At 39.0% G+C, this 72,089-nt stretch overlaps 1 protein-coding gene across 1 annotated transcript; it reads right to left on the bottom strand.

The window, feature by feature from the left end:
- Positions 1–8,156: 8,156 nt before the first annotated feature.
- PLPPR4 (phospholipid phosphatase related 4) lies at positions 8,157–44,887 on the bottom strand. Its single transcript, XM_087960617.1, has 7 exons — positions 44,123–44,887; positions 22,919–23,104; positions 18,916–19,045; positions 17,787–17,982; positions 13,565–13,622; positions 10,946–11,119; positions 8,157–9,874 (listed from the first exon to the last, which is right to left on the bottom strand). Exons 1-7 carry the CDS (start codon positions 44,669–44,671, stop codon positions 8,537–8,539), a joined length of 2,631 nt encoding a protein of 876 aa, XP_087816743.1. The 5' UTR covers positions 44,672–44,887; the 3' UTR covers positions 8,157–8,536.
- Between the last annotated feature and the right edge of the window lie 27,202 nt (positions 44,888–72,089).

Consider the following 72,089-nt stretch of genomic DNA (forward strand, 5'->3'; position numbering starts at 1 on the left):
TTTTCTTTCTTTCTTTCTTTCTTTCTTTCTTTCTTTCTTTCTTTCTTTCTTTCTTTCTTTCTTTCTTTCTTTCTTTCTTTCTTTCTTCTTTCTTTTCTTTTCTTTTCTTTTCTTTTCTTTTCTTCTCTCTCTCTCTGTCTCTCTCTCTCTCTCACACACACACCCCTGTCAACCTTCATTCCCTCTCACTCCAGGCACTTTACTCACAAGAGGAAGTGAATCCAGCTTTGGAGAAGTTCTGCAGGTAAACAGACTTGCATTTGAAGCTCCTGCAAACTTCCCCATGGCTGGATTTCCCCCCTCCCACTCCCCCAGCATTCTTCCCCTCTCGCTCCAGGCACTTTACTCACAAGGGGAAGCGATACTTCTAGTGTCCATGAAGAATCCAGCCTTGGAACAGTTTTGCAGGTTAACGGACCGCTGCTCTGCCCACAGTCATGTGTTTTCAAGCGGCTGCTTGAAAATGCATGGCTAGGGCGGGGGAGCAGTCCTCCTTTAAACTGGGGCATCGAACATCGGGTGGGCGGGGCAAGCGAGTGAGCAGAAACTGAGCGACCAGGTTGGGGGCGTGGCCAGCTACATGTTCCTACCAGTTTGGCGACCCGTGCCAAATTCTTGCTAACGGTTCGCCCGAATAGGTGCGAACCGGCTGAATAGCACCTCTGATGTGTAAGAAAGTACCGTGTTGCCGGCGTATAAGGCGACTTTTTGCCCGAAAAACATGCCTCCAAGTGGGGGGTCGTCTTATACGCCGGTATATCCACTGCCCGGCTTTCGGAGGCTTGTTGGGCCTTGCGAAGGCGCCTCTGGCTTCCTGGATCCCTGCGTCGCTTCCGCTTCATCCCGCTCGCCTCGCTCCGCCCGAGGCTGCAGCCTTACTGCTCTTCCCACGGCCCCTGGCACTCTGCCCTGCCGCTGCAGCCCCGGGGATTTCTGGAGGGCGTTTCCGGTGGTGGTGGGGGGTCGTCTTATACGCCGGGTCATCTTATACGCCGGCAAATACGGTAAGTCTTGTCAACTACATTCTCATTCAGTTTGTGTACAGAAAATTAAATATAGAGCTTTAAACTTAATCACTACACCAACTGAGTTTCTTCTCAAAATTATTTGGCTCCTAATTTAGAGTGTTGGTGAATGATATCATTAAATCACAGTCAGAAAAATATGAATTGGTATCTATATGCAATGTAGATGTAAATATGAGAATCTAGAGGAAATAAATGGGAAACCACAGCAAAGTTACATATAAAATAACCCCTTCTTATGTGTTGCCTTTGCTAAATAAACAGAAAAAATGAATCGGTATCTATATGCAGTGTAAATATGAGATTCAAAAGCTCTATATTTAGAAAAATATATTGCCATTTAAATAGAAGTCTACATTATTATAGTGCCTTCCTTATCTTCCTTCCCTTCCCTTCTCTTCCCTTCCATTTCCATTTTTCTTCTCTTTAAATTTATATCGCATGTTTGCTTTTATTATTGTACAAAATCTCTTAATAATCCACTAAAAGACTTTCTGGGAAGTGGATACACTACTTACTGCCTTTTACTGGAAATCCGATGCTGGTTAGAATAAATCAGTTTCTATCTACTTGATTTTCTTCCAAAACTTGCTGAATTGCAATTCTTACCATCTATGGCCACCCTACCCAGAAAATGCAGTGATATAGTTTTGTTATAGTATGTCAATGAAGCATATAGTTGAACTTGCTGTGCATTGAACTAATTGTACATGAAAAAAACTTGTCTCATAGCTGCCATACAAAGAAGACATTTTGGGTTGCTTTTGTATGCTGTGAGAAAGGGCTTGAGTGAGAAGGTTCAACAAGGTTTTATTAATTCAGAAGGCAGAAAATGTAGGGTTGGTAAATTATTGATAGCAGAACCATGCATATTTTAGTAGCGATCAACCCCCTAAGTGTTCACTTGGGTATCACATACTTTTGATGTGTAATTCCTTTTTACTCTTGTGTTCAGCAAGGTCTTCTGCACACCAGCAGCCCAACTGCTAGATGTCCATAAGAGAACATTTCTCTTGACTTCAGCATTCCTTTTCCCTGTTAATGCTCGGGGGATGATTAAAAACTCCATTTCCATAAAGCCGCAATATAAACAGCTATCTATAAGCAGAGAGCTAGATTAGTTGCCATGGGAACAGAAAATACAATGTCAGAATGGAATTGAATGAAATCTTTGATCGTCTAGAAACGAGCCCCTTCCTGTCAAAATACAGGTTTCTTCTCCATTAATTATTTTTTTTATTGCCTATCTTCAGTTTTCATTCATATTTAGAAAATTCAAAAGCAGATAAAACAAACTTAACTCCCCCTCTCCCCCTAGTACTGTGGCACTAAAACCACAAATTTGCAATGTTGTGGTCATCTTTCTAGATTGAGAAATAAAATTGGAGCAATGAACAATAGATTTTGAAGCCATTCTCCGAGATACCGAACCTGGGCTCGCAGTCAATAAAGCTATCAAAAATCAGCTGATAGGATGCTGATTGGTTTCCTTGGCAACAGATCTTCTGCCTCTTTCACTCTAGCAACAGATCATCCGATCACCTTGGAAGTAAATTTGGGCATTTTTACGGTTGATTACATAAAGCTGTCCCTCCAGGCTAAACCTGGTCCGTTTTATCCTTTCTGTATCTTTTGAATTTTACTTCAGACAATGTTGTATATAGGCTTTGTCTTTTCAACAGTATTACAAAGTTGTGTGCTTCAGCATATGGTGATTTGAATGTAGGTCAGTATTTCAATACTGCAGTAAGATAATTGCATTATGGGGATAGATTTTTAAGGAGATTACATTGCAAATGGATTTTCCTTTTCACGTCTAAAATAGATGACCATTTAATAAACCACTTCCCTTCTCCTGGTTTTGTTTCTCTGACTTATTTTGAATATACTGGGTGCTTTCTCTCTCTTTGCACTCATGCTGGGCTAGATTTTCCTGGCCCTGCTTGTGAACCTTACTTTGTGGTTGAAACTACTCAGCTTACAAATTATGCATAGAAAATTCTATAGAGATTAGCCGATTTAACAAAGATAACGTAGTCAGGCTTCTCTCTCCTGGGAGTTTACTTGAAGTTTATTTATTTATAATTTCCCCCACCTTTATTACTTTATAAGTGACTCAATGCAGCGTACATACATACTATTCCTTCCTCTTCATATGGAACGGGTTTACAACATATATTGGCATCCTAATTAAGGAAATAAACTACACAATCACAATTTGACGTAGCATACATTTTAGCTGAACTTCTAATTTTTTCCACAGCTAAGTTTTAAGGAGTATTTATGTAGAAAGCTCAAGTTGGTTTTCTGTCTGCAATAATTTCTTATGACAATGTACCTTCTTTGTATAAGTGGGCAGATCCATCCATTTGTCTATTAAGGGAAGACAATCCAGAGCATTTAACTTTTAAAAGGCTAGATGTAAAGCCATTGTTTAGGATGGCCAGGATTGGCCACAAGTGAGGGGGTCAAAAAAGTCAGCGTGATAGCTATGATTGAAACTCCACCTCCATTTACATTTGACACAAAGTAAAAAATGGTGGGGTTTTAATCACAGTCATTGCCACCATCTTGATTTCTCCCTGCTACACATACGTATAATTGGCCATAGTGGCCACTCCAGAAATTTGCTGTCTCTTGCTTTTTAATTGCGATGTTGCTGGGAGCAGTGACTATGTACTGATTTTGATCTATTAACAGCACAAATTTTGTACCTGTTTTTTTTTTTAAAGGAAAGCTTTGATTTTTTTGTCTCTTGTAAGAAAGGAAAGGAAAGGAAAGGAAAAAAGGAAAGGAAAAAGGAAAGGAAAGAGATTATAGGAGAGGAGAAGAAGGGGGAGTGGAGGGGACAGGAGAGTAGTCCCTGCAGATTTTACTCTATTAGTTGCTACTCACTGGTCTTGGAATGGAGATGTAGATCACCCCCTCTTGTAAAAAAAGGCCATATTTATTTAGTTATATGGGGAAAGAAAGGAACAAACTCTAAACACTTCCAGGACACACAAATAAGACCTCTCTACTTCAATGCGGAATTAATATTCATTTTTAATGATATTAGCACAATAAACTCACACAGTAGCATTGAATTTTGTACTTATTTAACAAAATACATTTATAGCAATTTACAAAGTTTTTTTTTAAAACAGTGCATAACATTTTATTAGAACACAATACTTTATATAGAATTCTCATTTAAAAACATATTCTGTATTTTACCCAATTTTTTTTCTTAGTAAAGCACAGCCTAACAAAGAAATTGGTGCCCCTTTCAGCAAGTAAGAAAAAAACTCGAAGATGCCACCTGTCAATTTGATTTGTTTTGAAATTAAGGTATCAGTGGAATGTAAACAAAGATTTGTTTTACAAAAGGCTTCACAGATGATATACATACAGAAGTTAGAATCTCAATGTATATTGTTATAATACTTTTTTGTTCTTTAATGTAATTACTGAGAAGCCGTTATTAAAAAGTGTAGCCTTTGGCACTTCTGTGTAAAAAAGTATTTTCAGTATTTTAAGTAAAGAATGTAATTTCAATGATTTTGCAAGTGCTTTTAAAATTGTTGGCTGGTAAGTAGGAAAAGTTTAGATAGGAAAAGTATCGCTGCCGTTGAAAGAGTGCAGCGAAGTTTAGAATCCAAGTAACAACTCACAATTATTTATATGTGGTTGGCTAACTAAAGCAAAGCAAGAAGGATAATTAAAGAGAAGCAACCACTCCCTCCAAAAACATAAACATGCAACAGAAAAAAAAAAAGAGAGATGTTATCTAGAATGGCTATTTGGAGTGCTTGTATTATTGCAGTTGTTCAGTTCGTAATCCTATATTTATTCATTGAAGCACAAGTCCTGATGAGCGCAGTACAACTGAGAGTGGTACGCATGAGGAGGACTTTATTAACACTTGTATATCATGTTTCTAGCCTAGCAATGACTGTGTACTATGTACTGTTAAGTCTTTTGAAGACTTCCCAGTTTAATAAAGCAAAATGTAATCCCCTCTGCCTCCGAGTCAACAGTTCATCAGAATTGATTGGAGTGAAAACATTTAATCTTAGCAATGAATCTGAATAGCTTTTCCTCTGGAGGAAAAGTTCAATACTATATTTACCCTTAAATTCTGTAAATAGACAGTCAATCCTCCGATCCAGCTAGGGTAAAAAATGTAGCTTCAGAGCCCCAGCAAAAGCAGCTCTGGAGCTTCTTCAAACAAGCCACAAAATTACACTTTTTTAATGCGAGAGAAGAAATTCTATGATGCGTGGGAAATAATCGTATATGGTATGTTAAGTTTGAATTGCACCAACACTGAAATCAAACTTAGCGCATTTGGTCCTTCTTACTTTTTGAGTGCAGCTCGTGGTATGATATTCTAGTTAAAGACTAGATGTGAGCCTCCTCTGGAAAAAAAGCAGGGATGTTTTATTAGCGGGACCCTTATCAAATGTTCAACATAAAGCAAGGAGCTGTTGGTAGAAGAGTGTTGGACATAAAAAATATATCGGCTGGATGCCTGCACCCAGCAATCAGGATTGCATGGTTTATTCCTGAGCTGGATTGGGACTAGGGATGTGTGATGACCAGTTTGGGACTGGAAGGAATGGAATGTAGGCCAGTTTCGAGATATGTATCTCAAGTCATGATTCTCATCTCTTCTAAATGGTGTCTCTGATAATGCCTTCCTTTCTATCTGGTCCAACGAGAGAGGTTAATAACTCCTTAGTGCTACTGTGGGGTACGCAAGAAATAACCGCTTGCTATGTAACTTGCAATAGATTTCAGAATGATTGTCTAAAAAGAACACTCTTTGTGTAGAAGATCCTGTCTTTTGAAGGACTGCAGGCTAAGCAGTCATGCTAGAAGAAAGAATCTTAGGTAACTGAGCTGGTAACTTGCCTTGAGACAGAGAGACACTGCTAAGTGGTGGGGACAACTGACACTCTGAGCTTACAGTGATGTGGGGGGGGGGATGCAAGAGGATTTGTTCCTGGTAGAAAAGGGGGGGATATGAATTCAATGAACAGAGTATAACAAATAATCTGCCCCCTCTGCCATTTTTTCAAAAGTCGTGGAAAATACAACATTTACATTTTGCTTTCAAAGTGCTTTTAAACACTGTTTTAATAGATCAAGATAGCTTTACTGCACGATGATGACCAAAATGTTCTTGCATTATGTAGTGTTTTTGTTATTAACAAGAAAAATCAACAGGTTTCCGAGAGAGAGATTGGATTCCAATTCTTTCCAGTAGGATAGAAATGAGGATAGATTGTCACTCAAAGCTCTTTGGAGGGAGAATGGGAAACATATTCAAGAAACTATAGTTGATGATCAACATTCTAGAATACAAGGATTTGGCCTGCATCTTCCAAATGCTAGATGCCAGATACCTCTCAATTTTCTTTCCGGGCTGAGTGTTCTGATGTGAACTGCTGGATTAATATACAGATCAGCCATTGCATTATTAGTTGGGTTTCAGCAGCATCATGCGGCTTCCAGATCAGAGGTGATATTCAGCAGGTTCTGATCAGTTCTGGAGAACCGGTAGCGGAAATTTTGAGTAGTTCGGAAAACCGGCAAATACCACCTCCGACTGGAGATTTTACAGTCTCCTTCCCCTGCCTCGCCCACCAATCCACACCCACAGAACTGGTAGTAAAAACATTTGAATCCCATCACTGTCCAAGATGTGTTCATGGTAAGGGGAAAAGAATTATATTCCTAACTGAAAATTATATTAACTGAATATGAGTAGTGGTAGTACAATGCAGCATTTTTATATGTTTGATGATTACTGGGCATGGCACTTTTTTTTTTTAATAAAAAAAAGTTAACACTGATTGATGAACACGCTGCAAGCAATTGAAGGGTCATTTTATATTCCAAATGACTAAGACAGGGGTGTCAAACTGGCGGCCCACAGGCCAGCTGCATCAGATGCAGGCCACACCTACCCCGCTCCACAAAGGCGCGATACGTCATGTGACGCAATCGAATTTGATGCCCATGGACTAAGAGAACCACTTCTCTGTGTGAGCATTTTAGCTGTGGCCATCCCTAAATGACAAGACCAGCCCATCTATTGGATAGGAGTGTTATCCAATATTCCACATTGTCACAGGCCACCAGGTAGCCAGCTACAAGTCAGCCATTGCTTTCATTGACCTCAGAAATATTAAATCCTTTTTAGTATATTAGGAACTCAAAGGGAGGCAGAGGTTCAACACTGATGCAGAAGAAAAGAGGATAAGTGATCTAAGAACTTAAGATAGCAAACTGCCATTCGGGAGAGGATTCAGCAACTTAATTTCAGTTCTCATTTCCACTGACTATTTTACCAGCCATGGGAGATTAAGATAAGCCTATTACGATTGCTTGGATCTTCCAATCATGCTCCTTCATTAAATTCAGGTCATTAAATTCAGAAGCATCACCCAGTTTTTGGGAAAAGAATAACAGGGCTCCTTTGTTGATGATGTTCCTATGTTTAAGGCCATGCCTGCTAATTGATTAGGCAATCTGACTTGTAAGATTTATTTGCACTGTTACAACACAGTGGCAGTGATCGGGGTGAAGTGCTAGCTAATCAACAATGAACACACACACACAAAAAGAAAAATGTAAGCCATGAAGCAAACTGAGAACCCTGTTCAAAATGAAGAATTTGAATTAGTGCTGTAAGAGATCCCTATCTTCAAAAAAAAAAAAAAAAAAAAAGCACAATATTTAAATTAATCCCAAACTATCTTGTTAAAAAGCAACACCTATCTCTATAGCACCTGTAACTGAATTAAGTTTGGAGAAAAGCAAAAAGCTAAACTAACTCAGAAGAAATTATTCAACTTTCATGGAATATCACCTTTTGTTTCTGTTTTGTTTTTTTTGGCTCTAGAAAATCTTTCAAAGCTGTATTGATTCTTGATACTTTTCTATTCTAAATGAATGCAGTTAGCATGGTGTTTTCAGCTAGAATACTCGCACATCAAAATGTATTGTGTTTAAAGAGCTGCACAGGAGTAGAAGTTTTCTAAAAATGTAAAGTTAGAATCAGCACCGTTTGGTATTAAATTTTGATGCAAAACCCGCAAAGATGGAAGTACAACTCTGGTACAGCTTTTGCTTATGTAAAAAAAAAAAGTGCTTTCCTTTGACCATGAAATAGAGATAAGTTGAGAAGTTGGCACATTCAGGAACCAAGCAGTCTAGATTTAAGACCACTCTTTTTGCTGACACAGATCCCACTGGAAAAAACATTTTGATTCTGAAAACAAAAGCTTGCTCCCCTTCACTAGGTTCTTGCATTGTGCTTTTTCCCCCCGCGACATGAAATTCACAAATTCATGCACAATCACTACACATCAGCAACATCCATAAACAGTCAGGCTGATGGTCAATAGTTGGCACATCAAGAATATTTCGGCATCAGCTCTAAAAATAAAGAGAGTGCAACGCTTGCACCCAAACAGTATTGATTGTACTGGTATTTGTTGTTTTGGCTGAAGCACCAGCCCTCATTCTTTGTAAGCTCTTGTTGGAGATGTTCCTTTGTAGAAGATATTTCTGGTATTTTCGGGGCTGCTGCCTCTTTCGGGGATTAAAATGATATTACCTTTTCTCCGAAGTGTTGAGTCACGGCTAGAGGAAATGGACAGGGTCTCTGAGCCGATCTCACTGCCTTCTACAGGGGTCACTCTTATTGTGGTGATCCCATGATGATGATGGTCACTGCCCTCGATGTTGCTTCTTTTCCGATCCCCGGAACTGTAACTGTCTTTCAAAGATTCGCAGCTCTCAGAGTCTCTGTTGAGATCGTTGAGCTCGTATGTTTGGCGAAGGCTCCCTTTCTCGGGGGCTTTCCATTTCCAGGAGCCGCTGCCTTCTCCTTCGGACGGCATTTGGATGATGGGGCGGCTATTCTCAGGATGGGCCTCTACCCTTACAATGCTGCTCGGTTCGTGATCTGTCAAGGTTTTGTAGCGGATCGCTCCTGTACAGGTGACTGTACTGCTATCAGTGCCCTTTGGGCTGCCCTGAAGGACTCCTTGTTGCTTTGACATGGCTATGACCTGCATGATCCTTGGCTGGCTGTTACTTCTGCATCCAACACTCTTCTCGGCAGCTTTTAACCACTTTGCTCGAGCAGAATTCGTTTTGGGAGACATGTTCACATTTTCCTGGGTCTCTTCAGGGATGTGCACAAGCTGGGAAGATCCTGGACGTGACTGAATGGAAACTCTGGGTCCCCCAGAGAGGCCAACACTGTTGCAGCCTGGCATGCTACCAGGCTGAATTTTCAGGTACTGATTGCTTGGGCCATGGTGATCTCCATTAACACCCACTCTAGATGGCTCAGAGCTTGACCTCATTTCAATGGCCCTAGGTGGTGACTGTCCAGAATCGGTTTCAATAACCTGCAGGGACAGCTTCCGACTTTCATTCTTATTCTTCCATTGAGAGAGGAGTTGTTTAGAGCGGGCAGAATCCATGGAGGCATGGATGGACGCGTTCCGTCGAACTGATTCCTCTACGGCAGGTGTGTTGACTCTTGGCAAGGTGTTGCTGAATGTGACCATGTTTTCCTTTCCCATCGGACTTCGTGGCATTATAATCTCTACGTCAGCATTCGCTCTCTTCAGGTTTGTCAAGGAGCCGGTGTCTCTGTGGTTCCTGTTCAACATGTTCTCCACATGATGAGTCGTGATGGCATCGTTTCCACTACCGTTTTTCCCTGGTAAAATTCGATTGGGATCTTGGCTTAGGTCAGGCAAAGGTCTCAATGGCTCTCTGTGTACGTTATGATTGAACATGCTGTCTTCACTTGGCAGAAAGTTCCCCACAGCATACAGACCCTGGTATTTGAAGGGGGGGAAAAATAGAACCCTTTTATGGAAAAGTAAATATGTATAAACACTTCAGCAGAAGATAGTTACATTTATCAAGTGTTGTGGGTATGGAATGAACTCTTAAAACTGCTAATATATCAGCCAAAGATATATAATTTTTTCATAATGGGATCACACATATTCCTAGCAATTATCTGGATCTGTCCCTGTCTTAAGAACCCCGTCTCTGTCTTAAAATCCCTAAGAAATAGTTTCACCAGTAGATGGAACAGGCAAAAGAACGTGAAGACATCCGTGCATATCTCCACCCCTTTATCACATTTCTTCACTTAAGAAAAAGCTGTTAATATCTCAGACCAATTTCAGAAATGTTTAAACGGATAGGCCTTTTTGAGTCTGCCAGCTTTAACGAAAGGTTAATACAGAGGAAGGAAACCAGAATCAACAAAGTCCAGCAGTTCAGTAAGAGCATAGAGAATAAGTTGCCATCAATAAAGAGTACTCATTGAGCATTTTAATTGATCCAAGGATATCTGCATGGGCCCACATGGGAATCCTTTGAAATCAAAAAGTTTGACACTTTGTAGTGGGTCAGCTTTCCACGCACCAATTGTATAATCAAAATAATTTATGGGGGGGGGGGGGAAACAGGAGAAACATAGTGCTTGGCAGTTACTCTTGCTTTAAAATTCTTACTGATACAAAAAAAAAGAAGAAGAGACTAATGGGTACCAAGTTATAGTAAGCACCATATTCCGTCCATGATTCCCAGAGCTCTACGTAAGGCAAGCTGTCATGCAGCAGCGTGTGTAGTTTTGTTCCCGACTTCACCAATTTCATATTAAAGAGAGAGACTGATTTGCTCAAGATTGTCCAAGTGAGTTTCAGAAAGGCTTATAGAGCCCTAAATACATTATGTTATCTCATGAATAGATTATCGCTGCCCTTTCCATTTTTCAAGGCCATCTGTGATTTTTAGAAACACATTGTAGAGAGCCAATTTGAATAATATACAGGAGACATCTAAAACCACATAAAAACTCTTCATTTATAAGACATGTGGGCAATTCTACTCACCAAGTAAAGGGCAATTCCACCCCCAATTAAAAAGCCACAATAAACATCGACTGGGTGGTTTTTGTATTGGGTGATGCGTGTCAGGCCACATATAATCCCGCAGATGATAAAAGCGAAGACTAGAAGTGGTTTCAGAAGTTTAGAGGAGTCGGTTAGCGTAGAATTGAAGTACATCTTTAAAAGAAATACATTTTAAAAAAAAGTTTAGTGACATTTCCCAATGGAATGGTACTCTTTCTCTTCCTGTTTTTTGAAGGAAGGTAATAAAGGAAAACAAACAAAAATCCCTTGGGTTGTTTTGAAAAAACAAACAAACCAGTTGATATGTTGTGAGGTAAGAGTCACGGGTTTTCTCCCTTGCTATTTGGAATTTGGGAGAAAAATGCAACGTGCCAACCATGATTTGGAGTGATAACAACAGTGATGGGAACTATAAGAATTGTCTTATTGCTGGTTTACAAATGTAATTAAAATGAATAGCTCAGTTTCTTGAGTGAATGGGTTGGGAGAGGGACAGTGGCTCTTGGAGATAGTAACGTCCATCTAACTCTGAGAGTGTGGGACCAGGTGAGTCTTCTGACTCAACAGAGTAGAGAGGTGAAAGAATCTCTTTGCCACAGAACTCCGAACTCCATCTGAATAATTTCTCAAGGTGTGAACTGAGCACCTGTCAGTATGAACCAGACTGGGAATTTATTTGGAGGCGTTAGGGAAATTGCAGAGGAAGGGTCAAGTGCTAATGGAAACAAATCAGAGCTGCTTATCCCCACAAAGCCTTTGGAGAAAAGAAGGACCATCCCCCATATTATAATAGGATAACTGTCAGCTTTGGAAGCCATATTGAGACCAGACGCTTCCCTATTGCCACATTTCTGAACCTGGGAAATTGGGAGGGGGGAATTTCTTGGAGTGGATGTAGTTAGATATAACAACATTCTTTTTTCTAAGTCAAGGCCATGTTATTCTGCACGTAAGTGAGGGGAAGTCTCAAGCTGGGACGGAGGGTGATTGGGGCATGTGATGTGATGATGGGTGCAGGGGTTGGATTTGTAGTTTTTACTTATTGCAAGGAAGCCCGGAACTTTTCAGATTCGGGATTCCCCAGATGTGCCAGTTTACTATCCAATCAAAACGGAACTTTTGAGAAGATATCTGTCTCGGAGTCATTTGTTGGAGTGGAGGTTTTCTGGAATGCTGACAATAACTTCAATGATAATCTTGTCCTCCCCACTTCCCAACCTCAACCCTTCTGTGAATGCCATTAGAAATAATCAGATCTGGCATTTCATTCACATCATTGCTTTCTCTATGTTGGAGATGTCTGAATATAGTCTGGATGAGGTGACACCTTAGCTTAAGAGCGGGGAAGAACCATAGTTGGGAGTCCTCCAAACATTTCAGAAATTAAATCATCCATACATTGTGAGAAAGGCTCTTGGCAGTTAGAGGAAAAACATGTGCAGTCCTATGCCATGCCTACTTATCAGTAAAATAAGAAGAGCATGTGTCAAAAGGATTACGAGCCACCTGCTTTCATGCTGAATTTGCAGTGAGTTGGTTTGAAAAATTAAAAGCCTGATATAAATACCAAAATACTGACTAATTTCTGAGATTAATTTGTTCTTTGATGTCTATGGAGATTCTTAGTCATCCAGGCCATGGTTGTCCCAAAGGTGCTTTTCCAAAAGGCAACTGGACTTTCTTTGTTTTTCCTTGAAGACGTTTCGCTTCTTATCCAAGAAGCTCCTTTGGTTCTGTCAGAATGGTGGGGGATGGAAGGATGTCTATTCCTTGCAGTCATCTGGTTGACAGCATTTTCTTTCAAAGCCCTTGAGGCCACTTGGAGATTTATCTGTACCCCCTTGGGATCACCTGAATAGTGCAAATGGATATGGAACCTTTTGGGAACTGTTCAAAAGACAGTGTGGTCTCCTTTCCCAGCAGAGGGGAAGGGATATGACACCGCCTCTATCTCCCGTTTACAACACAGTCCTTTCTGCAGTTCAAGAATATTCCACACCCATTTGCGCTATTCAGGTGATCCCAAGGGTACAGATAAACCTCCAAGTGGCCTCTACAACACTCAGAGGGAGTGCTGATGACTGCTAGATTTAAAATCCTTCCGTTCTCCACCATTCTGTCAGAACTGAGGAAGCTTCTTGTTCTTTCAGGGCATACAATATATTTTCAATCATGAAAATGTCCCTTTCATTTAATGCAGATAAATCCACATCATTTAATGGTGAGAGAAAGAGAAAGTTATAGATTTTTGTGACCTGTCACAAAACGTTTATCTTACCTGGACATTAGTCCACTGAGCATGTTGGATGTTACTTAGGAGTATACATATATGACATTTATATCATTATGACTTGGCCACAGTTCACTATGCTGCTTTTAAAAGTATTTCCTCATTCCAAAGGACAGGATATTTAATAAAAATGGTGTTTCTAACCAATTCTCCTTAATCTCTAATTTTTATATTTCACTTCTTTGAAAAAAATGAAGCTGGGGTGATTCTTCTTTATCATCAGGCTATTTTATACAAGGGAGCAATGACATTCTGATTCCACCCCCCCTCTCTTGTATACATTAATACGAAAAGGCTTAATTACTCACCGAAACATACACAGCTGCAAATGCTGCCAGGGTGGCATGTTGTGAAGGAAATGACTTTCTGCAAAGGAAGGACATTCAAATTAAATTTCTCACTGAAAAGACATTCTGCTAAGCCTGATTTGAAAATAACTTAAAGCATCGGGTGGTCCAATTTGGATGCCGTGTTTAACCTACAAGCCTGTATATTCTGAGAAATTATTATTACATTATCAGTTTGGGAAAAAAAAGACCTTTTGGTATTTTGTATAGAATGACTTGCTACAGCTCACATTAACAAACATAATAGACATTTTGACTGCACTGATTAAAATCCTGAATGAAGAAAATTTCCAATTATGACAGAATGAGCATTGCATAAAGATTTGGGAATAGCTCATTTCTTGCCATTAATTTTCTCGGTGACTGGATAAGCATTGCATCCGTCAATTAAAACTCTTTAATCCACTGCCCCAAAATTGGCAGCAGAATTCCTCTCCAGGATTTCTATCAGTGCTGACTTTGATGATTTCCTAATAATCACCGCCCAGTTTTTTAAAGATGTAAAGAAATAGACATCTCAGAAAAGTACTCCGAGTCTTGATCCATGGCGATGCTGGCAGTTAAGATGTTCATCAACATAAAGAAAATCTAGAAAACCTTAAATCAGTATTTCTTAAAATGTGGTTGAAGGACCTCGGAGTCCCTTACCAGAAACTCTCAGAGGGCCACAAAATCAAAATTATTTGTCAGACATTGAAAATATTTGCAAAGATTAAAACAATGTTACTGTTGTTACTGTTTTTAGTTCCTTAAAAATACAGGTTTATTTAATATGTTAATGTTTATGTTAACATCTAACATACATTTAATATGCTCAATATTGTTTATTTCATAGGTTTTAATGTTGTTACTTTAACATGATTCTATAAATAAATATTCTGCTAATACATCAATTTTAATTTTAAATATGGTAAACATTGATAAATGTAACCTACACAATCTAAAGCTCTTTCAGGGTCCTCTATTATTTTTAAAAGTGGAAAAGGGTTCTGAAAGCAGAAGCTCAAAAAACACTGTTTCCAAGGATTGATGGAAAATGTAAGCACTTGGGCGGTTGTTAGTAGATAGGGGAAAGGTGTTTAACTAATTATTTCATTTAAAAAAAATATTGTGGAGTAATATTTTAAGATTTGTCTCTCTAAAAACCATTAAAAAACTTAATGGTTGTAGTGAATATATCTCCAAAAAGCAACATTTAGGATTTGCTTCTTTTTAATCTAGCCAACCTTGGCTGATCTGCAGTGTTGAACCTGGTTAGGACTTGGATAAGGATAAGGACCACTTTGGATAACCTGAAGATCCCTGGTGGTGCAGTGTTTAGAATGCAGTATTGCAGGCTAATTCTGCCAACTGCCAGCAGTTTGATTCTCATTGGCTCAAGGTTCACCTAGGCCTTCCATCCTTACGAGGTCGGTAAAATGAAGACCCAAATTGTTGAGGGCAATATCCTGACTCTATAAATTGCTTAGAGAGGGCTGTAAAGCACTGAAGTGCTATTGCTAAACTGTAAGGTTGCTGAACACATTTTGGAAGAAGGCTGTGGCAAACCATTTCTTTACTTTTGTCAAGACAACGATAGTGATATGTCCATGAAGTCACTTAAAATCAAAGTCTACTTGAAGAGACTTAGATGCACTCAAGCAAAGTCTAAGATGGATCAACACTTATGCATGAAGATATTTGTACATGAAAATTCTCACTAGAGAATACACAATAACCTATTCTGAGATAGGCATTATTTAAAAAAATATTGAAGCAATCTCAAAAATAATTACTGTAAATCTGGGAAATTGAAACAAGATTTTTAAAGTTTTTTTTTTCATTTTGAAAGAACTGAGGTTAGACTGTCTTCTTTTAAAATTAGACTTTATGTATTGATTTTCTCTGAAAAAAGAAAGCCTTGTGCCTCATATAGCCTGCTATCTGCAAATGCTATTACAGTATCTAAATATCTGTTTATAAATCACTTAATTTTACGCATGATGATTACTCTTGGAATCAGTTCAGATAGAATAATGGATGCACAGAGAGGTATTCGCATCTCCTTTGCAAATTCTAAATGTGTGTTTTTCCTAGAACATTATATTACGCACTTGGGGGAGAGAGCACAGGAGCAGGAAAATATCGTTCAATTACCGCCAAGGCCTATTTTTAGGGAAATCTTTCTCATGATTGCAACCCATTTTGTTGACAAAATTACCTCTTTTTCAGTAAGACACAAACCCCTGCAATTGTAGCCCATTTACTCACTTCCATTTTCAAGCAACTAAAATGTCCATCCATTTTGTAACTATCCTCACTTATAAAGGTAGTCCTTGACTTACAAACATTCATTTAGTGACCATCCTAAGTTACAACGGCACTGGAAAAAGTGACTTATGACCATTTCTCAGACTTATGACTGTTGCAGCATCCCTATGGTCACGTGTTTACCTTTGGGTGCTTGACTAATTCACATTTATGACAATTGCAGCGTCCTTGGCGTATGTGATCATAATGTGATCACATTATGTGACTTTCTGACAAGCAAAATCAACGGGGAAGCCAGATTCACTTAACAACCGTGTTACTAATTTAACATCTGCAGTGATTCACTGTGGCAAGAAAAGTCGTAAAATGGGGCACGACTCAGAATAACAAGTTTCCCACATAGCAACATAAATTCTGGGCTCAATTGTGGTGGTAAGTTGAGCAAATTTTTGCTATGAGAACCAAAAGCCTTAAGGAGAGCCATTGAGAATTACATCAGTTTCTCCCTGTAGAATTCTACCCTCTTTATTTTTTATTTTTTTTAAAAAACAAAACAAAAATACAAATCTCTATTTACATTAACGGTGTTCGTGTTGTTATTAATACATACATCTCCTTTTTATATGTAAACATCAACTCTTATTTCTATCCGCCACCCATTTGTACCACCTATCCCAAACCGCATAATAGTCCGAATCATCTTTGCCTCTTAATTCCATTGTGAATTTATCCAGTTCTGCACAATCCATTATTTTTTGTGTCAAGTCTTCTTCAGATGGTATCTTTTCCTTCTTCCATCCCTGTGCGAAGGCTATTCTCGCTGCCGCAGTTATGATATGTATAATGATGTATCGGATTACCTTGCTCAATTTTCCCTTAATTATTCCTAATAAGAATATTTCTGGTTCGAGTTCTAATTTGTGATCTGTAATTTCTAATAACCATCTTTGTACCCTCATCCAATATTTTTTAACCTCTGGACACTGCCACCACATATGGAAGAACGTTCCTTCTTTGTGCTTACACTTCCAACATTCTGCTTTTGTGTTTGGATACATTTTGGCCAGTCTTGCTGGGGCTAGGTGCCACCTACAAAACATTTTATATTGATTTTCTTTAAATGCTGTTGAGAATTCTACCCTCTTTAATCTGTTTCTAAATACACCATTTCTAATATATGGCAAAACACAGCCAAAGGGTTGATCCACATTAACACAATCGAAATAAGAGGAAAAAAGACCAGCTGCCTTTGGTTCATTCCAGCACTGCCTACCTGTCTATCAGTCCAACAAAGGTAATTTACCTGAAGGTAGCTACCTTCGTCCCAGCTAATTTTGATACTAATTGTAGCTATCAGGCACCACATCGTGCTACCTAAAACTGGAAGGGAATGATGGAATGGACACTTGGGCATTTCACTTCCTGCTTTTGGCTAATAATTAAATTGGCAGCTATGGTAATGCATTAGGGTTGTAGCTAAGAGCAAGGTAAGAGAAACTCAGTTATTTCATCACCTCTGCTGTGATGCCAATGTCCTTGGATTCTTCCCAACTGTCATCCTGAAAAAGCCATTTCAACATTGACCAAACTACATTTTTTCCCATATGATTTCAATCAAAACCTGTAACCTATAAAACTGAGACTGCAGCTTGAGTCTTTTCTCTTCGTCTCTTGCAGCCTCCTTTACCCTGTGAGTAACATTTATATATATATTAGGCCTTGCCTTGCTGGTGATGGTTGCAAGCAACTTTAGAAGTCATTTTTATCTGAAGAACACACTAAAATATTCTATGTAAATTACAGAGCAAAGGGTTGCCATGTGGAAAAGCAAAATATGCAGACAAATACTACAATCAGAATGACAAGGATGCATATAGATGATGAACAAGAGATAACAAATACTGAATAACATACAGCTAAATATATTTCTAACCTGCCATCATTGATGATAATAGGATCAGATCCTGAGCAAATATCCTCCACGATGTAAGAATTTTCTGAGCACGATACGTTGAGGGAAGTATAATTAGGTTTGCATACAGTCAGGAAATACGGTGTCTGATATCCAGTTGACAACTGTATGATATCAGTGACGAGTGCGGTAGCACAAAGGCCAAAGATATGGACACCTAGAAATGAAAACAAAATAATAATAATTATTGCACTTTGGTCAATGGAAAGCCAAATGGGTCGCTAAACACCCAGTTATAGGAAGACATGTAAATGACCCCACAAAAAAGGTGCTAGGCTGTGAACTACCACATGAACAACAGACAATGCTGAATAGAATTCACACGTCACATGGCCTCTGGTGGCGCTCACTGTATAAATAGTGCTTAGTATCTTCCCTTCCGCATGACACAGGGTCCCACATCAAACTGCAGATCACATTGTGACTGTCTGTAAACTGAGGGCATATATTGTTCCTGTATTTGATTTTTTCAATATAAACAATATTGCGCTTCAATGGTTAAATGGTCTAGATCAGGGGTGTCAAACTTGCCACATCACATTGCCGTCATGTGATGTTTCATGACATTTTTTCCCATTTGTGGAGCTGGGGTGGGTGTGGCCTGCGGGCAGCCAGTTTGACACACCTGGCCTAGATATTGATATTAGAATGTAGATCTTCTTGACATTTATATATTATTGGGTTCTACTAATCTAGTTGAAATGTTGATTTATATTGCTAGTCCATGTATATTCCATATGATATGATAACACTACGACCCATAACTTTAGTCAAACAGACATATTGTTTATTCTAATTTGGGACACCAGCTGATAATCTATAGACTATGGTCTAAATCTGCACACAGAGTAAAATGCCAGCTGATAATGTAATGTGGTAGTACTGTAGTTATTTCTCCATATACCTATATTATAATTCTGAATCAGACAGCTTCTTTTTTGCCAATCCACATGGTGAGTACTTCAACCCATACAGACAAGCAAGCATATAGATTGAGGTGAGACAGCCATCTTGGATGGCATATATTCAGTGAAGGTAAAGCTTCATCCAGGTCCCCACAGAACTCCGAAACCCCATCAGAAAAACTCACCAACAAATCGGACAGCTCTCCTAAGGAAAGAGTTGAAATTGCAGCCGCCTGCGTTGATATTGGCCTCGGCTCCAATTCCATTCCGGCGTTTGGAAAGGCAGCAATAGAGAATGCTCTCACCTACCATAATCTGCAATGACAAAAGCTGGGTGCAAGGTAACTGTGGCAACAGTTTGAGCAGGGTCTGGTCCAAATCAAAGCACTTACATGTAATTATCGTAGTGCGAATTTCATTCACCAAAGTGTGGATGCTTGAAGGTATATATATTTATGCCTGTATATAGCACGTGCATGTGTGTATTATGTAGGTGTTTGAGCAGATATATATTTTCTCTTGAGAGCAGGCAACAGAATTTCATTTTTAATGTAGGCCAGTGTGCTCAGAGTAAAAAAAAATGGCAATAAAGTTATCTTACTACATCACAGGTAACTCTTAATTCACTTTTCTGAGGGCAGGGAATATACTGCATGTTTACATGATCTTGTTTGCAAAAGGTACAATCAGATCTGTTGACTGAAACAATGGTTGATCTAAGATCTCTTCCAGCTCTCTGACATCGGTTGATCTAAGATCTCTTCCAGCTCTCTGACATTGCTAGTGGATAATTGGATTGAAAGCAGAGAATGAATATCTTCATATGTACAAACAAAGCAAAGTGTGTTTTGAAACTTTGAGAAAATGGAACTTTGAGAAAATTCCTGTCTCGGAGGTTTGGTGTCGGAGTTTGTTTTTCTGGAAAGCTGACACAAAGGGGTATATACTGCTATTACCATGAAACAATATGTTAGTTTCAAAATTGACCTCTGAGGTAATTAACTTTGGGAGAAATGCTCAGGGTTACTAAATAAATTTTGAAGATTTGAACTTAGTTTTAGACTGAAATATTCCTTCTCTTGCTTGGATTTTTGTAGATGTGTTGGATTATACCTGCTATTGTTTTGAGAGGTCAGTGCTCATCACAGAGGTCAAGTCTGGGCTGAAATTACCTGTTTCACTTTGTATTAGCTTTACAGAATCATGAAAACACTACTCTGGGTTGGCAATTTTCAACATTAGCTCTGACTATCTTTAATACATTTTTAGTAGCACTTCTACTGCTTCTCCAGTATTTTCGGCTTCATTTCCATTCACTTCTATCACATTTGAGTAGCTAAAGAGATTTGACTGGTGTTTGGCAATTTTGTCCCATTGAGCATGATATTGGCAGAGGCCCATAACCGCCATTTTGTGAGTAGCTAAGAAGCAACTACTTCTTCTTCTTGAAGAGAGCAACTTTGAGATCTCCACAGCTCAGATAAGAAGTTGATTAGATGGCTGGAGGAGGCTTTTTTTTAAAAAAAAAACACGAATGAAGATGTTTCCAGAATGGCTTAAGCAATAATTTTGGCAAGGAGGATTTAAGGGTGGGAATTGTTGTGCAACACTCCTAGGGAATCAAACTGGCTTGAAAACTGCATTACTATCCTCCAAATTATGGTATCAACATTCAGCGGCAAATTGAGGAGAAAATGGGCAGTTTGCTTCTATGAAAACTTCTCTTCTCATTCTTATTTTAAGCAATTTAAAATGTACTTCCAAAATTGGCTAACTTTGCATCAAGTTTGACAGCACAATCACAGGGAGCGATACCCAGTTCTTAGGCCACAAGCATCTTATCTTGCAGTAGTAGAACAACAAAAGTAGTTAATGGTAGGTAAGTGAAACTAACTGAACAGGGTCCGTGGTTCATGAACTGTTCTATGTAACCGAATTCCTTAAGAATATCAACAGCTTGGCCTAGCTTGACTGATGTTGTGGCCCCCTCCCTCCCTATTTTGCTGAAATTGGAATGTGATTTAATTTGGTTCTTCTAATGTTTTGTTGCTATTTATTTATTTAATTTAAATGCCACCCATCTCATTATCCAAAGCTCCGGGTGGCCTATCTTTTGCTCACTGTTATCCAACAGATCTTACTATATAGTTGACAGAGGCGGCTGTTCCTCTTTTATTTCTCTCCAACAGGTACGTTAGTTAGAACTGCAGCCTTAATTGCCCTGTACCGAGTGAGAAGCATGAATGAACCAGCTCTGAATGAACCAGCTCTCAATTATTCTAATGGCTATCAACTGTGCAGCATGATTTAGATTAGCTAGAAAGCAGGAAACCATGGGATTTTTTGCTTTCTAGCTAATCTAAATCACTGTGGTACTGCTTTGCCTTCACCCAGGAGGCTTCCCTGAGGCCCAGTCAGGGGTGGTTTTCTGGAGGAGTGGGGAGAAGTGGCCTGAGGGCAGAGCTGAACCTTCCTTAGGACTGAAGCTTCTATTTTTCAGTGCAGACTCAAGTAGCAGATTGCAGAAAGGTAGATCTGTGATACTGCAAGCAACTCAATCTGCCTGTCTGCTTTGCCTGATTTTGGGTAAAAGTTGCTCTTTTTTTAAATTAAAAAAATCAATATTTACATAAATAATTACAATATTTACATATAAGCCAGGCCCAGCCAGTCATGTGACCACCAAGCCACACCCAATCAGCAAGCCACACCCACCCAGTCACATGACCAACAAACCACACCCACAAATTAAGCCACACCCATGGAACCGGTTGTTAAGAAATTTGAATCCCACCCCTGAGTATTCCCCAAGTATTTTAGGTAAGAAGTCATGCAAAGAATCTTTTTGACATTTCATTTTTAAAACATTAATTAAAAATTATGGAGGACCAGTTTTAGAAAACCGCTGATGCACTAGATCTCCTGGTATCTTTGTAATTGAGAGGGCAGTAATTCGACATTACTGCTCGGCCTTCTCTCAGCTGCTCTACCTACCTTAATGGATTTCCCTTATTTTCCCCCACAGCAAAATAAGGATGGTGAAGATGGTATAATTCCACCATAATGTAGATAGTAAAGGGAAACTTAAGGGATTTAGTAAGCTAAGTGCTATTGTCCAAATCACCTTCCAATAACATAATGGGCCTTGATACAGCCATTATGGTGGTGGGACTTTGATCAAGAACAACTAGTGTGATTGAAAATTAACATTTTTATTTTTACAGAATTCTCAATTGCTTTCAGTTGTTATATATGAAGATCTCTCTTGGAAGGAGCATAAGTCAAGCCATGCAGCTATTGATTGGGGTTTAGATACTGAATGCTTTTCCACAACACGATTAAGCAATTTTCCAGCTTTGCATATAACAGTGAACTGTAAGCTAAGCTGAATGGGCTGGGTTTATGTTTGATCTAATGTTAATGAGCTGGCCTAGAAACCAGGAGACAGTGAGTTCTAGTTCTGCCTTAGGCATGAAAGCCAGCTAGGTGACTTTAGGCCAGTCATTCTCTTTCAGCCCAGCTCACCTCGCAAGGTTGTTGTAGGGAAAATAGGAGGAAGAAAGAGTGTGAAATAGATATGTTTGTCACCTTAAGATACTTAGGATTGAACAAGGGTGGGATAAAAAAAAATCTAATAATTAAATAAATATGCCAAGTCACAGAAACACTAACCAAGTTTGAAAGTAAACATGGCTGAATAAGCAGGGAAGTATTTAAACTGATCCAGTGAAGCATATAACCTAGCCTAAATTTTTCTGGCAACTGATTCTTCTGTTTTGTCTATATGTTCCAATCCATTATTCTTTCAAATTCAAGGGGATATACTAAAAATCTGTTATATAACCTCGTTATGAATGCCAAGATTTAGCCTTGATCATATAAACCAGGATTAAAAAGAACTAATAATGTTTGACTACTCCTCCAGCTGTTTCTTTCCTATCCCGGGGAGAGCACTCCTTAACAAGCAGCTTTTCAGAATCAGCTGCCCAAATCTGTCACCACTGGATCTTTTTGACTATAGGTGAGCAAAATTCACCACGGGGCTCTCTGCAAATAAATCATTGGATCAATTATTGAAGATAGGAATTGTAGATCTGATGATCTGGTCTTCTGCTAATGGGCTGACACTATTCTGAGCACCTGCAAAACACAAAACAAATAGGACAAATGGGAAATTCTCTAACTCACCATAATGGCAGGAGCAGCAAAAGCCAAACTGAGCAACATCAAGATAGGAACAGCCTCCTGGGAAGGTTCAATGTATGGCATACTCAAACTTCTATCATAACAGCTGAATCCGGCATGTACTGGCTTGAAGACATCCGTGAGTTCAAGGAAATAGAGACTGACAACAGAAGAGGCCAGTATGGGCAGCTAAGAAAGAAACATGAACGTTATTATTATTATTATTTTTTAAAAAAACATGAATATATTTCAGCTCTATCTTGAAGGTTTGTATATTAATAGTGAACTCAGACCTTAAGAAAGCTTTAGCATAGATCAGGGGTGTCCAACCTTGGCAACTTTAAGACTTGTGGACTTCAACTCCCAGAATTCTTTGCTGGCTGAGGAATTCTGGGAGTTGAAGTCCACAAGTCTTAAAGTTGCCAAGGTTGGACACCCCTGGCATAGATGCAACCACACACAAGAAAATATTTGGTTGCACAGTAGGACTTCCCTTAGCTGCCCTTCCTCATGTCACTTTCTGAGTAGACTCTAATGTGCTATACAGGATAGCAAGAGCACCGCTTCACAGTGTTTTACAGCCCCCTCTAAGCGGTTTACAGAGTCGGCATATTGCCCCCCAACAATCTGGGTCCTTTACCAACCTTGGAAGGATGGAAGGCCTAAGTCAACCTTGAGCCAGTGAGATTCGAACTGCTGATAGTTGGCAGAATTAGCCTGCAATACTGCATTCTAACCACTACCAAAGGGATCTTTCACCAGCAATTTAGACCCAGTGGCAGATGAAAATATCCATTTCATGTTCATAGACCAATGTTTTTCAACCTTGCTTGCTTTAACCTCTCCACACAGCTTTAAGGTACTAAGGATGAGAAACACTGGCATAGATAGTGTGAATGTTAAAAAAGGAGAAATCAGTACGGTCCTAAGAACAACAAACTTTGCTAAGGAAAAGGGAGACAGTGCAAATTCATCAAGAAATTCTTGAGTAAGGAACACATATGCTCAATGGCTACAAACAAAAGAGTTTTGGGACCAAAATAAAAATGTTAGAGACCAAGTATAGAATAGAATATCTAGGAAGCTTTTGTTTCAAGTCTTCTTTGTATCAAATTATTTGCCCTGATAACCCTGGATATGATTCAGGAAATGGTGCGTTGATAATGCTAGATTTGATTTTGTTAAAAGTATGCATTTTAAAATTTAAATCCTCTATTGTGGATTAAAATGAGTTATGTGCAGCTTAATTGTCTGTCATAACTTCATTAAATCAATGTAAATTCAGAATTCTTAAGTGGGGCTAGTCACATTATTTTATTAATTTGGCATTTTATTAAGTTTGCTCATATCTTCTAAAGAAATTGAGAAATGCAATAGGAACTACAATAAAACTGAAAATCACAATATATAATACAATATGAATAGTAAAACAATGATTAAGCTCTACACTGAATACCAATATTAGCTATTGCATATTTATACGCAGTTCTCCTGCACTTATCATTCAGTATGGGTCGGTAGTTACCATAGCTCTTGGGCTCTATAGCAATCCAGTTGAAAGCAAATATACCTGTTCCAGGATAATGTTGCAGGATCCAATCTGAGTCAATCACCAGGACCAAAGGTTTCGTCTTCCAAGCTTCAGAATCATGCTGGAGCCCATGGAACTCATGGAACTTCTCTCCCACCAGAATGTAATTCACGCAGATTGGATCCTGCAATCTAGTGAATCTTGTAATGTGCCCTTTCTCACAAAGTCTCTATTTGATAGCACTCTACTTAAAAATATTTCTGTCCAAGTCTGATTAAAATATTTAATAAACACACAGGGTGGAAGAATGGAGTCCTTGAAGTCATCTATTCACACCTGGGCAATAGGAAGACCAGGTACACTCATAATCTAGTTAGAGTCTTTCCCACTCAGGTGAGGGATATATATTTCTAGTTAAAATTTAGTCACTCTAAATTTGCATCTACACAAATTTAATCAGAAGAACTCCAGTAGCAATTCTTCCAATTAACAAAGTTTATTAAAAGGTACAGTTTTTTGTGAGCCACATAGATGAGCTCCATCTTTCCATCCATCCATGCATCCATTCATCACTGGTCAAGGCTAGCATCTGGGTTTGAAGCCAAAAATAAACCAATCCAGCAAAATTGGTGTAAGATAAGAGGAGTATTTTCAAATTTCATCTTGTATGCAAAAGCATGTAGCCATAGTTTAGACCAGGGGTGTCAAACTGGTGGCAGAGAGGCATCTCGTGCAGGCCACGCCCACCCCAGCTCCACAAAGGAGGGGAAATGTCACAATATGTCACGTGATGGCAATGTGATGTGACACATTTGACACCCATGGTTTAGACCAACTGAGAGTTCTAATCTATATTATTCATATATTCTAAGCTACCGGTTATGATAAATTAATAATATGCATTTTAGTTATCCAAATGTTTATCCCTCTCCTCCCAAAAGTCTATTCATCTTGCTGAAAGCAAATGCCTGCATGCATACATTAAATTCTTTATTAGCATAAGTGTTCATGTATCTAAAGTGCCACATCTGTGCTATTTTTTTGGGGGGGGGGCATCTGCATATAGTTTTCTCTAATACATGCATTTTGAATTAATTTTTGACACATTTTATAAGCACATTGTCCTTGTAAAATTCTCATTTTAGATTTCTTGAAAGCTCACTCATCCAGATATTCAAAACATCTGACAGCCCTTCATCAAAATGGATGTTTTGTAACATTTATTCCAGTCCTCTTTTATTCATGATTACTCACAATTATAACTCAAAGAAGTTTGATGGAGGCATATTTTCAAATAAATTACATAATACCTTAATGTCCTTAAAAACAATTCCAAGTAGATGTAGAAGTGAATATAGTGAGCCTTTAGCCATTATTGGGGTGGATGGGTGGATGTACATACATATATGTGTGTGTATGTGTTTTTGTGTGTGTGTGTATAACAACATTTAACCCACCTTGGCTTATTTCAAAAAAGGTCTAAGCACAGTCAAAGTTGGCTTATATTGGGTAATATTTGGATAAAAGTTAACTAAGTCTAAGGCTGGTGGCAAGTTGATAAGGAAATTGAAAACATTAAGTCCAGACTCCTAAGGAAACAGATTTTTTTTAAAAAAGGGAAATGTCAAATCACTTCAATATTGTTGCCAGGAAAACTGCAGGAATATGACTATGAAGACTCCAGGAATCAAGCTCTGCTTGAAGGACATTTTATCTGCATTGCCACATTCAATGCCCTGTTGGTTTTGATGATGGTTGGTGATGGAGGAGAGGGGATTGTTTACCTACTGGATTTTATTTGAAGCATTGATTTATGAATTGAGATGAACACTGGAATGTAATTGTCTCATGGCAAATCTGTTATTTATGGTGATTATATACCCTATTAATACACTTTTGGAACAAGTACTATGGGTATCAATTCACAAAGTCTTACTATTTAATTGAAATACAGTGATTTTAGGGGATGTTCCTAATAGTTGGTGAAGGCCAAACCTTATGGGTAATAACAAAATTTATCGTACCAAATACTGGAAAATATAGCAGATGCACATTGTTTTGCTATGGAAACAAGCAATAGTAGATGTCATAGCGAAGAGAAAAATAGGAAAAAACATAATTTTTCTAATGAATTTGACCTTTATTTGATTATATCCTTCCTTTTGTATAACTCAAGGTGGCATATGTAATGCTCCCTCCTCCTCCTCCTCCACCCCACAATAATTCTGTGAGTTGGGTTGGGCTGGGAGAAAGAGAGTGGCCCAAAGTCATCCAACCAGCCTTCATGGCTAATGGTGGCCTAGAACTCACTGTCTCCTAGTTTCTAGGCCAGGGGTGTCAAACTCGATTTCATTAAGGGCTGCATTAGGGTTGTGTTTGACCTCAGGGGGCCAGGTGGGCATGTCCAGCTCAATGTCACTCGTGTCAGGGGCACCTGTGGTGGGCCGGGCAGGGCTGGGGGGGATCCATTTTTGCTAGTAGTTTGTTTTGCTAGCACTATGCACCCAAAACAGGCTCCATTTTCGGCTGTGACAGCCTCTTGCATCCCTCTGCCAGCAAAAAGGGCCACCCTACGCAGTCCCCCTGAGCTCCATTTTCGCTGGAAGAGGCACTGCAGTCTAGTCCTTTGCTGTTTCCAGGGCAACCCAACGGGCCAGATCTAAGTATCCTGCGGGCTGTATCCGGCCCACCAGCCTTGAATTTGCCCTTTTTTTTCACAATTATACTTTTTTTTTTTTTTTTTGAAAAAATTGGGAAACAAAAAAAAAAAAAAAAAACACTCCAGTTCTAGGTCAACATCTTAGCATTACACTAAGCTGGTCTTCCGTTAAAACTTTTTATGATTCAAATTTCATTACAACTGTCCCATAAAGCTCATCTAGATAACCTTATATATACTGTATATAACTTAGAAATATATAGAGTCAATTACTTAATGTTGAAAACATTTTGCTCAAATCTTGTGCTCTTTATTTAACACCTCAGCCATGATTGATAATGATGCTGAAAGCCTAAAAATAGTTTTTATTGGTACACATTGGGCCAGTCTACAATGGTACATGCTTCTTCTGCCCCCACCCTGCTAACTGAATGCCTTCCTTCAATCAATCTATCTAGAATACCTGCTCTGTGATGTCACATATGGCAGTGCTTGGTGTTGTCATGACAAAATGTCCTCAGCTAGTTCATTTCATTGACATAAATAATGGGATAAATACATAGGTCTGACATCATGCAGATACTTAAAAGGAATAGGATCATACATGAATGTGAAATGGCTTCATTCCGGTAACTGCTTCTTTCACCCACTGCTAACAATCTTCCTTGGGGGATTTTTATAGAGTTCTTCCTGTCCTGCCACATGAAAGTGTTTATCAGAAGATTGGGAAGATGAAATTGGGATGTACTGCCAACCAAGCCCAAGTCCCTCCCCACAATCCCATTAAGGTTCTAAAGCAGGGATGGGGAACGATGGCCCTTTTATGACTTGAATTTTGGGAGTTGGAAGTCCAAAAATCCTAAAGAGGCCAACTCTGCTCTAGAGCATTGTTTCTTAACTTTTGGCAGTTTTCAGGTGTGTGGACGTCAACTTCCAGAACTGAAATAGCATAAAATGTATTTTTTGGTGACTGTATATTAATGTATATACCATTAACAGCTTCCTTAAACCACAACTATTATTCACCTGTCCATCCATCCGTGCATCTATCCATGCATCCATTCATCAATGCACCCACTCCATTCCTTTTTCCTGACTATAGTACCATAAATGGTGAAGCATCTTTATGATAAACTATGAGAAGGCAAGTTGCAGCTCAGCTTAGATAATGTCACCTGCCCAGCCTAGGGACAAATATAAGAATTCCTATATGAGACCAGTTCAGGCCTAGTTAGAATATTTCTATCTTCCCTGTAACCTAATGCAGGGAAAGAGGAAAGGGGAATGCCAAAAAGAGAAATCTCAAGACTGTAATTTAGCTGTACAACACATGGAACAAAAAAGCAATTTCACATTCATGGAACAGTGTATCTGTTTCCCTTTTTGGAAATGTCACTGTCTTGGCAATTGTTGGAGAATATTGCTCAGCATCTTCCTATCCAATGCTACTGTGTGTGACATGTAGCAAACAGGAAGAAATTCTTATGCAGAAAGGAAGAAACATTTTCACTGAACTGCCTTTAATTTTAAAATAGCTTTTTAAAAAAGAACTTTGCAAATTCATATCTTTAATAAGATACCATGGTTAGAAGCACATAGGTTACCTCTAAGTGAATGAAATATCAGGCAACAGCGACCATAATTTCCTAATATCACAGGACTGATAATGTTACAAATTCTTGCTGAAGAATACTTCATGATGTTTTTTAATACAACTAGGTAAGACAAGTAAGATAATTATGTTTCAAGTACACAAAGAGAAGATGATTATTTGGTAGACTAAATCCAGTAATTTGATTTAGTTGTGAATATACCCTCATGCCAAACATTTTAGTCTTCCCCAACCTAATGCCTTCTGGATGTGTTGGGATTGCAATACCCAGAGTGTACAAGTAATTCTCAACTTACAACAGTTCATTTAGTGACCGTTCAAAGTTACAACACTACTGAAAAAAAATCATTTATGACTGTTGTTCACTTACGATTGTTGCAGCATCCCTGTGATCATGTGATAAAAATTCATTTTGAATTGGCAACTGGTTCATATTATTGTAATGACCCAGAATGTAACACAAATGTAACAAAATCCAAAACGTAAATAAATGTCCTTTAATGCCTCCAACTTGGCCTCACTGTTCAATAATTCTCAGTTGGAGATAAAAAAGATACTCAAAAGTAGTCTTCAAAAGAAAGCAATACAGTCCAAACTTAATGAGCAGATAGAGGTGAAATAAAAAACCAAACAAACTACAATGATGAAATTTCCACAATGGAACAGGATAAGTAATTACCAAATTCAAGGACATAACAAGGCACAGTCTGTTGGAAGGACGCCAACCAAGATAACTTCAGACCAAGATAAAACATGCTTTGCTTCTGGCAACGCTGTGTTGTAATCGTCTCTCTTATATACTATTCTCCTCAGCTGCAACCAATGAGGAGGATCATGGCCGCTTCCTCTCTCTTAAGCCAAGTTGTTTCCTTCTCCGTTCCTCCCTGCGTGTCCTCGGATGCAGAGGGGATGGGCCTGGTTCTTCCTCTGACTGCCCAGCTGGCCTCTGCCCTTCCCCAGCCTCCTCCACAACCTCCACTCCCTGTCGGCTGTTCTTCCTCTCCCTCAGAGTCCGACTCTACCAAGGGCATGACAATTATTTATGACAGTTGCAGTATCCTGGGGTCGTGTGATCACCTTTTGTGACCTTGTGATGAGCAAAGACAATGGAGAAGCCAGATTCACTTAAAAACTCTACTAATTTAAGAACAGCAGCAATTCACTGGCAAGAAAAGTCATAAAATGGGGCAAAACTCACTTGACAAATGTGTCACTTAGCAATAGAAATTTTGGCTCAACTGGGGCCATAAGTTGAGGACTACTTGCATTTTGGTCCTGAAGACTGGTTTCAGAACATCAATTTAAGGAAGACTAGGTTTCTGGTATCCTGCGGTCCGGTGTCAGTCCACGGACTGGGGATTGGACATCCCTGGTATAGAGCCCAGGAACAGCTCAAAAAGAATATGCTTATTATGAACCTAGCTATTCTAGTCATGTCCAGTATAGATGGGAAGAAAACTGCAGCCAACTGGCAAAGATAAGTCAACTTACTTACTTGATCAAGGTGCCAGTAAAAAAATCTATGCCTCTTTGGTACGGCTCAGTTTGAGCCACAAACCCATAGGAAAATAATGGAATTATAGCTTAATTAGTGACAGGCCATCCAATTCTTGACCGGGTCTTTTGTGGAGTCTCTGTAGTCACCTATTTGATGCCTCTCTTAGCTTTTCCTTCTGACTCTATTTGCTTTAAGAAGCGCTGAGCTTTGATGGCAACAAGAACAACAAAAACAAAATAGGAAAAAAAAAGTGTTTTTGCTTTCCAAGAACAGCTGGTACCCAGTAGCATATCTAACACAAACCCCAGGCTTTATCATGCCTTATGAAAAATATATGCCTATTAATGAGAATCTGATGAACACATCTGTAGTAGAGTCCTAAGGGATGCTTCGCTGAAGTACCATAAGCAAAGAGATGGAACCTCAACCACACAGATATAGTATCAGCTTTTTAACCTACTTACACAAACAACCTAATTTGCTTTAATTACAAAATATGGAAAAAACAGACTTTGAATTATAATTCCACATGAATTATGCTTGGCAATTATAAGAGGGTGAAACTGGGTACGCAAGCAAGCACATGTATATTTAATCCTCTGTTCCTACTGTCATATTAAAAATTATAACTTCCCAGGGCATTTGGGGAAATGCTCTGGAGGCCATACGATGCCTTAAGGTTTCCAAAGCTCCTCTCCAGGCTGCTGAACCATTGATAGGGGCTTTTCAAAGGAACAATGGAAAATGCATCTTAGCATGAATAAACCAATCCTGAATTTCTCCACAAGAAGTTGTTCTTGGCTTTAGAAAAAATGTGTTTGCTGGATAACTGTAGTGAGAGTGAGACATCAATCACAAATCAAAAGAAAATTTCTAAACTTCGAAGCTTCTTACTTTCAGACACGTCTATTGGGGGGAATATTAATTTAAAAAAACCACCAAGGTAGTGTCCCTATGTGTAAAGCTCCCCCCTTTTATTCCTGCATTGCATGCACAATGCATATGAAAAACAGGGAGAGCTCACATGACCACAGCTTAATTTTTTTGACTCCCCCATCCCCAAGGATGCCTTTCAACAACATGGCCCCAATCAGGACATATTTTTTTGAAGTAGTGAGAAACTTACTCCTCTCTCAAGGGTTAAAAATGGATTGACTGCTATGTCATTTATGAACCATCAGAAAGAATGGCAAAGCTGTATCAGACTCACATTGAATGTCTTAAAATAGAACATCTTTGTTAGCTGGACTCCACTGAATGGGATTTGGTGACAAAAAATGCAGGATCATTTTCTCCCTCCCAAACTCGCTATCCCAGTCTCTTTGAAAACCTTTGGAACTAAGTATATATCAAGAATTTTCAAGAACCGCAGTTTGGCCTTCAGTAAGTACACGTAATCATTTTTTTACAACAATTCATTTAGTGACTGTTCAAAGTTACAATGGTCCTGAAAAAAATGACTTATGAACATTTTTCACACTTACAACCGTTGCAACACCCCCAAAGTCACGTGATCGAAATGTGGATGCTTGACCACTGGTTCATAGTTGTGACGGTCGTAGTGTCCCAGGCTCGTGGGATTCTCTTTTGCGACCTTCTGAGAAGCAAAATCAATGGGGAAGCCAGATTCACTTAACAAGCAGGTTAATAACTTATCACCTGCATGGATTCACTTAACAATGGTGACAAAAAAAGTCATAAAATGGTCACTTCACGAATGTTTCACTTGACAACAGAAATTTGGGGCTGAATTATGGTCGTAAGTCAAGGACTACCTGTATGTGACACCAGTATTTTGTGCAGTAGAAAAGAAGAGGACCATTGCAGAGTTTCTGTGATTCCATTCTGTTCCCTATTGTAATTCTAATAGCATTATCTATGGACATAAATTGTCTGCTTTCCTCTCTCCTTTAGAAGGCAACCACAAAACGATATGTGTCTCTGAGCATATTTATTTGCCATAGGGGCGTATTAAACTTTTCAACATAAACCAAAAGATATCCACTCAGGCTATTCAATCAGTGCATTAAATTAGAATTTGAAGTATCCCTAAGGTGTAGTAAAATATTATGAGTCACACAGCATGTAGAAATGAAGTTCACATAGGTCCTCTCTCCTCCTATTGAAAGAATCCAGAAGAATAGCCTTTGGTCTATAATTCAAGCATTGCAGTGTGTGTTCATACAACCTGTTTAACTAGGTCAATGAAAGATCTAACAGCATTTGAAACTTAGTTCACTTTAACTTTGGTTTGTCTTTGCAGGCCAGCCTAGGACATTTTCTTATTTATGTGTAATAATATTGGCGTAGACTGCAATTTTTAGTGTTATTTCTAGATGTAGGAATGAGGCACATTGTTGTTATTTTCAGAGACGCTTAAAATGTCCAGCAGAAACTTACTATTAAATAGAAATACTAGCAGCAAAAATATGTGTGTTTTCCAAAATAGCTTGAAGAGTTTATGCACAGCCAAGGTGCTGGAGTTGGACAAAGAGGAGGGAAACAAATTTAATAAATTATAATAATAACAACCTAGGGTACCACAACCACTGATGCTCACTGGGTTACTTTCCCAAGGTCCATCTGGTCATTGTGGGGAGGAAGTGCTGTTATACAGCCATAAGTACCTGTTACAACAGGTAGGATATAAATTTAATAAATAAAAAAACAATAGTTAAATGACTGCAATAATTTAGTTGAAGTTCTGATTTGGTGCTGAAAATTCTTTGTATTGTATAATGCAAAGTTTGGCAGTTAAAATGCAGTGCTGATCCTGGGAATGTAGGGTTTAATCCCTATCCTTCTCTTCTTTTTCTCTGTATCCTTGAATCTTCCTCTACAACAGAGGTCTCATTCTTGCGGCCCGTGGGCAATTGCGCCCGCAGGACGATATCCTGTGGCCCCCACCGTGATCTGAAAGTATAATATTAGTGTATAATATAAATATAAAGTATAATATAAAGTATAATATTATGCGGCCCAGCCTCACCCAGACTCTGCCTCCATCGGCCCCCAGGTAAATTGTGTTTGAGACCCCTGCTCTACAACCTGTAAGAATCAAAACCCACCTGGAGAATGAAAATTAGATTTCAATATTATACATCCATCAATGCTCCTTATTTATTCTAATAGTATGAGACATGGTGCTTACCTAAAGGGAACAGTGTATAATGTACACTGAAGGTGGCATTTAATTTCATTGCACAAGGTGCAATGACAATAAAGTTAACTAACAACTAACTGGTGTGATGGACCACAATGAAGTGGTAGGCAAGGAGGAAGCGCACTCGAGAAAGAGGGGCAAGACAAGAGACAGCTGAAGATGGATAGAGGCAGAGGTAGAGAATAAGAATAGCCATCCAGGACCAATCTCTCTATCTATTAAGGTAAATGTAGTAAAGGCAAGATTCTGTCTATTGGATGCAAGCGAATAAAAAACTGTACACTAGCTGGAGTATTCCGAGTTGTTTTGGGGCTAAGCCTGCAATGTAATAACAAAAGGACACCTTTACTGTTCACAAGATAATAAAACTTTCCAAACCAGTGTTGCTTGATAGCAATAGCACTTAGACTTATATAGCACTTCACACTGGTTTCCAGCCCTCTCTAAGCACAGAGTCAGCATATTGCCCTCAACAAGTTTTGGGTCCTCATTTTACCCACCTCGGAAGGATGGAAGGCTGAATCAACCTTGAGCCTTGTGGGATGCTGTAAGATCTTGTCACAGCTTTTAAAATAAGAAAAACCCCCCTCTCTCTCTCTCTCTGTGTGTGTGTGTGTGTGTGTGTGTTGTTGTGGTGGTGGTGGTGTGTAGGCATATCAGGACAGCTTCCGGGCTAGGGAATTCTGGAAGCTGAAGTCTACACATCTTAAAGTTGCTAAGGTTGAGAAACACTGCTCTACATACACGCATATAGCCTATATTCACAAATTAGATGTCCACATACTATTATTCATGAACTAGACAGCTCAGTGGCAGATACTGCAAGAGGAGAATGGTGAAGCATAAAAAGATATTTTCAAAGTAGTATCTAAGGAACCATTGCTCTCTCTCTACCAGTACTCAATAGACAAGTTACAAACAGTTACAAACCTATCAATTTCACAACATGCCATGCAAAGCAAGCCATCTGCTTTATTTATATGACTGATCCATTTTCAAGAGTTGCAATTTTTTTCTCCCTCTGTCAGTTCAGCTACACAGTTAAAGTGATACCCAGAGACTAATGTTGCAGTTGCTAGCTCAGGTGGTTTTCAAATAGCATTAGATAAGTTCACAGAGGATAAACCTAACAGTAGCTATGAGTTACAGTGCCCAGGATCGGCAGCTGGGGAACAGCAGCAGTAGAGGGCTAATAGCCCTAACATACTGTAGGCCTCCTTGCAGGCATGCAGTTGGCTTTTGTGGAGCTGCTAGTTTGCATGCAGAAGGCCATTTGCAAGGTCCTTACAGTTGAATAACAGTTGCCTAGTCCTTTAAACTATAATTATGGAATGGATTTCAGCATACTTGAGCATGTAGAGAGATATCTAAAAGAATTCTTAAGAATTCAACCAAGCTATAATTACTAGAATGTTTGGAGAATTTATTTCATTTATTTATGTAATTTCTACCCTCCGCCCCAACTCTGAATAGCTTACAAATGGTTAGAAGCACAAAGCTCCCAGAACACAACCAGCATCCAAAACAAAATAAATGAAGCCAAATACAGTGATAACCAACCTTTTTGATTTACATTCTGGAAGCTTATAATGGGCAGCCAGTGCAACATTACTATCATCACTGCCATGATAAATTAAATCAGGAAAGTTATTCAGGCTGCATCGTTTGAAAGACATCTGGTTTACTGAGCTATGGTATTATGTTATGCTTAAGTGTATTCATATTTATTGGCATTCATGAAGGGCAGTCTAAAAACAATATTAATAAACCACAATATATCTGGTACATAGGAAAGCCTTTACAGAGGGCTAAAAATACCCTACGCTTTCCTGTGTACCAGCTACCTCAAATAAGTGGATCCGTCAGTGAAACTTTTTGAATCAAAGGTATGCAATCTGGGGCCACAATCCATCCCAAGGCTTGCTTTACTTAATTTCTTCACTGTTTAGGCTGTATCTTCCTGATCAATTTATTAAACCTGTTTGGGATGTTAAATCTGCAATGTAAAAGATGTCACCAATTCCTGCTTCCTGCTTCCACTGGAGCCTACTTCAAAATTTGTGAAGTAAGTTATTAATATATTTGGAGGAGGGAGAGAGTTGCTCAAACTGGAAATTCTCTGGATCAGTGGAGCTTTGAGGGATCTAATAGGACTTTGTAAGCAATACTGTGATGGTGATTAGTTTGCTTTCCTAGGCAGCGTGTTTCCCCCGACACCACAATTTAAGGTGTTTAAATTGTGTTCTGACCATTCCCTTCTCTCTCTGGATCTGGATTCTATCTGGTATATAGTATTAGGGTTGCTGGAAGAAAGTTTCTCTAGATTTTTTGCTTTGCTCTGAAATAATTCATGTGGTTACCCCCCCCACACACACGTAAGTACACACACACACACACTTTACCTTCTGTGATACTGCTACCACAGCCGCATGTTCAAATTGAAGAATCAAGATACCAATTTGTTTCCAAGCATATAGTTCAGATGCTTGCTTTGACTCATCAACATCTCACTTCCAAGAACTCCGAACATAATTCCCTTGACTCATAGCAACAGAAACAATGAAGCTAATTCTTCGGTTGTAGATGAGAAAGTTATTTCTACACCCAGATTGCCAGGCTGCAACCTGGATACCTTCCTTTGAATGATGAACTTTGCTGAATTAGAGATGACACAGCTCCCTTGGTTCCTCCCCAGATTCCGTACCTCTGCCGTAACTCTTTTTTTCATTCCCTCTTGTGCCACACACAAAAGCTGACAAAAGCAGATGAAATGGTAGGAGCAGGTGAGAAAATCTCTTGATACCTCAACTGCCGGTGCAAAAGTAATTATAAATAGAGGTCAAATCCCTAATTTGCAAACTGGCAATCTTCACTTATAGTCCGGGTTGAACTCCACTTTAAAAGTGGGTCCAGTTGATTTCAGGACATCAGATCAAATAACCATGCCATCCTTTTTTTGGTATTTTCCTCCTGGCAAGGTAGATATGGCCAAGTTCCTTCTCAGTGTCCATTTTCATCTATCCCACTAGATCTTAGCCTTGGAATATGACATGTTTCACATAACAACTGGCATGGGTTACAATCAGACAGAGTGCGAGGTTGACTGGTTGGGGATATTCATATTGAATCAAGAAATCAAGCCAGCCTATAAGTAGTTCTAATCTGGTGCTTATAGGATGATAGACAACTAAAGCTCTAATCGCCACCACTTTCCTAATTCCAGAAGTCTTCAGTCTTAACTTGGGGGAATCCTTTCCACATAAATTCATACATTGAAGAGAGAATTCTAGGCACAGGCTAGATGGGGATTTTTGAAAGTTTTCTCAGGCAGCAGAATCTCTGATCAAGAGATAAAACTCTAGTAAAGGAAAGTGATTAGAGTGAGTAAAGTACGTAAATTATTATTACAGGTAGTACTCAACTTACGACTACAACTGAGCCCAAAATTTCCTTTGTTAAGTGAGACATTTCTTAAGAGAGTTTTACCCCATTGTACCAACATTTCTTGTCTCAGTTGTTAAGAAGTTGTTAACCTGCTTGTTAAATAAATCTGCCTTCCCCATTGACTTTGCTTGCAAGAAGGTCACAAAAGGTGATCACAACTTTGGGACACAGCAACGGTCATAAATATGAACTGGTTGCCAAGCATTTGAATTTTGATCGCATGACCACAAGGAGGTTGCAAAGATCGTGAATGTGAAAAATGGTCATAAGTCACTTTTTTCAGTGCTGTTGTAACTTTGAACAGTCACTAAATGAACCATTATAAGTCAAGGACTACCTGTATTACTATTATTACCTGTATTCTTTCACAGAAACTCACCAATCTCTCACGGAACTATACTTTGCACAAAACATATATAGCACATTTTGCTAAAGCTCTCATCTGTTTGTATGGCCTGAATTAGATAACTGGAACTGTCCAATTTCACTCAAACTGAGCGTACAATTTATAATTCCAGAACTGATACCCTTCTGTGTGCATTGCAGATCAACTCCAAAGATCATCATCTGGCCACCACTGTGCCTCTCCTTTTGTAGCACATGAAATGGGGGATGAGTTCTGTCCCACTGAGCTTTCGAAGTGGCATCATTTGAATGAGAGATTTAGTTGGCTTAAGGAGAAAATTACTGATCAGGAGGAAAGGAGAGAAGATATAGATAAAGCTGGAACATGAATTGGAGTGATGAAAAAACTATCATTTTTTCCTATAGCCAAACATACTAAGATTGCTAGTACAGGATTTTGAGCGTGTCAACCAGGGACCCATGACTTAACTTGAATTTGAAAAAAAGAAATATTCATTATTATCCAATATGCTCCCATAAAACCAATAATTTGAGGGTGGGTAGACTTTGCATTCTTATGGAATGCCAAAATTCATGGGAATACTATTTGAACTCCACTAATGTCCTGAACACATCAGCCATAGTCAAACAGTTAGGAAACTTGGTGGGGGGGTTTTTTGGTGGGGGGGTGTGGTGTTCTAGAAAACTCATTCAACATCTTCTCACATCCATCCAGATTACAGACTTACCCAAAAGAAAGCAATCCTTGGACTGATTGCATTTTGGATGGATCAATGAAACCTCCAAACAGGTTTTAGAATATTGGAGAAAAGTGTTTAGGTGGTTGGTGGTCACTGACACATAAATACATTGAACATTTCTGCTTCTCCAGCAACCATCATAATTGTTAAAATATTGCTCAAAATTAAAAGCTTGTGTTTTCTGACCAGCTGTCCCAATGCTGTGATTCTCTCTTGCTTTTCCCTTGCATTTTTTTTTTTTTTTTACTTTTGCTGCCAGGCCCATGTGAGTGATGATACTGGATAATTAAAGCAAGTCCCAAATAATGAATTTCTTTTTTTCGATGATTTCTTCAGTATGTATGATTAAATAGAGGCAGGACTGAGAACAGAGGCTGTTGCTATCTTCCCATAAAAGACATGTATCCAAAGATGTACAAACAGAGAAGGATCTCAAAATGTTTTCCACATATTTGGATACTCCATGATAGACAGCTGTAATATCCAGAGATGCTACCCAGCATCCACATCTTGACCCTACAACATTTTCTTAAGTTTTTCTATGCTATACCATAGTATCATTCCCACCTTTGAGAAGAGTTCTTTCATTGTCCAAGTAAAATCTGACCGGATATGCAAAACATATGTTTGTTACAGTTCTTCAACATAAAATTTGAAAGCAAATTAATTTAAAGAAAATGGGTGTCTTTCTAATGTTAATTAAGGGTTATAAGAATAGGGCTATAACACTCCGGATGATCCTTGGGTGGCAGACAACATAGAGAATTTCTCCTGGCTTGTCTCCAAGTGATTTGTCTGGATTTGTATAAAAGCCTTTAGCGAATCCTGCCAAGCAAACTATAAAGAAACAAGCATGTGGAGGGGAATGAGATGTGTGGTAGCAACACAATTAGGCTCCAGAGCAAGAATGGGGATTTGGGAATTGGTGGACATGCGTAGAATATGGACATATGTAGAATACCTGTAAAAGGCCCTTAAAAGTGGCCATCATTGAGGGTGGTGGCTGGGAGGAGAAATTTGTGCATTCATTAAACGGTTGTCACAGTAGCTGTGACCCACCACAAAATGCCCATTCATCGGATGTCAAACTGCTGATATTTCTGCTTGTTATTTTTCTAGCTGCTAGGACAGACCTGGGCATTTTATGTTCCCCTGGACAAGATCTGACCCTTTGGCTCTGCCTGTCCTGCCCATGTGAGAGATCAACTGGAAATTAGAAATCAAATGTAAAAGAGTATATGTCACACACATAATTGCACTGCTTTTATTCTGAAGGTGACTGCTATTATATATTTCAGTTTGAGTATGTGCACCTGTGCACACTTAACACACCTTCACAGTACTATTGGTTTGGCCCTTCACAACAGTCCCATTTTCTCAACTGGTCCCTTGGAAAATTTAATTGCCTGCACTAGGATAATATTTTTCACTCATAACACCTTTGTCTCTTTTCTTCTAAGCTGGTGGCTATACCTCCAAGCAAAGACCTGTAAGATATAACCATGCACCATTTAGAGTTCTAAGAATGTTGCAAGCTCCTGAGATTAAAAAATGGTACTAGACACTAATGTTTTGTTTTCCAATATGGAAACTGTCCATTTCATGTTAATTAAGGAAATCTAAAAAACAAATAAAGGAATCTTTAAGAAAAACAAAAAAAAAAACCCCAGTTGGACATGAAATTTATGGTTGCTTAAGAAAGAATTCTTAAGTACATTGAATCCTACAGATATCATATTCACAGCACTGCTCTAGAATGAAGTCTGCTTTGCTTAAGGATGTTCAGCATTTCTCCATGCGTTTAGGACAATGTAGGATTGAGTAGCTTATTTTATTTATCTATCAATCAAATTTCTACACCACCCATCTTACCTAAGTGACTCTAGGTGGTTTACAAACAAGATAATCGAAAAGTATGATGAAAAAGTTGGCTTTACTCCATCTCTGGCAATGACTTGTTAGGATTTTGAATTTATGGTGGCTGTGAATAGACTCATGGACACTTTTTTTTCCAAACAGTAGAGAACTTTAGTCATTGAGTTATTGTTGAGTTGGGCAGCTAAAGTAAATTGATTAAATACATAAACTCTAGTTGACTATTTTTCCTCACAACTAGTGGATTTTTTTTAAAAAAAATCAGGAGTGATAAATGTGTGGAATCAAAATTTAGTTTACCAAAATCCAAATAACAAAGTCCTTGTGAAAAATGCCCTCTCACCTGATGTTTGACCTTAAAGTTCATAAACCATACATGTGATGTGTTAAACTTGAAGGACTTGCGGGTTGGGTGGTTTGTTTCTACAGGAAATCTAATGATGCATCACTGGTATTTGTCACCAGAGAAATTGTGTAGAATGTGTGAATCCTTGCTGGAAATGTGAACATGAAGGGACATTTTATCATGCAAAATTGGTAAAAATTGGATACAATGGAAAAAAATGGATACCAGTTCTATTTTGATTGAAATACATACATCAATTCAGAAAGTTTTCAAGGTTAAAGAACAAATGAAACGAGGGTGTTTTCTTTTGGGACTAATTGACAGGTAACTAGAAAAAGGTCATGGAACTTGTTTTCTATATATGATAAACGGTAATGAGACTATTATATGTTCAAAACTTGCCGCAGGGGAGGAATGGTTGGTGAAGATGGTGGAACTTACACAGATGGCTAAATTAACTTATTTGATCAGAGAAAAAACAATATCTACATTTACGGCTGACTGGAAACCTCTTACAGACTTTTTTCATGATAGAAAAACAAAAACATAATTGGATAATAGAAAAAGTGAACTTTTTATAATCTTAGAGTAAGAGACATTTTTTAAATGTATTTATTATATTTAATAATATGTTTGCTACAAAGGAAATTGGAAGCTTTTTTTCTTTTCATTCTTTCTTTCCACTCTTTTGCCTTTTCCCCCTTTTACTTACTATTCATTAGTTTGTGTTAGCTTTTATGTCCTTTGTAAAACTTATTATAAAAAATTATAACCAGAAAAAAATGCTGCCGTCTCTGCATACGTTATTTTGTGGGCTCTTGCATTCTTTTTACTGTTAATTGTGCACCAGGCTAGCTACAAGCACACTTTAAAAAAGTATTTCCTTTGCTACTTTCCAAACTCCAAAAATTCTTAGTTGGCTACCTTGTTGAGCTACTTGCCTTTTGTGAAATAACAGCTAGCAATTGTGTTTCTTTTTCTCTTTATATTATGCAATAGAGTGAAATTTTAATATTTGCTTTCCATGTATACAATGTAGTGCATTACAGTGTGTGTTAAATGAAGTCAAAAGGCATTTTAGACAAATTTCAGTTCAGCTGGAGTGCCACATCCTTCAATGCACGGTATTTTGAAATATTAAACAAGCCAAACCACATCTCCCTGTTTTCTTTCCTAAAGAAGCAAAATACAGAAAATGATTTTCCAGTGCTGTGAACTTCTCTGCTGCTGTTTAGGAGAGCATAGAACAATTATAGGCACTTTTACACATTGTTGAATTCCCATATGTCCATCATATCACCTAGTTCCATATCAAGTGTCAGGACCAATGGCTCTTGATTGTTACACTCATGTTACATCAGGTCTTGAAAAATATCCCGAAACCAAGAATGAACTGCACTTATCTAAGCTCTGTTTATTTGAGCATTTTCTTCTCTGAAAGCACCTGACAGCTTGAAATCCCTCAACACTGCCATTTTAAGTTATAATGTGAGATTCTGACCATTGAACTGGAGCTTCAGACCTAGAAATTCACAAAGCAGCAATCTTTCCAGAGACCCTTCCTTAAAGTTCCTTTCAAACGGCTGTTTCCAGATGTTCCCCTCAGCTTTGGTAGTGCATGATAGTCATAATGTAGAAATATGTTCTTCTCAAGAAAGTAAAAACAGACTGCGGATGAGTGCAGAATACAGGAAGATTCTTAATTGTTCAGTTTCTACCGTGTTTCTTATATAATAAGGCCGGGTCTTATTTTTTATTTTTTTTTGAGCCCCGAAAAAATGGCTAGGCCGTCTTTTTGGAGGTGACTTAATTCCCCCCCCCCGCATCTTTGGGCGGGCAGGCGATGACGGCTTGGATGTTGACCTCGGCATTGGTGGGGCACTTCGTATCGGGGTCAACGCGGGCAGCACCATATCCGGGTGTGCAACAAAAGTACTTCCTAACAGCAAGCCCCCCCACCATTCCCCACCATTTCGCATGTTTTAATATAGGCCTTAATTTGGGGGGGGGCTTAATTTCATTTCATGCCTATAAAACATGCTGGGACTTCCTATTGGGGGAGGCCGTATTGTTGGAGAAACAGGGTATTTCTCGTTTGTAAGGAATCAGTGAGAGATTGAGGAGAAGGAATGAAAATACATTCCTCTCAATTTCCCCTTTGAAAACCTCAGGAATCTTGGAAATTTGTGATGCATGGGTGAACAGGTAGACATACTCAGACAAACATACACCTGTACTTACAAGTATGATGCTATTTGTGACTTCAGAACAATTCTTAAAAAGTAACACAGCTATTTAGATTCATTTTCAAAGCACCCTTTTCACCTGCATCACTTTCCAACACCTCTCCATCCTTCTTCAGCACTGTTACTACGGTCCTTGTTTGAAACTCACAAACATACCAATCACTCTCTGGTTCAGGTATTGATGGCCAATGATGAGAGTATTAGCCAAACTATAACAAAGTTGGAAGGGACCTTGTAGGTCATCCAGTCCAACCCCTCCCCCCCCACCCACGCAGGAGACCCTACACCATTTCTGACAGATGGCACTCCAGTCTCTCTTCTTGAAGGTCTCAAGTGATGGCGCTCCCACAACTTCTGAGGGCAACTTCTGTTCCATTGGTTGATTGTTCTCACTGTCAGAAAGTTTCTCCTTATTTCTAGGTTGAATCTCTCCTTGATCAGCTTCCATCCCTTATTCCTTGTCCGTGTCAAACAGCTATTGACTATCACCGAAAAGGTCTTCTTCCAAGAATACCAGCCCCCAACCTGCACCATTGATGGGACTCACACAGGGACAGCACACAGTCAAGGCTTCCTTAGAAGTTTTTTTCTAAGTTGCCCTGTGAGTTAACTTTGGAAAGGAAGGCAAGGGTTGAGCGGCTTCCAGGTGTCAATCCCGATCACCTCTGCTCTCTTGCTGAGCTGTTTCAATAAACATGGGAATCTGAATTCCTAGTCTGCCTGTGCTGCAAAGGCCTGTACATTACATCACCAGAAGAGAATGCTTGTGCAGCAGAAATAAGGTATCACACACACACACACACATACACAGGAGCCCCAGTAGATCTTTGGCAAAACAAATGAATAAAATAACACCTCACTTGGTTGGGTTGCTAGGATGAAGCTACGCGGTGTAGCTTTGACCACCTATAGAAATTGCAACCACACTCTCAGCGCACCCCAAATATCTGAAGCATCCCCAAATATTCAACCCTGATTGTTTAACAATCTGTACATAAATTTACTTTCAATTTTGCCACCTCCAACTTATTTAAGACCCCATCTTTTTTTTTCTTTTCTTTTTTCTCTCTTTTAGCTAAGCATATAATGGTTGGCATAAACACAACACAACCCCCCCTTTTCGTCTGAAGCCACACTGGGAAGATACCGCGTGCACGTGATCTGATCTCATCGCGTTTGCAAAACCCACCCCCCTCCTCTTTCTTTTCTTTTCTTTTTCTAAAGAAAGATAAATAAATAAACGCTCCCTCCTCCCCCTCCCGTAACAAAAGAGGGAGGTGGAGTTTCCAAGGCAGGTGGACGAGGACGGCCAAGCTTCCCAATGGGGAGATTTCGGAGGGGACCAAAATCTCCCTGAGGAGATTTCGGGAAGATGGTCTCCCCTCCCTTCTCTCAGCATCAATACGAGGTCGGGAGACCATCGCTCAGCCGATGCCCGCTGAGCACGTTGGACAAGACCTGCCTCGCCGCTTCCAACCTGCGCCTGCCCATCCTGACACGACCCCCGCCCCCACCCCTCGCTGCGGTGGCGCTATAAGGCGCGCTTCGTGTGTCCCTCAGACGCGCAGCCCCGCTAGTGGGCTCCCCCGGACGGTTGCTCGTTTTTAGGCCGGGGTTTCCGCGAGGGCAGCGCGGCATCCCCAGCGCGACCAGAGGCCCCTGGCTGACTTCCCCCCTTCTCCCTTCCCTTCCCTCCCCTCCAGCCGAACCGCGCAAGACGGCCTCACCTCCACGAAATAAAAGCAAGGCAACAGGGTGACGCTTTCCTTGGTGACGGGGGCGGCTTTGCTTTTGGGCCTCTCCTTCGCAGACATGCTGATCACGGGGCCGAGGTGGGGAGCCGGAGCGGGCGCGGGCGGCGGCGGCGGCGGCAGCGCGTTAGCCAGGGAGGCCGGGGCGCTGCCGGGAAGCCTTCCCGCTCGGCTGCCCCAGACCCGCGCGGTGATGTCACATTCCCCCGGGGCCACCTCTCGCCGGGGAAGGAGCGCGCAGCCCAGCACTTCTTCCTCTCTCGGCGGCAGCAGCAGCAACAAGCCCCCCTGCTCGCCGCCGCCGCCGCCGCCAAGACCGCCGGCGCTGAACGGCCGACCTCCTCTCCCGCTTTCGGCCACCAGCCGCCGGCTCTCTTCCTTCTCCAAAGCTGCGGCGATCAGAGCCTCTTCTTGCCCGCCGCCGCCGCCGCCGCCGCCGCCACGGTCCAAGCCGGGATAGACCCCTGGCTTACATCGAGACGCTATAGTAGCTCTCGCAAGCCGGCTTTTCCGTGCAATATTCATAGATCTGACGTCAAGGAACCTGCTCCATGAGAAAAGGGGAAGGGGGTCCGGGTGTCTACATGATGATAAAGCTGGAAGAAGAAGAAGAAGAAGAAGAAGAGGAGGAGGAGGAGGGGGAGAGGGAGGAGGAGGCAGGCGAGCGAGAGGAAGCGGGCGGGGGGAGAGCGATGCAGCCCCCTTAACCCCTTCCCTCTTTCGTCTGGACGCATTATTGGGTGAAGATTTACGGAACGTCAGGGAAAGGCGGGGGGCGAAAAAGGGGGGGAATCAGTCAGCGAGGGAGGGAGGGGGAAGGGGGCGTGGCGAAAAAGCTTTCTCACAGGTTGCGTTTTGGGGAGTAGTGAGCCGTGGATGTCGGCAATATCACTGGCAGATGCGATAGTTTGCCTTTCCGGAGGCAACCATCTTATTGGGCAACGAGGCGGCCCGTTCGCCCAATGAGGTACATCTCCTTCCTTCTGGAATAAATGTATTGGTTGGGGTGGTTGTTGAGGGGATGAGGTGGAGTGTTGGGCTATCGAAAGCCCCGCTCTTCGGGATAGTTTGGGGGCAGTTCGTGGTCACCTTTCCTCCTGGTCGCTCTGAGGAGAGTTTGGACCTAAACCTGGCATTCTGACAAATTAGCCGTCAACAGATATATAGACATTAACATTTACAGATGATTGATTGATTTGGTTTGATTTGTCAATCGCTTACAAGATAATAGGTATAAGTATAAACATAGTTATGAATACATGAAATGGATACATATGAAAAAAAATAAAAATAAACAATAGGACAGGGACGGTAGGCACGTGGGTGCGCTTATGCATTATTATTGCAAAAGAAACAATCCACCAGCCAAAAAGGGAACAATAAGACCCAAGCACCTCTCCACCAGCAATCAGCACCCAGAACAGCATAGATTATAACTCCAGGATTTAATATCAAAACCAACAGTCAAGTAAACAATACCCCAATTAAGAAACTGCCGGAGAAACCAACCATAAAGAGTCCAACAAACGGACCTCCAAGGCCAATCCCACCAACACTGACAGGGCAAACCACTAGAGTATAAACTGACAGCAAATCCCATTCCTTACTCTAGCACTGATGATGTTACCTAGTGTGGGTAATGAAAAGTCTGCAAGAAAACAAACAAACTCAGAGAGCACCAAGGACCTCTCAATTTGGGGCTTCTCAAGAGCTCTGGGCATCAGGTGTCACAAAAGGCAATCAATAGAGTTTAAGAGGTGTTTTTTTTTAGAACTTTATTGTCATTGTACAAGTACAACGAAACTGTGGATGCACCCCAGCAACTGTTTGCAATACAATAAAACCAAAGCACTTAAAAATGAAGATAAGAAAGATAAGACTACCCACGCCCACCAAGCCGGTAGTAAAAAAAAATTGAATCCCACCACTGATTTCAAATCCTTCTAGTCTCTTCAAGTGGCTTTCTGTCAGGGATTCTAATCTATTCCTAACTACTAAAAGCAAAGCCTGGAAGACTTCAAACAAACATACAGACTCGCCTTGTGTATTATTTAACATCCAACAGAAGAATGAAAGTCCACAAGGGATGAGCTCTCCCTGCAACTAAAGCAGCCCCAAGGAAAGCAGATAAGAGTAACAGATAATGACTTCGAAGTTCTATTATTTACATTGCTTGTTCTTTTGTGTTATTCTGGTTATATCACAAGGTCCACTTTGCATTTCACCTGCCGCTTCGTCTAGTTGGCAGCGTTGGTCAGGCATATGCCTAGTTGTGCAAGAATATGGAAAGGGAGAAAAGTAATTATTGCACTGATCTTAGAATAGCACATCTTTTAAAAAATAATGAATTATTTAAATCTTGCATTTTGACATTCCTGACCTAAGCTTGACATTCCTGACTAAGCTTTGACATTCCTGACCTAAGTAGATTAAAAGGTTGACATAATGATCTAAATACTGGTCTGCCAGTTTTTAAAAAGGAGACTCTCCAAATTAAAAGCATGCTTCCAAAATTTTGATCATGACACACTTTGTATTGCAGATAGAAAAGAAGCCACTTGTGTACCCATAGGGGAAGAGCACTGTTCGGAAATGCTGCAAACAGCAAAAATACTTGCGTGTAAGGTGCTTACGTCCCAGATTTTCCTAAAGGAATAAATAGGTGTTTAATTATAAGCAAGGAAATAAACTAGCGTCACACACTAGAGCACAATTAAAACAAAGTTACTTAGAACAATGTACAAAATATATATTATCAATCATGTAAACTATGATTTTGACTTGTAAGAGCATGGTAAACCAAACACTGACAAGGTAGTGTGTAGTGTGAAGGCACTCTTTGGGTGCTAGCTTGGATCATCTATCCATCTGCCTTATTTACAGAATTTTTTTTATCCGAGGTCCTGATGACAGTATCCTCCATTTATAATTCTTTCATTTTCCCCATCACTTTTTTTTCTAGAGTGAAATATTGTAGCTTCTTGGATGTTATTTCTGAAAAATTATTATAAAAACTTTATTCTGGAAACTTGTTTTAGGAAGAATTTAACAGCTCTTTGGAGAAATATACTTCTGGCATTTCTGAATACAGTACCTAGATGAATTTGATTTATGATAAGAAATGGTTGGAATTTGGATGGGATATAATCTGAAAAGCCAAGAAGTGTATTATGAGTAGGAAAAAAATTGGGATGCAATGGCAAATTTTTTCCATATTCTGGTGACTATCTGTCATATTTTTTTCTGGCAATACAATTTTATAATGTGTGGATGTAAAAATGAGTTTCAGTTCTTTCAATTCTGTTTACAATTTTCCCATACAAATTGTTTCACAATGTCTTACTGATCAGTACTTCCACTGTTCTCTTTACATTTGTGCTGAATCAAATCTGGTGGCACCTTTAAAGGGGTCATTAAACTTCCATGAGGCCAATTTGTGTAGATAAGTTTTGTGTTCCATTTTGTGTTAGCTTTTTTAGAAAGAAATTTCAGTGAATGACTTCAACCTTTTTAGAAGAATATGTTAATGCTTAAATTATTTTAAAATCAGAATAGATTGTTCTGTCTTTTCTCTTCCATTTTGATGGTTTTAATGTTAATCTGAATGTTCTCGCAAAACTGTTCTTGCATTTGCTTATTCATGAAACCTGTACACCATCCCAGTCCAATCTGCTCTTAATTAATTTAATAAAATGCAACAACTATAACAATAAACTTATCTAACCCAGACTTTGGTGAAACTCAACAGGTGGATAAAATTGCCAAATCCAGTCTAACGATCTGACTGACTGTGCAACAAATCATCATCATAATAAAGGAAGAGAAAACTAGAGACAAATCACAAAATACAAAGAATTACAAATAGAAATAGAAGCTCTCTACTGGCAAAAGAAAGAAAAGTTAATATCAATAGTAATAGGCACCTTGGGTGAAATCTCAAAACTTCTGGAGCACTATTTGAAAATCATTGGCATTGACAAAATCACCATCAGGCAATTGAAAAAAATGCAACTGTAAAAGCAATGATATCCTTAACATCATCAAGCAACATTTGTTTATGCCAGGCTCTTGGGAAGGACTCAATAGGTAGTTAAAAATGCCAAATTCAGTCTAAAGATCTGGCTGACTGTGTGCCCAAATATAAAGGCAAAGTAATCCCTATGGATTTTACTCCACTAATTGTTGCTGACTTTAAAGAGTGGTGCTCATCTCCGTTTCAAGGCCGTTGGGCCAGCGCTGTCTAAAGACATTTCCACAGTCATGTGACCAGCATGACATCACAAAGCACTGTTACCTCCCCACTGAAGTGCTACCTATTTATCTACTCATGTTTGCATGTTTTCAAACTGTTAGTTTGGCAGGAACTGGGTTGAGGACAGGAGCTCACCGTGTCATGTGGCATTTGTGTCTCAAACCTGGGCTGCCGGCTTTCCAGCATCTTAACCATTTGCGACCAACTATATCAATGCAGTAACATAAAAGATAAACAGAATGTAAGAATAATAAAACTAAATAATATATTGGTGCCTCTAGAATCAATCACAAATCATTCCCTGGAAAAGCTGGATTTTTAGAGCTTTCTGGGATAGCTAAGACTTAGCCTTTCCTAATTTAAGGGGAACCAATTCTGAATAGATTTATACAGCATTGCACTATTATTTAAAGTTTTTGAAAGTGTAAACTGCCTTATGGACAAAGTTATGAAAATGTATGTGAATGGGTAATATTAATTATGTGAACCTCCATATTAGGGCTAAAGATCCTGTGGTCCTACATATATTGTTGAATTAGTCAACCCTGTCAGGGTCACTGAAAGTTGTTGTAGCTCAGAATTAAAATCTGGCATTTTGATTCTGCTTAGGTTAACTACATTGCATTAAATCTGCCAATCTTTGGATTTTTACCTGTTGCTTAGAAGTGGGTGCTGTTGGACTGACCTTCTCATCTCAAAGGTTCTTTCGTTGCTGCTAAATTTCTGCCATTATTTCAAATAGGAGAGGGAGGCAATTTGAGTTGTGTTGAAATGACTCACTTGGTCTTGTCTATTAAGGCACTCTGCATTATTCTTACAGGAACCTGAGGGAAACTGAATCTATGGTGAGCAATTGTTTCCATGGTGAAATTAACATGGTGTGTTATTTTAGAAGAACAATATCATAAAGCAGAAAATGGAAGCTTTGTCTATGTGGCTTTTGGAGTTAATGGTAATCTTGCTGAAATGCACTGTACATCTGGACACTTACCTATGAACATGTAAGCACCTATCTCCTCAAGGCAGAAGCGAGAAATCCATGGCCCTGAATTAGAAATCAAGGCATCTGTCACTATTGGAGTGGCTGGGAGCTGTAGCTTGGCTACATCTGGAGAGCTGCTTCTCTTAAATCCAAGGTAGGCAATTTAGAATCTTACAGACATTTTAAACTGCAGTTCCCAAAATTCCCAATCAATAGGCAAGTTGGGTGGGAATTCTAGGACTTGCAGTCCCACCATGTGAGGGAGGACCTGTCTACCTGGGAAGGTGAAATTCCCAGCACAAAGGTTGCTATTTGTTATTACTGTTTCCTGTGTCAATTTCATGACTTACAGTGCTTCTCTTGGATAATGATTGTTTTCTAGGAGTACTGACAGATGCTATAGCCTTTTGAGGTTGTTGCATTAACGTGATAATCTAGTCATGCATGAAGAAAGAACTGCACTGTAGATACCACAATCTGTGGAGAAGCAGGTTTGGAAGAGTATTTTTTTGCATTTATCTTTGAAATGCCCACATTATTTATTTAGAACAAATTAAATTCCAGCTGGATAACGGGAGAATTTCGTATATTAATAAGAATTATTAACGTGGCATACCAAAGTAGTCATTTACTCAGTAACTACTCAATAAAATATCAATAAAATGAAAAGAAATAAAATAAAAAATATATATGTACATATGTATATGTATATATTCCATATTATCAAAATTGAATATATGTAAAATCATATACACTTTCAAAGGCATCGCCTCCAGATTCCTGAGAAAATAGCTGATACTGGTCCCCTGAACGATTATTCTTGTAAATAATTTGCTCAAGACTGTTAGCAGTATGCAGTCAGATGACAAAATCCACCAAAGATTAGCAAGAGAACTTGCAGTTCTAAGGTGTCCATGGAAATGGAGTTTTAGGATAGAATGGAGAAAAGTAGGTGGTTGTTATTAATACTTATTCATTAATTTTTAACAACTGTCAGTTCCTCTCTAGGAATGTTTGTTCCTGCAGGAAATAATTTGATCTGCATGGAAAATCTCAAGAAAACATTATGTAACTCTACCAAGAGCAAAGTGTTTCACACTTCAGACAAATTCAAGAGACACGTCAAAACACTCTCAAGGTAAATGGTAGGGTAGAAATATGGCTTCAGGTAGCAGGAGACTGTCACTCAGTAATTATTTCACTTTTGCACAATAAACTGCCTTTCCTCATAGATTTTTGGATATATGAATCAATGTTTCAAACAGTAATTGCACATAAGTACATTTATTCATAGACTGTGGTGGGGTTTCTCCGAGTAATTCTCAAAGTTCTTGGTGTCAAGAATGGTTGGGACAGTAGAGCTCATTTGTCCATCACGGAAGCTGGCTTACATCTATGGGTCGGGCTACTTCAGTGACTAAATGTCCATATTGTAAAATGATTTCCCCCCCCTTATCCTTCAGGAGGAATCTTTTTTTGTTGATATGTATATGTATATGTATATGCATATGTGTGTGTGTATGTATGTATGTATGTATGTTTGTATGTATGTATGTGTATGTGTGTGTGTACTTACATGTATGGCATTCAGCTTTGTTCGGGTATTTTCCCATGTCATAGTAGTTGTGCTTTTAAAGTTGTAGCGACGTTTCGGCAGAATCTCATCTGCCATCATCAGGCTTCTGTATAGTGTTCATCTGTGAGTCAGGCTTTTACAGTGGTTTCAGATTTGAATTTGGGGCAGCCTAGAATGGTTTTTTCTTCATCCTGATTGGTTGAGAGTCTTGGTCTGTGTTTATTGGTCTTGGAGTTTGCTGTGTTCTGCTTGATTGGTGTTTCTAATATCTTCTGTCTGGTTTTTTGGCTCTTTTTGTATCTTGATTGGCTGGCAACATTGTGTTACTTTATTGGAGGCCTTTAGTGTAGCTTGGCTCCGGGTAAATGGACGGCTATCATTAGTTAGGAAGCTAGGTTTTATCTGGGTGCCTGGTTGGGGTGTGTTTGAGCTGGAGGTATCAGGGGATCTGTTTGTGCCCAGGTGTTTGCCTGGCTTGTGGTGTGGAGATTTTTTTTTTGTTTGTGAGTGCAGGCTTCCAAATGATTGACAGTCTGGTGGAATCATCTCTTCTGTTCATGCTTTCTGGTCTTTTTCAATCTCTATGGCTTCTCTGATGATTCTGTGGCTGGGGTTTTCTATAGTGGCTAGGGTTTTGGTGCCATTGAAGTTGATGCTATGACCTGTGGCTTCCATGTGTTGGACTAGTGAGGAAGTGTGTTCCAGCTTTTTGACTGCATTTTTGTGTTCATCTTCTATTGGTCTGTCCAATGTATGTGGCCAGGCATGATGCACAGGGGACTTCGTCCAACCTATCTGATCTAGAAGGATGAAAGAGACTCTAAGGGAGAGGCACTCCTGCAAGTAGCCAGATCCTAATGCCATCAAGTCAACAGGGCTCGAATATTAAACATTGGCCCAATCGGGGGGGGGGTGAAGAGGGGGGGGGGGGGGGGGGGGGGGGGGGGGGGGGGGGGGCCCCCCCCCCCCCCCGCTATAGGGCACCGAACATGGTGGCTAGCCCCTGGATTTGGACCTGGAAGGAAACTGGAAGCAAGTGCAGGTCACACAACTGGAGTGTAACATTGGTGAACCTAGGACATACCACTGCATTCCGGATCAGTTTTAACTTCTGGATTGCCTTCCAGAGCAGCGCCATGTAGAGTGCATTGCAATAGTCCAAACAGGAAATGAGGAAGGCAGGACTGACCATGAGCCTTCTAATCAGGAAAGGGCGCACTTGGCACACAAATCTTTACAAAATCTTTCCCCCAGCCATGGCTGCATTTTGTTCTTTGAGCAGGAGCTGTGACACCCCCCCCCCCAAAAAAAATTGTGTACCAGCTCAATCATAGAAATGCAACCCTGGTGTGCAAAGATGACATATCATCAGACCCGGGGAGGGGAGGGGCAACCCCCCCACAAATTTACTACATCCTGCCAGTGTCAGTTCCTCCCCATTGACACCTGCATAGCCTGCAGTTAAAACTTTACCTCAGCCGATCAATGATTGTTTACAAGTCAGTGTCTTATCTCTACAGTTTTTCACTAAAAAATAAACTTATTTCTGCTCTGTTTAAAATAAAAAGTGTTTGATGTGCTTGTGATAGTGGCCAACTACAAGTACAAATGTTATTTATTTATTTATTTTTATTTGTTTATTTATTGGGCTTGTATGCTGCTCTGTTAATCAGTTCTGAATGGCTTGCAGACCTGCCATATGTAAATTGTACGAGGTTTTCATGGGAGACTTTTATCAGGTGTTTTGCTAAAGTTTAGCTCCACCGTACATATGAATACAAAATAATGAAGTGCCAATGAAATCATTAGCATGTTTTTTTTTTTAAAAAAAAGAGTAGTTTGGAGATTCTTTGCCTCCTTACTGTCACACATTGCTTGATTAAAATCGTTAGTGAGATTTATTGACTGGTGATGGTAAAGACTCTCTTATTCCACTGACCTCATCTTCACAGGGAATAACATATACCCTGTCTTTTACTTTGCCACACATTTAATTTAGAAGTAGTATGGAGGAGTGAATGAATGAAAAGTGTTAACTCCTTGGTGGATTTTCTGCCTGTGTCTTATCACCTCACTGTAGTATGTGCAGAGCTATTGAAAAGTGTCATCCAGATCATAGAGATGAAAGGTAAGATTAGTAATAAATCCTCACACACTTAGGTAAACAAACAACCCCAAACCCCCCAACTAGTAGAAGAATGTTCTCGGTGGATCAGTCTTTGCCTGATTTGCAGAAAAAAAAAATTGCAGAAAAAAAATCGCACTATTCCATTTCCTGAAAAATTCCTTGTTATATGACAAGTCGCCTAGTTAAATAGTCTCAAAAGTTTTAAATGTCACAAATTCAATGGTTTTAAGAAATCCATATGCTGTGTTATATAAAGAAGAAGGAGCTATCATGTTTGAGTATTCTTTATTACTTGTGAATTTATGAGTGTCGGTGAATCATTGGCTCCATAAAGTATATTCTATACTAGAGGTGGAAACTCCAGATGTTGCTGAATTATAAATTTCAGGGTTTTTAGGAAATATGGCAAAGATGGAGGGTGGTGAGAGTTGTAATTCAGCAACATTACAAATACCACATTGGTGATTTATACTGTAATTCGGGGACTACTCCTATGCAAAATTAAATTTTCATACGTTTGCATGTGGAATTCTGATTGAAAGCCTAAAGTTTTTCATGCTGAAATGCTTTTGTAATTTTGTAGCCTCTTCTCACATCTTGAAAGTTGAAATCATAATGCCATATTTTTGGATATCTGTTTTGTGGGATTGTTTTATCCTGCAGGACTTGACAACAGCTATTGTCAGCGATGAAAATTCACTCCAATTCCTCTTAACAAGTTGATTTCTGTAATAGTTTACTTCTCCGATTGGTTTGCATAACTGCCTATCGTACCAATGGTCACAGAAGATTATCTGTAAAACCAGCCAATTCTGAACAAACATTGGTGTAGTTTTCTATCTGTAGTGCTTTTTCATATCCTTATACTATTGGAAGAAAAATCCAGTCTGGTTCCATGCCAGGAGAAAGGAAATAAAATGGAGGTTGGCTACAAGGAAAGAAGGTCTCTGTTTATTTGGTTTTCCAGAAACTTCAGCGACAGAAGCCTGTTTCTGGGATGGCTGACCAATTGACTGGGGGAGCGGGTGGATTTTTTATAGGGTTCTGGGGTTTGGTGATTGAGATGCTTCAGGAGGTTATGCAATGTAGTGAGCCTTGTGTCTTTTACTTTTCCAATGATGGTGGGTTAAAGCTATTATGTCCGAAAGATCATGTCCTCTCCTTAGAATTTGGGTGGGGGGAATGTAAATTCTTAATCCATCAGATCCAGCGTTCTGTGGAAGCTGTAGCTGAAGGCATTTTGTTGAGTAGGATAGCCTGGCTTTCTCAATAGGTATAAAGTATCATCTCTAAAGACTCGAGGCTTCTGCCTGAGGCTATGAGAGGAGGACTGGGGCTGTTTTCTGTCTTTGGTTAAGATTTTTCTTCATTCCTCCCTTGGGGAAATATAATATTCTGCCTCTTTTAATATTCCCCAAAATATTTCATTCTCGGCTTTCCCACAATGCGGTGGCTTTCCACAATACATTTGAGATAATTCCACAATGCCTTGTCCATTCCTGAATTCTTCAAAAGAAATAGGGAGACAAAAGAAAAAAAATACCGACCAATTTTACGATGCTCTAGCTTTTGCAGTAGTAAAAAAATAACCTCCCTGTCAATCCGTGCAAATGGAATTGCTTGTAGTCCTCGAGCTATATCTTCACTTCATAAAAATGTACCTTTCTCTGGTTGCGTGAAAAAAACAACAACAAATCCACTAGTTGCTAGGAGGGGATCTGAAAAGGCACAAAGTTACGTTTGTCAGGAAATGGGAGGTGGGAATGAAAAAAACTGTTTGGAAAGTACATTCAATCCATATTTAAATACTCAAATCCATATTTAGAATAAAAACCAATATCATAGCTGAGCTAGAATCAATTTCAATTTTCTTAATGTTTTAGCAGCTAATTAATTAGCATTTAAAGATCATGATACTCTAGTATTCTGTCATTCAGAATTGTATTTATTTAATCGTTGTTTTGTAACTTAAACCTTTTAAGTATTTAAAAGATTCCTTTACCTAATATTTCCATTCTCTTAGCATTTCAGCTCATCTATTTTGTGCAACTTCTCTGCAAATGTTTTATCTTGTTTCCTGAGCATTGTAACCTTTGTCAAAGGTATAATTTGGTCACAAATTATAGTAAAGAGTGTTGTTAGTGTTGCTGCTGTTGTTATTATTATAATTATGTTATTATTCATCAGGGAATAATTTAGCATAAGTAAAAACAAAGATATCACAAATTTGATTTGTGTTGTTTGGAAATTCAAGTTCCATCTGAGGACCCAGGAATTATCCAAGTAAAGTCTTCAGTTATAACATGTCCCAACAACATGGTTTTTACAAAAAAAGTTACATTTAGAAATGTTTTACAACAAACTTGTAAAAAATTATAGCCTGTTTGTTATTCTGCCTGTACTATAACTGTAACTATAGAGATGATTTTGGAATAATCTAGGCATTCCATTCCATTCCTTTCCGTAATCTACCTATTCCTATTGTTATATCTCTGGATTTTATGATTTTTCCCCAATTCTTTTTTTTTTTTTCATTCTGTTGTCCCCAAGTATTCTACAAAAAATTACTCTTTTCTTTTCAGTTATTGTTGTATCTATTGTAATGTGTGAGAGATTGGGAATAATTTGCATGCAAAAAATCCATTTTATAATCATTATTTTCAACAGCATTTTTAGTCTTGTGATTATATCACTTTTGGGAAATTCTAAAATTATAATTTTTGCAAAGATGCCAATAAATCCTAATAACTTTGGTCATAGTCAGTCTGAGCAATTTTGGTGCATCCACTAATTGCAGAGCCATGTTTTTCTTTACAAAATCTGCCTTTGTTGCTGTTTGATACACATCGAATCCTTGATTTAATCACATTTGTTTGTAATGTTCGCTGCTGAACTGCAAAAATCAATCCTTTCATTTTCTTCTTGATGGTGCCAGGTTGTAACCATTGCCAATTCCTGGCCTCATCCACTTTATTTTCACTTTATTTTATGCGTTGTCCATGTAATGGTTTATTTTTTCCAATTTTCTAAATGGTTTCCCAACAATTCACATTTTTCTTCTGCTGCTTTCAAAATGTTTATTTTGCAAACTGCACCAAGCGTCTTCAATTAGATTACCTTGATGTGATCATTTAATCCATGTTCTTCTTCTTCAACTGTCTTCTTCTTCTTCTTTTTTTTTTAACTTTTAGCTCTCCTATTCCAGACCAAACATAACCACAGATACAACAAAGTAAGTAGAAGCAGGGGCAGGAGGGATGTGTGCGCTTAAATGTCCACATCTCAGCAGAGCAGACCCGAGGTTGCCTGTAAACAAGTCCAAAACACAATGGAGACATTCTGTCACAATGCAAAGTCTAGCTGCTGTGCGGAGATTGCAAATTTGTCTGGTTTCAAAGTGACAGGATTTTGGCAGGCAAGAGGTTGAAGGCTTCAAGTACCTGGAGTTCAGGGAAAACACTTGTTCTCAATGGAATGGGTAACAACTTCTCTATTGTACAATCTCCACCTGGTGGGATCTAACTGAGGTTGGGAATGCTCTTTCTGGGTGAGAAGCCACATAACAATGCTTTTGCTCTGCTTGGTGCAGCCTCCAATGTGCCAAGGAGTAGACAGTTACCTGGGAACAGGTTTCTGAACCTCTACAGGTGATTGAGAACTCAGCCTCAGGTGTTTTACTGCCTCCTTAGGTTGACACTCATCCTGAACATCCAGAGTAGATTCCTCTACTCACAATCATCTGAGTTCAAGTCAATCATAGTAGTAAACCACCATTTTTCATTTGTGGGTGTTTATGCATGTGCTAAGTATAAGCAATTAGCATCACTTCATAGATGCCATGCATATTCCACTGTTATTAGGAGCCCTGATGGTGCAATTGTTAAAGTGCAGGTGAACTCTGCCCTCAGCCTGGTGTTCAATCCTGATGGGGTTCAAAGTTAACTCAGCCTTCCATCCTTCTGAGGTCGGTAAAATGAGGACCCAAATTGTTGGGGGACGTATGCAAATAATGCTGGCATTTACACTGCCCAGAGAGTCCTGTAAAGCATTATGGAGAGTATAAAAGTCTAAATGCTATTGATATTGATATTAGCTTCTGGATTACCCATTTACATTATCCAATTCGAGCACTGTCCAGCACTGTCCACTAAACCAGCAATATATCTGAATATTGGTATTGTCCATGGGATTATGTCTTTGATTGTATTTCTATTGTTGATTGTATTTCTATTATTTAACTTTAAATTTTCACACTCATTGTGAATATTTTAAATATTCTAAATATTCTAAATTGTATTAGAGAGATGGTAAAAAGCAAACTCCTCCCTTGATGTTTGCATTTCCAGTTTTTTCATAATTTACTATTGATCTTTTTTTAAAAAAATCCTGAATTTTGGCAGTTGTCATTTTTGTTCAGGTGGTCAGAATTAATTTTTGATTATGCGATTTGAAATCACAGCTGGTAATATACCATACCAAGAGCCGTAATGGTGCAGTGGTTAGAATGCAGTATTGCAGGCTAATTTTGCCAACTGCCAGCAGTTTGATCTTCACTAGCTCCAGGTTGACTCAGCCTTCCATCCTTCCTAGGTAGGTAGAATGAGGACTCAGATTGATGTGGGCAATATGTTAACTCTGTAAAACAGCTTAGAGTGGGCTATAAATCACTATGAAGTGATACATAAGTGCTATTGCTATTGTTGGCAGGCAAATAATTTATTTCTAATTGCTTACATCTACATCCTTTTTTTAAATTAAAATGTTCTACCAGTTGTCATCCCTTCTCCAACCATTAGTTTGTAATATTTTATTAAAATTGAATAGCCAGTGCTTAATGGACAGGCATCAGATTTTTATACCAAAATATTCTTCCTATGGTGGGCACGCCAATTTTTAACCTTCTTGGCTTTTTAACAATTTCTAATTTTATGATTATATTAATCAATTTTGACTGTTCTTCTCAATCTCTTTGGCTCATGTTTTTTTCCCCTGATTTTATGAAAATTGATTTATTCTGTCTTTATACTGTTCAGCTTTCTGTGAAATAGCTGTGTCTGTAATTATGGTTGTCTAATTATCTTTATCCCCAAATTTTATATTTTCTGTAAACATTTCCTGTTATTATTTTTTCATTTTCCCTTCAAATTCTTCATATTGTTATCAGCTTATAATTTAGTGATCTTTCTTTCCAATAGAATTTTTCATTTTGTGATTGATTTTGTTGCCTTTTTTTTACAGCAATATATACCAATTCTGATTTTATTATTGCTGCTGTGTTACAGTTAATAAATTTCAACCAATGCATATGTTTCAAGATTTTCTACCAAATCTGTGTCTTTCAGGACTTTATATAGCTCTTTTCCACTCATCGTTTTCAACATTGGAAGCCTTTAATTATAGATTGGAGACTTTTATAATTTTCAATAATTTTTTCCTTTCAGTTCCATCTGTCTGCCTGAATGCTAATGTTCAGTATCCTTTTCTCAATATCTTTTACCATCACTGCTATGTTAATAAAATTTGACATTGTTGTAAAAAAAACCTTCTTTGATGATCTTCCATTTCAAAAGATTATATTATATTACCAAATATTATAGCATTCTCAACCACATAGTGAAACTCAGTATCCATAAAAGTTTTGCTCTAAGGATAGATTTTTGTTGATTCACTAATTTCTGAATCAGAGTGTGCTGTCCAGACAGTTTAGAGTTAATGGGATTTGGGATAGTTAGTTAGGATTTGAGAGCTGTCCCCTTAAAGGAATGCATCATGGTAAATGTAGTTAAGGTATCCTGGGAAATGTAGTCCATGTCATGTGGTCACATCTGTAATCCTGATTGGTCACTAAATTGACCCTTGTTGGTTTGGAGGAGGCTCCCTCACTTTAGCCTGAAGCCATTACCATGCGGCTGCTTCAATCATCATGGGGTTGAGACCTTATTATCTTCCTACACCACAATTTAGATATGCAAAGGATTGAACACCAAGAAGAACCTCATCATAAATGTGAGTTGACAGGATGCCTGATGAACCAATAAAAAAGACTTTGTATGGATGCTTTGTAGAGTTGATCTGTCTGCTTTATGCCATCCAAATATTAATAAGCAGAAAACAGGGTATGTTTCCAAATATCTATCCTAAAATCCCCTGGTTTTAGGATTTTATTTGAAATAGTATTTCATGATTTTTTTTCCTTGACCTTTTCTTTTGCTTTGTGGGGATTTACGGTCCCTTTACAGCTGGCTGTTTTGGTTTTCTAGCAGAGTAGCTGAACTCTGGAGCCCATTTATGAAATGAAGAGCACCAAGATGTAGTTCCAAGAGCACCAGACGTGGTCCATGTTGACTGGATGATAACCAGTGTGATATGGCTCCCCGAGCTCCCATTTATTCATCACTGACAATAGTTGGAACCACATTTCAATTGGTCTTTCCACAAGACTTCTGTGATATAGTTGACTCAGCCAGTAGCTAAGCAATCACCAGAATAATTCCTGAATATCATTGGAGAATGCCTGTCCCTTTGCTAGAAGAAATAGTTGTGATGATTTGATATGAGCAGCAATTATCTAGAAAATGTAACCAGCTAACCCCTATGAGAAGCATTGTATTCTGCACTGAAATGTACTTAAGTCCATCATTGCTTGGTTGATGCATCTAATAGCAATATGGGAAAAATAATGAAATGTTTTGAGGCTGAATGGAAACAGTGCTCAGAACTTTAGCAGGCTTAGCATGCCTGATGACTCGACACTTAAACACCTTAATTGAAGCAACATTCAGTATGGCTGAGCTTCACATATTACATCAAACCCAGAGAGTATCGCCGCCTCTAATTGAGGAAGCACAACCTATCAGTGCCAAAACTCATTGTGTTTACCAATTTGTTTGTAATTGTGGAGACAATTTCATCGGCAGAACTGATAGGTGTTTGGCTTTCAGAATAAAGGAGCATCTTCCTAAATGGGTCCAAACCGCCTTGAGTAATGCAACAACAACAGCAAACCATGGCCATAAAATGCCTTATTCGGCCATTGCGAGACACTTACTATCTACGGGTCACCAGGTGGATCAAAACTCTGCATTTAAAGTTCTACTGTGCCACCATAACTTTCGTTTCCTGTGATTTGCTGAGGCAGTTTCCATTAACCCTTTGTGCATGCAGAAACGGCGTTATGTCAATCTATGCCTCCCATGGACATAAGGCTTGCCATTGGTTGCTTTCCTGCATACGTTATAGGCTTAATTAATTAATGCTCTTGCCAGAGCTTATATCTGAAGCTGATTTTAACTCTGTTATTGTAATGTAGGTACTGATGAGTCAATACGAAATGCTTGCATCTACCTCTGTTCGTCTTTTGGCTGTATTGTTTAAATTATTAAAAGGGACGAACTGTTTAGAGACAGCTCTATTTCAAAAGTATGTTTCAATTCCTATATGTAATATTCAGTTTTCAGTAAAAATTATAGATGTACATGAATTTAAGAACTTAGTTGTAGGATGATTGTTTGAAATCTGGTGGATGTATTTCCACTGAAGACTAATGTTCTCATCTGAAAGAACCCCCTTCCCTCTGGAGTGCACTTTAATATAAGACAGACTGAAATGATTGCCATAGACATCAGATGCCGGCTGTGAAGGAGGCAATTAAGACAACCTCTCAACTCCTGAATCCCCCAATGAACATAGAAAAGAAAAAAGCATATGAAATACACCCCAAATTTCATGTGGATTTCCTTTTTCATGAGTTGAAATTCAGGACACAAACTTGATGTTAGAAAACTGGGTGTTGCTTATCTTATCTATAGGGAAGTATAGAAAAGCTAATTTTCTAATTCTCTTTTTCAGTGCTCATTCTATGCCTGCATTAGCATTGTGGGACAAATCTGAATTTTGGGACTTTGTGGTTGCTTCATAACAGCTAAGTTCACTTAACATTCTTTATCTGACAACTGAATCAATGCATTATAATGAATTTGCTCAACATTTTGAACTACACAGTGGTCAAAGAGGCTGGATTCACAAACTATGTTAAGTCACAAAATAGCTTGCCATACCAAGTCTAACATGGTTGAGTTCAGATGAGCTGCATGAACCTTACCAAAATGCAACCTCATTCGGGGTCTACTGCTTATACATTATTTTTGAAATATACTGTATATCATTATTAATTAATTAGGTTTAGTAAATTACTCACTTTACTCACTGCAGTCTAATGATTTTTAAAAAATATAAACCATATTAGAAAGCTGTAGCCTTAAAGATAGAACTATTATTCAAGGTATGCATTAATGGTGATAATTTTGCATTTTGATAATGTTATAAAAGTACACGTTTCTTTGCTTAATCAAGATAGAGTTCTCTGTGGCTCTTTGAATGGTATTATTTAAAATGACACAAGATTCATGGACAAAGTTTGTTGATCACTGTGTGTGGTCCAAACGTTTTGTCATTCTTTTAATAAATTGAATGTGTTGTGGCCTGCCGGTGGCTAGTGGAGCTGGCAGCAGAGTCGGACAGTGAGGAGGTTGGGGAGGAACATGGGCCAGTCCTGGAGGCTGAGGAAGGCTCAGATGAGGGCTCTGTGTCAGAGGCAGAGATAGGGCCAGGGCAGTCTGGCAGTTGTTGGCTGCCTTCTGAGTCAGACAGCAGTGACATGGGGGAGCATCTGGAGCCAGTTCCCAGCCTGCACATGTGCAGAGCTACCAAAAGAAAAGAACAATTACGAACTAAGGGTTGACGTGGGAGTAAAGCCACAGGTGAGATGGTGAATGGCCCCTCCCACAGGGATTAAAAGAAGAGCAAAAGGGGAGGGGACCTTTGCAGGAAACAATTCGTTCGTTGCAGCAGTGTGAACATCTGTCTGTGCATCTCAGACTCTGTGCCGAGCCCTTCCTTGTCAGCACTGCATTTGGAAATATTTACTTGGCAGCTCTCCAAGCTAGATAAGGTTTATGCTCCTAATTGCACCCTTGAAAGACTGTTTGCCAGGCCTTTGGCTGAATGTGAATGCAAGAAATTCACCTTTGTTTAATGAAAGGGGTTTTGCTGGGACACAGGGTCTGCTTAGCGCTTTTGGGGGAAGCCTAGGTCAAAACAGAATGCAATATATGACTACTGATATCTAAGTCTAGAAAATGTTGACTTATATGTTATGCCTGTGTTCACTTCAATAACAGTCCATGCACTACATTTCTGAAAGCAAAACAGGAACATCCTATCACTTTGCTTTGCTCTGATAATAGCTTTGTTACTTGGCAAAACTGGCTATTAGAGGTGTAGGTCAGCAATCTGACTAGTGAACCCAAGAAAAGTAGATACTCTTAGGAACTTTAAAATCCCAAAAGCAAAACTTTATTAGAGACACCATTTAGATACTAAAGAAACAAAACCAACTCTAGTTTTTCCTGCGTGATGCATGTATAGTTAAACAATAGCTTCTCTTTCGCCACGCCTTTAGTTGGTCACATTGTCCAATTATGAATCGCCCCTTTGTTTTGAGAACTGTTCATTTTTCTGTTGGACACCTGCATCAGTGGCCTTGGTGGTTTCTTGGCTCTCACAGTATGTCTTTAGCACATCTGCCTTCTTTCTCCCTTTCTCTTCCCCCAGTTCTTTGGCAAGCTGAATAGCGATAAGACCTAAACTTTTCAAAAGCAGTTCAACCATGATAGTGTGAGCTGTACTTTGTTTTTTGACTGTGGGAACAGAAACAGAAAATCCTTCTTTCCTTTTTCTTGGCATAATCCTCCTTCTATGATTGTGCTTTTCAGAGAATGGGAACTGATCATATGAAGAAAGGGATTTTTCCAGATAACAGAAAGGTAGAAAATGACTTTTATTAGTTATAATTAATTCCTCCAGCATCAGTACTGGTTTATCTGCTGGGTAAACTAAGTTGCAATTTTTATTTCTGATTCAAAAGGGCAAGAAGGTCATTCCCCCAGAATTCCTTCTTTTCTTAAAAGAATAGTATATACTTAAAAGAATAGCAAATGATTATATATATATTTTTAATATTACACATTATATATTAAATATTATATATATTTTTCAGCTATAAGCCTAGATGTCCCAGCCTGTATATTTTGCTCTTTTAACTTTCAATCCACTTTATTTCTATGATTAACTTAATTTTTCTCTGTTCATTCGCTTTCTTTACCTCTTTTATTCTTCCTTCTGTACCTCTTTCCACCATCCTGAATTCCATGCTCTTTAGTATGAGCAACCCTCACTCTGGTGTTTGTATCTTCTTTGTCTTTTTTCCCACCAGATCTTTTTTCTCTCAGGATCTCATGTCCTGTTCTGCCTTGGCTCCATTCCATTGCCCTCCATGTTCCTTGCCAATTGCTGAAAGACAGTGCTTTCAAAACAATTCATTAATTGAAACAGTAAGGAGAAACCAGGTGACTCAGTTGGAAAAAGAAGGAAGAATATCATATAACATCAACCTCTCACCTCCCACAACATCTGAGCCCCTGATTGTGCTCACCTAATCCTTATCAATTAATGATGTCAGAAATATCATTGATTAAAATCATAGTTTTGTGTTTTAGAGAGGGAGGGAAAGGATTGCTGAAGGAGCTGTCCAAGGTAGGAGTTTATACTTAAGACAATTGGATCGTTTAATTCTGTCTCTTACTCTTTACTGGCTTTCAAATTCTTTAATGCAAAACTAGGGAAACCAGAACAGGAAATTATTTCCTCTTGGTTATTTCTTTAGTCCAGTAGATGCTTAGTGGGTGCAGAATCAGTGACTCAAGATAGAACCAACACTGCAATCCAAGATCAATAGACAGGTTAGCTGTGTTCTACAGTGGCAGTAGATGAAAATAGACAGGTTGGCTGTGTTCTACTATAGTAATAAGTATAGGAACAGAACTTAGAAAAGAAATCCTGCCTGTACAAAATTACTAGTTACTTTAGAAGTCTTGGAATCGATTTCTCTTGAGGAAGAAAAATTACACATGAAATTTTGAGCATATGGCTTGGAAGAATAGATTTTTTAATATTGAACAGAGGACTGAAAATCACCACCTTCAGAAAGCTGTTATATTGCTCTTTCCTTTCATTTCAAAATACTGACTACTGGTTTAGAAAAGTTTATTCAAATAAATTGCTATTAGGTGTTTTGGTAATGTTAACGTTCAACACCATCTCTCTATCCACCTCATTTTGTAAAAGAATTACAAAGGTCAAGCAAAGATCATGAAGATGGAACTTAACATCTCTCAAACATATTTATTTCTAATGGAATACTAGAAGGGAAGGAAAAAGGGGGGAAGGGGAGGAAAGACTACATTTCTAGATTTTTGAGATCTTACCTTTCTAACTTTTTTCATGGCCCAAATGTGAATTATATCTAATATTTACTCAGACCCTCATCTGTTCCCAAGTTACTTAAGAGCATCTTAGTATTTTTCTTGTCCAATCAAATTTCTTTGGAATATGAAGATGTTTGCATGGTATAGAAACAACAAACACTGGGTACAAAGCAGGAGACTGATATAAATAATCTTTTGTTTCCTAAAAATAAGTGATATGTAACAGTACCAATGGTATAATTCATGCATTTAGAATGTCCAGACTCCAGAAAAGTCTTTACATAGTACTGTATATAATATAGAGAGACTTAACAACATGCTGAAAGGAAAAAGGAAAGAATCTGTTATTGAATTGTATTTTCAGTATGTCTCTTCCAGAAATCTAAAATCTTTTTTAGATTCAGTTATGTGTGTATTTTTAAAAGTTTATTGTTATTTTAATTTTCTTATTTAAAGAAATTTTTGTCTTTTTTATGTCTGGTTTTCATGTTTCTCTTTTTAGTTCTTTAAAATGTTGTCCCATTTAAAGGAAAAAACTTTTTCCTTCTTGAACTACAGAATTATTGTTTTTTTTTTAAGTTCATGGTTTTTTAAAAATATTGATGATTGTTTTAATAGCTGTATTACATTTCTTAATTGATATGGCCCTACTAACACCCGCTGTAATGTTCATATAGTTCTGAGTATTTCTTTTAGTTTGCTTTTGATAATTATGGCCAGAATTTAGCCAGATTTTAGATCCTTTGCCAGATGAATGCTGTTTCACCTAAAATTAGTTCTTGTGCGTGGAACTGATACAGGTTTATAGGATTGGACTTTAATTGGTGGATACATTGTGACTTTTATTGACTTTAGAGCAGGAATATTTTTTCTCACAATTCCACACTAGATTTGTTCTTAACTTGATTATTGATTAATATCTATAAATCCTTAATCATAAAAATAACTGTAGTACTTAAATACACAATCATTTTCTAAATCGAGTGAAACAAAATTGACTTTTTTAAAAATAAACAATACACAAACTTAATACTTGTTGGGATTTTTGAGACGTATATTTGTGCTTGTCTTATTGTTTGTGCCTCCAGTAAAAAGGATCAGTTATCTAAACAAGAACAGTTGCACAATAAAGTTAAGCAATTTTTGAGTAGATAGGCAAGACATACTATACTGAAGCCATATAACCCCTTTGTGACTGCTAAATTAGAGCAATATTCATTGAATTATATAAAGCAAGTACTTCGGGAGAAAAATAAATGGTCTGCCAAATTATTGGTTTCCTAAATGATGCAGCAACATAAAAGTAACATTATTTCTACTATTAAAGATGCTCAAAGCAAAGCATAATCTTAATGAATTGGCAATTTCTTTAATTTTATGCTCAACTTTATGAGTCAAAAAATGACTGAGCTGAAATTAAACCTTTTTGAAATAATGTAGTTCTGAAGGTTACACATGACCAAGCTTTTTGTCTAGCTGCATCTTTATTTGTTCATGAAAAAAAAAAGGCACTGGACTGGAGAAGAACTCCAAATTAAGATAGGTTGGTTCCAATGCTTGATATTCTGAAGGAGAAAATGTCCAGGCAGGATGGACAATCCCATAAGAGGAGATATCAAGGACAGAATCAAAACTGAAGAGAAAAAAATTGCATGGACAGGAAAGGGGAACAAAGTCAGATAATCAGCATGGATTACAAGGTAATGGGTACTAAAGTTTGGAATATCAAGTTTGCAAGGGATACCACAAACAAATGGAAAACGTGGGTTTGTTGCAGTTACCTTCTGCTTTTGAAGCGCAGCTGCTTTGCACGGCACAGAAGAGTACCGCGCGGCAACTGTTGAAGCGACCGGGAGAGTGCAGGCTAGCAGGAGGTGAGTTGGAATGCCTCTGCGCCTGCGCAAAGTACATGTTTGGCATGCGCATGCACGCAAAGGGTGTGCAGGCATGCAAAATGCATCCACCAAGCCACGCCCACTGAACTGGTGGTAAAAGTTTTTGAATCCCACCACTGGTTTGTTGGCTATGGTCACTGGAAAGCCAAAGACTTGTGCACGATGAGCAGAAGACAGTGAGCTGGTAATAGCGACTGGGGAGAAGGTAGAACTTCTTAAGAAGTTAAGAAGGAGGACTCATGCAATTGTAGACATGTCATCTTAAAACTGACAAATGTCCTCCAGCAAATGGGTGAGCACTTGGTTAGTATTACAATTAACAAGAGCTCGATTTGAGTTTGCTGCAAATTGTCTCAAATTAATAGCTCCTTGTTTCAGAGAAATAGATTGCTAAATCAATAGAATGTAGTTTTAATGGACATTTCTTATGATATTCTCTTTAGTCAACATTAAAAGGGGGGCAAGATTATTTTGCTGTTAGATGGATTCACAATAGGTCAAATGGACACGTCCAAAGAGGCCTTCCACCCTTCCTAGGTGGGTAAAATGAGGACCCAGATTGTTGAGGGCTATATGCTGACTCTGTAAACGGCTTAGAGAGGGCTGTAAAGCACTCTGAAGTGGTATATAAGTCTTAAGTGCTATTGCTATTGCTATTGCTATTATCAGGAACCTGAATTGCTCTTAACTGCTGCATGAAAAAGCAAAGGCCGGGAGAAGTGATACAATCTAGATATAGGACATGTTGCTGGGCTACCCTACAGATAATAATGGCAATTAAGGAGGACTCATCACATAGTCTTGACACTTTTATTAGTGAGGGGAGGCACATTGTCTGATTTTTAGGTTCAGGACAAAATTTTAGTTATGGAACAGGCAGACCAGAATCAACTTAGCAAAGAGTCTGAGTAAACTCGGATATCAACCCTTTGTAGAGCACTGCTACTGCAGCCGATGGTGAGTTCTTGCTGCAAGGTCATTCTTTTCCCCTCTGTCCTGCCGTGGGTCAGTTTAGAGAGAGCAGACATTTTCCTTATATATTATTGGACTGTGTCAGGGTCATCCAAACTATTAAAGGTACCATCAATTCTCTTCTGTTGTGTCTGGAAGCAGGAACTTGATGGGTATTTATTGCAGCCTCAGATTTATTGTTCTAGGGCCACATGGGGAGTGTCCTTGTTGCACGAGTGAATAAAATAGTGTTGTGTCTTATCCTTTGGGAGAAACTGGTTTGCTGTTCTGTTGGCTTTCTCTCCCTTAGCTGCAGGCAAATTAGTTCTCCTTTTGATTTTGTCAAGTCCATTTGTCACAGGCTGAAATGGGCTTCAAGATGGTTTGTTTGCTTTTTATAGTTTCTGAAAGAGTAATTATGAACTGGTTTATTATAATCTGAACTATTTTTTAATTGTGTTTGATGGGTTTTCTGGGTTTTTTTTAAAAAAAAAAACAAAACTAAACTAAAAACTCCCTTCAGTTAAGCTTGATTCTTAGTGACTGTAGGGTCCCACCCAAATTAGTAACAGCATTGTTGCAGCAAATCTTGTTTCCAAATCAGGACACAAGACCACGAAAGGTGGGAGAATACAGGTTTTATTTGCGCAAAGTGTTCAGAACATTAACATGGCAAATTGTGAACCCCAGCTCTTCCTCCTCTATTACTTTTATACATATCATGATGTCAGGCTAGGCTGGGCGTTACCTTTATTATATTTTACCAAAAAAGGAGAAGTAACATATATGTTAATGTAGATAAGCTATAGAGGAAGTACAGAAAAATACATTTTCCATTACTCAGTTATCTTACACCATTTGTCATTTTCCATGCCCACCCTTTCTCAGGGGAACATAGCTGGTTCCTTTAGTTCAGCAACTTTGTGGCATTACACAATATTTATATAAGAGGCAAAGTTCAGACTTAAGACATTCCTGAGGAATTGTTAAATGTATATATCCTTTACTGGTAATTTTTCATACTGTTAATGTTAAACACAGCAATGGGAAAGCAGGGACCCATACTAAACATAAAACCGACTTTATATACTTTATATGCTCTCTTTCCACCGCTTCAGCCTGGTTTAAGACTACCTTCTTCTGGAATTCTTATTTTTTTAAAAATATTTGGACCCTGTTTTGACTCTGTTTTCCTTGTGGTGTTCTATCCAAGAATCAATGAGTCCCAACTGGGATCAGGCAGGTGTTGCTTCCAGCTGTTGGCCATTTCAATTAAATGACTTCCCACAGCAACTGAATACCCCCTCTGATCTGTGGCCAATTGTACGGGTAAAACCTCTGGTTCAACTCATCTCTGCTTACGCATATTGGGAGGAGAAATCAAAAGAAGGCTGATCACCAAAGCTTCAGAAGAGAGTAGATGTTTAGTGGGACTAAAGAGACATTATTTCCAATGTTCAGTAGAAATATTTTTGTAGTAACAATGACAGGTAGCAGCAGCAAGCCCAAACACTGCAAATTTGGCCACTTACTTTGCAGTTACTGTTCTTGCATCTTATTAACACCCATTCTCCACACTTCCTCATTCAATGTTGATACTCCGCACCACCAATTTAGATGCCCCAGCCCTGGATGAAGGAAAGAAATAAGTTTTCCCCCTCTACTATTGAAAATTATAAAAACACAAAGACACGAGAGAGAAAAAGAAAGGAAGGAAGTGGTTTGGGCCAAATGGGGGCGGAAGGGTTGGAGTCACTATTCAGACCATGCTTTTACAAGACTAGAGGTGGCCCTCAACTTGCACCCAATTGTTTAATGGCCACTCGAAGTTACAATGGCACTGAAACAAGTGACTTACGACCAGTTCTCACACTTATGAACATTGCAGCATCCCCACAGTCACGTGATCAAATTGGGGGATGCTTGGCAACTGGCATGTATTTACAATGGTTGCAGCATCTTGGAGTCCTGGGATTGTCATTTGCAACTTTTGATTACGTATACATGTGGATGCTGGGGAATGTTCAGCAAGATGGGGGTGTTTGTAAAGACGAGGACCAGTTCTATGTCACTTTTTTCAATGGTGTCGTAACTTTGAATGATTGGTAAATGTCATGGATTATCTATCGTGAAAGATCAGACAGTCCTTAACTGGTTTATAACCAAACGATGCAAAAGCACCCATGAAAATTTCACCAACATTCTTGGTGGCACAGTGGTAAGAATGCAGTGTTGCAGGCTAACTTGGCCACTGCCAGGAGTTCGATCTTCACCGGCTCAAGGTTGACTCAGCCTTCCATCCTTCAATAAATGAGGTCAATAAAATGAGGACCCAGACTGTTGCGGGCAATATGCGGATTCTGTAAACAGCTTAGAGAGGGCTGTAAAGCACTGTGAAGTGGTGTAGAAGTCTAAATACTATTGCTATTCTCTTCTGTCTTATTTCAAAGAGAAGATTCTCTTTTACTAAATTGAATGAGTAATGATTAACAACAACAACAACAAAAAAGGTATGGAACAAATTCACATATATCACCACAGCTTCAGCTTATTCACAGTGGAGGCTGCTTATCCATTTTGTTACTTAAAAAAAAACCCCAGAAATTTAAATTTCCCTTCTATACCTCTTTAGCAGAGAATAAACCTTCTTTAAAGCAATGGGACTGACTTGTCCTGTGTAGCTTTTGTGATACTGCGATAGCAACCATGAGAAATTGTCATCTTGAAGTACAGGAAAGAAAGAAAGAAACATAAAACGCATAAAAAAAAAGATTATGGGAAGAGAGACATGGAAGTAATTATCATCTTTGGACAGGTAGATATAATACCTTTGATAAACGTATTATTGCCTCTTGAATACCGGTAGAATACTAATATATTTTATGAAGCAGAAAGAATTATATCAGAAGATTTGGTGGATGGTTGTATGTGTGGGGGTTCATTAAATATTTAAAAACTTCTTTTTGTTGGCTGCCACTGAACATTTGCATCCCTCTCTCCCCACGACTTGCAATTAGAGGAACAATAACTCACAGGCGATCCTCTTCCTACAACCCACTCATTTAGCAACGGTTCAACGTGACAATGGCCCTAGAAAATGATTTGTGACTGTTCCTCACACTTGCAACCAGCACAGAATTCCCAAGGTCCCATGATCAAAATTTGGGTGCTTGGCAAACATAGAACACAGAGCAACAGAGTTGGAAGGGATGTTGGAGGTCATCTAGTCCAACCCATGGAGACCAACCATCGGGTACACGTAGTCCTTGACTTACTACAGTTCATTTCGTGACCATTCCAAGTTACAATGGCACCGGAAAAAAGTAACTGATGACCGTTTCCCCACAGTTAGGACCTTTGCGGCATCTGCATGATCCTGTGACCAAAATTTTCAGATGCTTGGCAACTGATTCATATTTATGACCATTGCTGTGTCCTGGGGGGGGGGTCATGTGATCCCCTTTTGTGACCTCCTGATAAGCAAAGCCAATGGGGAAGCCAGATTCATTTAACAACCGGGTCACTAACTGTATTGATCCACTTAACAATTGAGGCAAGCAAGATCGTAAAATGGGGCAAAACTCATTTAACAAATGTCTCACTTAACAACAAAAATGTTGGGCTTCATTACAGTCATAAGTTGAGGACTACCTGTATTTACAAAGGTTCAGCATCCCAGGGCCATGTGATCACCATTTGGTTTCCAACAAACAAAGTTCAATGGGTGAAGCCAGATTCACTCAGTGGCTGCTTAATTCACTTAACGGCAATGATTTGCTTAGCAAGTGTTGCCAAGGAGGTCACGAAATTGGGTGTGACTCACTCAACATTGCTTGGAAATGGAAATGTTGGTCCCAATAGTCAAGGATTAGCTGTTATTAGCTTCAGAGCTGGATTGTTTCCTCCCCTTTGGCCAGAGGATTAACCACGGGAAGAGAAACAATGGATGGAAACTAACCAAGGAGAGAAGCCACCTAGAACTAAGGAGCATTTCCCTAGCATAAATGCAGTGCGGGAATAAGTATGTACGTGCCACAGTGTAGAAGATTAGAATTTAATTTATTTTGCATTAGCCAGAGGAGAAGAAGTGCCATATGAGCTATTGTCAGCCTCAGGTGGAAAATATAAGCCTTGAGATTGAAATTTGAATGGCAGTCAGGAAGGGAGCTCATAACCACTTGCAAGAAGCTACAGGACAAGTGATGGTAGCAGCAAATACAGGATAGGACAGGATAGATCAGGATAGATTTGGGGGGGGGGGGTGTCTTCAAACTTGACAGCTTTAAGACTTGTGGACTTCAACTCCCAGAATTCCTTCTCCAGTCATGTTAGCTGAGGAATTCTGGGAGTTGAAGTCCACAAGTCTTAAACTTGCCAAGTTTGAAGACCCTTGGGATAGATGGATAGGATAGGATAGGATAGGATAGAATAGAATAGAATAGAATAGAATAGCAAAGTTGGAAGGGACCTTGAAGGTCTTCTAGTCCAACCCTCTGCTTAGGCAGGAAATGTTGTTGGATGTTGTGTCCAGGATGCTTGAGCAATTCAAGGTCTGATTCCAGTATTATTTTTAAGAGAGGCAGAAAATACTGGACATCAGTGTTCTAATGTCACCATTAATTTACTTTATTGAATTAGTAAAAACTCTTCAATTCAAAATGACTGTGGAAGGTGTATAATGCACACACATGTATCTAAGGTGAAAAACAGTAATTAAGATAATACAACAGGCAACCTATGAGTATCAAAATTCCTTCCTATACCTTGACAAGGTATGACAAGCAACCTATAAGAATCAAAATCCTCCCATATTGACAAGAGCCATTGTAATTAGC

This window comes from Notechis scutatus, chromosome 3 (genome assembly GCF_049901735.1).
Source record: "Notechis scutatus isolate UNSWTSFEM ecotype Mainland chromosome 3, rNotScu1.2, whole genome shotgun sequence".
NCBI classification, from domain to species: Eukaryota; Metazoa; Chordata; class Lepidosauria; order Squamata; family Elapidae; genus Notechis; species Notechis scutatus.

What these genes read in the sequence shown, in the direction of transcription:
- PLPPR4 (XM_087960617.1), bottom strand. Translation starts at nt 44,671, where the DNA reads ATGAATATTGCACGGAAAAGCCGGCTTGCGAGAGCTACTATAGCGTCT. An exon ending in GAGAGCTGTCCGATTTGTTG is followed by an intron (nt 17,983 to 18,915) that starts GTGAGTTTTTCT and finishes TTTCATTTCTAG; the next exon opens with GTGTCCATATCTTTGGCCTT. An exon ending in TTGCAGCTGTGTATGTTTCG is followed by an intron (nt 11,120 to 13,564) that starts GTGAGTAATTAA and finishes TTTCTTTTAAAG; the next exon opens with ATGTACTTCAATTCTACGCT.